At 37.1% G+C, this 65,542-nt stretch overlaps 1 protein-coding gene across 1 annotated transcript; it reads right to left on the reverse strand.

Annotated features, from left to right (window-relative positions):
* Nucleotides 1-5,178: 5,178 nt before the first annotated feature.
* Nucleotides 5,179-50,553, reverse strand: LOC104358578 (sodium channel protein type 5 subunit alpha-like). The gene is made up of 28 exons (XM_033009720.2): nucleotides 50,480-50,553; nucleotides 40,188-40,471; nucleotides 39,081-39,199; nucleotides 37,332-37,439; nucleotides 35,080-35,208; nucleotides 34,216-34,307; nucleotides 33,140-33,361; nucleotides 30,731-30,788; nucleotides 29,927-30,068; nucleotides 29,235-29,432; nucleotides 28,237-28,419; nucleotides 27,295-27,696; nucleotides 26,434-26,563; nucleotides 24,231-24,469; nucleotides 23,685-23,885; nucleotides 22,657-23,010; nucleotides 20,612-21,049; nucleotides 19,525-19,671; nucleotides 18,333-18,453; nucleotides 15,447-15,601; nucleotides 14,619-14,792; nucleotides 14,251-14,358; nucleotides 12,281-12,559; nucleotides 11,590-11,643; nucleotides 9,675-9,816; nucleotides 8,955-9,055; nucleotides 8,264-8,534; nucleotides 5,179-6,840 (listed from the first exon to the last, which is right to left on the reverse strand). Exons 2-28 carry the CDS (start codon nucleotides 40,440-40,442, stop codon nucleotides 5,642-5,644), a joined length of 6,021 nt encoding a protein of 2,006 aa, XP_032865611.1. The 5' UTR covers nucleotides 40,443-40,471; nucleotides 50,480-50,553; the 3' UTR covers nucleotides 5,179-5,641.
* Between the last annotated feature and the right edge of the window lie 14,989 nt (nucleotides 50,554-65,542).

The raw sequence follows: 65,542 nt of genomic DNA on the forward strand, positions 1-65,542 counted from the left end.
GGACTCTCTCCTTAGCTTGGAATGCCTCCTAAGGAAATTCCTCGAGGTTGAGAGCCCTCATCTTTTAGGCCAGTGACTTGCACATTTTGGGTCATTGTTTCTAAAACTTCCTAATTCTTAAGTCGGCTGTGCAGTAATTAACCCCTCTTACATCCTGAACCTGTGGTTTGCTAATGTTGTTGGTGTATTAAATGATTTTTGATTAGAACTAATTTTCTTTGAGCTTATAACCTATCTAAGTTAATTTTGTGAGCCTCCACCACATTAAATGGCATAATAACTCAATGGAAGGTTTTCCTTAACCATTGTACCTCTCCCATTAGACATAAACCATTGTCCAAGTCTGGGACTAAGATTGGATCTATAACCACACCTAAGTTCCGTCAGGAGTTTAGAAAGCAAGGGGGTCCACTCTGAACCTTGGGGCTCAACAGGAGGTTCTCCCTTAACCTTTTGTATTTTCAGTCTCTGTGTAAATCATTCTAAAACAATTCTAACCTGATTTTCCTTTTATGTTTCTTCTGTATAGTAAGTAATATAGAGTGAACCTTGCCATCAAACTTTGTTAAGTTACACTTTCACAAATTCATATTAAAAACACTTTAGCTAATAGCTTTGACAGTGATTTTTAAAGTGATCTAAATCATGCATCTGTCACAAGCATCATAACCATTCTCTTTCAGTAATTTATCCAGGTCTTCACAGTGCTCTGCTGTTTCCATCACCTGCTAGCAAATGTCCCCATTTGGACCCCAGTACATGACTTTATGTTCTGCCCTAATATATGTTATTTATCAGTATAACAGTGGATAAGATCTACTACATTCTTCTTTCTTATTAAATAGATTTCAAACCTATTTTATTAAAATTTCCAGTTTCCTTCAAGTCTTTCATTATTTCTTCTTCAAAATGTGTTCCACAGCCCTGCAACATGCTCAGTTCAGATTAGCAAGTCTCTGATTGCTTGAATTGCTAGTTACCTCCTTTTCAAATACAAGTATTACATTTGGGTTGGATTTCGTGGATTTTTTCTTTTCCTTCCTGCTACCTTTCCTGATTTAACAGATTCTCACAAAATCCTTACTGGCAGATCTGCAGTTTCACATGACAGTTCTCAACAGTATTTTTAAAAAAGGGTTATTTGAGCCCCTGTCTCCATTGATTTAATTACCTTCCATGTTCATCCATGGATGTATTCACATTTCCATTCAAACATTTCTTGTTAACCATGGAAAATATAATCCCATGTTGAATATCATCATCATTGAACATGAAGGAGAATACTTACTTTATTTTTATCATATATACACATAGATTATCATTAACCCTAAAGCTGTCCAAAACCTAATTCCTGTTCCATTCTAAGCCAATCTCACACATTCTTTATTTTTATTTCTTCTTTCTTATAGAGCCACTGAGTTATTTATTTATCTTCCAGGTTCCTGTTCATGGTCTAATTCTCTTTTACAATGGAAATTTTTACTCATTTCATTTTCTGACTAAAGTGTAGCTTTCTTTTAGCACAACTCTTTGTCCCACTTGCTCTAAGATCTCTCCTTGCTGCTAATGCTCTTTTTAAGACAGTTATTTATCTGTTTAGGCTCAATCCCTATATTTGGGGTAGATGTCCCAACATTTTTTGCACTTTGAATCTGTTGTTTTGATCTAAAACCACTAGGAGGAAGTGTTCAACAAGTTTCACTGTCCTGTTGCAGATCTCAGTCTTTATTTTATGAAATTATGAGAGTTTCAAGAAGGAACAGAGTGGTCCACTGGGTCACACATCCACCTGAAAGTGCCATGGCACATAATCCCTTGAAGAAATATATGACTATTCACCTTTTGGTCAGACTGGCTCCTCTGTTCCTGATGCAAAGGGTACCATCCTCTGAAGAACAGAAGCCACTTCTAATTTCCAGAGAATTTTTTTCCCTGACTATTCTATTTGTCTTTTAAATGTTTTTATCCCTAGCTCATATTTTCCCACATGCTTTACTTACCGAGAGTTATGATGCATCCTCTCAGCTGTTATTTCTAGGCTGAAAAAACTAAACTTGAATCTCTTTTCATAACATAGATTTTTATTTATTCTAGTATTGCTTCTCTACACTTGATCTAGTTTTAATTCACAACTGTTGAATTGCAAAGGTAACTGGCAAATGGGAGGGAAAAACTCTTTTCTTTCACATGCAACAAGAGTTTCATACCACACAGCTCCATTGGTTTGATGAAGAGCTGAGAAACACTGAACTAAATTATCTGCATGGTCCCATTAATAATGATAGTCTCAATGGTAAAGTCAGTCAGCTTATGCTACAGGTCCTGATTTTTGTTGAAGAAAATTGCTTTTTATTGGTTAGTTTCACATAGTCTTTTTTTTTTTTTTTTTTTTTCCTTTAATTGTTTTGACTGGGGTGCAAATTTCAAGGCCTTCCCATTACTTTGATTTCCTGTGAAAAATGTGTGTGCTTTAGGTAGTGAAATTAAGCCCACTACAGAGAGGTACAGTTGTTCTGGTATTCTTATGTTCTTTCATCATTGGTATATTTATTGTTTTACATTTTTATCAAATGAACAAACAGAAACAACATGTTATTGAGCTGGTGTTTCTCATGGATTGTTGAAGGGAAAAGCTCTCAGCCCTCAGGCTTTTGTTGTCTCTATTAATAACCTCTTTAAAAATGTAAAATTTGTAAGTGATACACAGATTATAGAGGAGGTGATTGTTGAAGAGACCAAGCTGTTAATGCGATGCTCTCAGAATAGCAGCTAAAAGGGGGCAAGCACAAAAGATGTTGATCAGTATGACTGAAAAGGATGGCAACACATCCGGAAACAAGACTTTGTGCCACACAGACATCACAAGAAGCTGTGATTTTAGTATGGACATCAGTAGGATCCAAAATTAAGAGGGTTCAGGAACATGACAAGAGACTTGCCTTCCCCAGAACAATATCACCTTTACTCAGAAGGGTTTCTGAAGAAGACAAAATTCACCCTAGGTGGTACTTGTCATTTCTTGTACCAATAAACAATTTAATTCAGGTACCAAATGACCTTTTTCAGCTGATTCCCCATACTGGTGGGACTTCTAATTCAATTTCACCATGGCCTTCCCAGGTGGAGGGACTTCAGTGAGGTTTGTATGTAGCTGACTGTCAATTCTTACAAACAGAAATACCCTCTCCTGGTACACAAACTGGCAAAGATGAGTTGCACTACCTTTGGATACAGATGTGTTTAAACATAAGCTCCTGAGATGATGAGATGTCAGGACTATTCTTTGTACACCAAAACGGATGAGAATGGTGCAGGTGGCTCATTGCTGCTTCTTGACGGACCTTGCACATCATGGGAAGGAGACATTGACCAGATAAAGCTGGGAAAAACAATCTTACAAGTGCCATGTAGTCAACTCCTGAACTGTGGTGGGTTAGAGAGTAAGTGTTTTAAAATTCATTTTAGCCAACTAAAACCATTTAATTGTATTAGATACCTTGTAATCCTTAGTTTTATTTTTTATTGTGAAAGAATACAGTCCCTTGGGTTCCAATGGCACAGAGCTGTTGACTTTTCTGGTATAACACAGTCGCTGTGCACCTGTCTTAAAATCGGAGGGAGTATTAGTCAGAACTAATTAAAGATGCTATGATGCCAGGAATGCCTAGGAGAAACTAAGGGAATGCCACAGAGGAAATTAAAAGGCACTATAAATATTATTTATTTACAATCAGTGTTCAGACAGTATTAACTGAAAACAGTCTCATTATTGGGTGTAATTTACCATTAATGGTAAAAGATAATTTCTGTCCCAAAAGCTCACAATCTGAATAGGTGAAAAAGACAGGATAAGAAGAAAGAGACACAAGACAGGACATATAACTGCCACTGTAGAGAAGGGGTGTTGAAGAGAGTAGGCAGCTTGCTATAGATTGCAAGCAAAGTGCACAGCAAAACCTGGTTTCCTTTCTGGCTGAAATCAGTGTGGAGGGAAAAGCTCACCCAAGCCTTGCCAGAACCTGACAAAGCCAACAGTGAGCACACAGCTACAATCTCACAACTAAGAAAAATAAGAAGCATCTTACACTAGCTTGTGTGTAACATGTTTGAAGTTTAAATAAGAAATTAAAATGTCAAGGGTAATTTATGACTGCATATGGTACATGACAAAGGATAACACAACAGTCATTAGATAGCAAAGTGCATCAGAATGAAGTATCGCCAAAGTACACGTACAAAGGATGAAAGACTGACTACTGTTTGAGCATGTGTTTTTCTGAGAAGCCCAAGCTAGTAAGGACACGGAGAAAGATAAAGAACTTTAAGGAAAACACAGTGAGGATTGTAAGACACCATGTGCACACATAGCCTCATGAGAAGTAGAATTTATGGTTACATCCTTAATCTTATGTTAACCCCAAGACCCAAATGTTTCAACCCAGATTTCCTAATTGTCCACATTACTTATACTTTTATTTCTTCTAATCTCTGCAGGAGAGAGAAAACTGGTCCTCCTATCAGAGAAGCACAGGCAGAAGGGGGAAAGGCTCCTACCACCAATGGAACACATCTACCTTGGGTCAAGGCCTCACTCCATGTCCATGAATGATGTTCACCAACACGACCAAGGACAGCTCAGGTGAGGCCCATGTCATGCACCCCAGACTGGGTTTCTGATGTCCAAGAGATCGGCCAAGTGATGCTGTCAATTCCCATCCCCTCTGCCCCCAGTGAAAAAGCTTACTTGTGTCTCTCTAACACATTGGCAGGAATGGACTTGAGCATGAAATTTAACGATTCTGTGAAGTTTGAGGAGAGTAAGTATCAAACATAATTTGTTATGAAGTGACTGATAGACACAGCACTGCTGCCTTCACCCCTCTGACATAGGAAACACGGTTAGAAAAAAAAATAATCCTCACAGACAAAATATAAAGCGAAGTTTTACTTAGGTCAGTACAACTTCTGTAATACTGAGTTGTATTTATTAATTCATCAAGCTGCAATAACACAACTACAATAACATACATGCCATAACTTATTCTGTAAATCAATCATATTGGAAGAAGTTCACTACACTGTGGCATATCTGTGGATCATGCAGTGGCTATGTTTGTGGTACATTTGTTCCCAAACATTTAAAAAAAAAAAAAAAAAAAAAAAAAAAAAGCAGCCATTTCCTTAACAGGTTTATAATGACAGTATCAATTAGGAATGGACTAAGGGTAAATTTTAGTTTCTTTCCCTTCAGCAATTTATCTTAACACTGGCATTCTTTTTCTGTTCTCCAGTAGATCCATTGGTGTTTGAGTTTTTCTCTGTTTCTTGCACCGAAGGCAATGTCAGCAGATGTTACCTATGTTTCTGCTGTGAATACACTGCAGCACTCAGGTACTGTGGGCCCTGCTTTGCAGTAAGGTGCCTTTGATCAAATAGATCCAAAACCTTTCTCTACATATGTAAATATTTAACAAAGCTGAACATAGCAGAGCCAATGGCTACAATTTAGCAGCTACCATAGTTAACTGATCGTGATCAACAGACCTTGTTTAATAGGGAAGCTGCCTCAGCTGATATGTATTTACAATATCAGCTTCCTTGAACATTTTAAAATATTCTTAACAACATTGTCACTGACGAACTATTTAATGTCTGGAGATTGTTGATTACCTGCGATTTCTCCATTCTCAACCATGAGATTGCCACTGCTGGCCCTTGTGACACTGTCATATGATGGAGGAAAGGATGCTGAGGACAAAGTTTCAGACTTGTCAGGACTCCTACCATAGTTTTCACCCATCATAGATGCCATAAGTCCTGCTTTTTCTGGGGCAGCATCTCCAAGAGTGTTAATACTGCAAGTTCTGTGATGGTACAGGTAAGAAGCCTGCTTTATGGAGCGCAGGAGCAAATGACTCCTGTAGGCACGCTGGATGACAGTGGCAGAAGCTTCCTCTTGTCTGTGTCTGAGTGTAGTAGAGATTGGCTCATAGGATTTTTTTGATGGATTAGCAGCCATGAACTTCTCCTCCATTTGTACTTTTAGAGTATCCAGCTCCCCAGAATCTCCTAACACTCGTTTGGTAAAAGCAAACAAGATATCCAAGCAGTGGATCCTGTCTCCACTGACCATAGGCAGGTCCATTGCTATGAGTTCAACTCTGTTTGGTTTTGGTACACGTAAAGGTTCAGCCAGAGCATCTGCAAAGTCTGAAAGCACAGAGAAAGTTATAAACTGAGTTGCCTCAGGATCAAACTTTTCCCAGATTTCATAAAAGATGTCAAAGTCATCTTCCCCTAAAGGGGCTGTACTTTCCTCAGTAGCAGCATTGAAGTTCTCCAGAATAACAGCTATATACATGTTTACAACAATGAGAAATGATACAATGATGTAACTTACAAAATAAATAATACCTATAGCAGGTTTACCACATTCGCCTATAGTACCATTTATGTTTGGATCACAGTATGGTGGCCCAGTGTTTAAAATAGGACTGAGAAGACCATCCCAGCCAGCTGATGTGGTGATTTGGAAGAGACAAAGCATGCTGTTAGCAAAGGTTTGGAAGTTGAACATATCATCAATGCCATCTTCCATCTTCACATAGGCAAAGTTAGCCATGCCAAAAATAGCATAAATGAACATGACCAGAAAAAGCAAGAGGCCAATGTTGAACAGAGCAGGTAGGGACATCATTAAGGCAAACAGGAGAGTTCGAATTCCTTTGGCGGCCCGGATGAGTCTCAGTATTCGTCCAATCCGAGCCAAGCGAATGACCCTGAAGAGTGTAGGTGGTAAGAAATGTTCAAATGCTTTACCGATGCCAGAAAGCAGTAAGGCTAAAATGGAAAAGATAACAACTGATTAGAACATCACATTTCTGCTTAAATAATGAGTAGGATGAAATTATAATATCTGTACAGTTGAAAAATATTTGATGTGTGTGGTAAGACCCTACTAGAGCAACTTCTAATAGAAGTTAGAGTTGAAAAAAATAGCTGTAGAAAACAGCAGTTATGAACTATATTCTTCAGCTACCAGAAAATAGTACCTGTTGCACTAAGGATGACAAGCACCTTTCTGCACACAACTTCAAACACCTGTATCAGTCAACACATGTTGACTGATGTTTTCTTTGACACTGGTTGCACGAATACTTCAGCAGGTGCAGGTTATATATTTACCTTCTAAATTTGACTTCAAATACTGATAAAGCTGAACTAAGAAAACAAGATATAATAAAAATGCCATGGTCATAATTTAGATAATATGCTCAAAATATGTATAAAAAAAAAACAGTGATGAGCACAGAAGTTGTGCGTGTCACTCTACAATGGCTTTTAGTTCATTCAGGGACACAGCTACATATGGATGTTATTTTATCTTCAGTTTGCATGAAAAAATGACAGATCTAGTAGCACCAGAAGAGGTTTGGCTTTTCTAAGTTTAGATGTTTTAGATACATTTTTCTGGATTTCCAGTCCAGAACTTAATTTGTCAAGGAAGAGACATATTCTTACTGGAATATTACTTATCCAGAACATAAGTCATATTAAAGAAACAAAATATTTTTCTTCCCCTGAATGTCTTCTGTTATTTTGGCAGTACTGGCCCTATGAATAGTAAAAGTGTCAGAGGACCTCTTAACCCCATTCTTCCATTGCAATCCCTTCAAATAAAAGCTAATACATTTGAGGCGTTTATTTCTATCCTGGAAATAAGCGTTCACACTGTGTAACGATCAGCTATGCCTGAGTTTCCAGAAACTGAATTCTGTAGTCTATAATCTAATTCCAGTCTTCATATCCGCTATATATTTCAATTCTCTATTACAAACACAGATGACAAAACCCAGCAATTTCTATCTGATCAAAGATTTCTTAGTTGGCACTAAATCTGTAACAATATAAATTATCACATAATGCAGTACTGGTATGATGGGTTATTCATTTTGTCTTTCAGACTGAAAAAAAACAACCTCAAGAACCATTATGAAAGATTTTACATAACACAGCTGCCTTTTTTTTTTTTTTTTTCTCTTTTTTTTTTAAATACTTCTATTAAAAGAAAATAGCAGGGTCACATATATTAAAAATATTATTATTTTAATATAATCATGGTGGGGTTTTTAGTTCTTTTTCCTCAAGCCGTCAGTATTATGATTTCCATTTCAACATCAATTTACAGTTGATATATTTTAACTCATTTTTTTTCTGAAAATAATTGATTTAATAAGGAATTTGCCAAACCAATTTTACTTACCAACAAATGACATGATCACAACAACCAAATCAAATATGTTCCAGGCATTTGAGAAATAGTACTGTCTCAGAGCCACCAATTTCAATACACATTCTGCAGTAAAGATGGCAATGAAGAGTATATTGATTTGGTTAAGTACATTAGTCTTTGTTGCACTTTGCTCATAGGTTTCCACCATCATGGTGATCATGTTAAGGCAGATGAGAATCATGATGACAACATCAAAGGCTTGGCGTGTTACAATGTCAAAAAGGAAACCTTGGTATCTGTTCTAGAGGAAAAAAAATATATCTGGCATCAGTTATGAAAGCAGGGGGTACTCATCCATACACGTTTCCAACAGCTCCAATTTTTATGTTGCAGTCACTCAACTAGAGTGAAGTCACAGAAATTTAAGAGAGGCAGAATATAAAAATGACATTAAAAATCCATTCCCACCCTGAAGTTTAATCAGTTCCAAGGTGAATATAAAACCCAACAATAATTAGGCAGAGAACTTAATAAATATTTAACCTGTAAAATCTTTCACTGCAACTTTTTGGTATAGAATTGACTTTAGTGCACTGTCTGAGTATCAATGTAAAGACAGTATAAATAATTTATATGCAATATATAAACGTATGCACTTTTCAGTGAATTAAATTGCATATTTGCAATGAATTTTCCTTCTGAAAAATTCAGACAGTCTTACCAGTGGCCTTGGAATGGGTTTTTGAGGTTTCTTGGATCCCAACTTTTTCATTGCATTGTAATATTTTTTCTGTTCTTCTGTCATAAATATATCTTCCCCACCTAAGTATAGAAAGAAATGTCACTGTTACTTGGTGAGAAAGCAGCACTATTGTAGTTACAAAGTTTTAAATGTTGGAAACTAACATTCCTTCCTTTTTCACATCTTGCTGGTACTAACCCTTTTCATAATGTGTATGTCCAAAAAAACAGAGTGGCACAAACCACATATTCACAAAGTCCTGGGGTGAAACCCAGATAGCGCAGAAAGCATGAAAACAAAGGACCTACTGAAAACCTGGACAGGAACAAATCTTTCCCTGGTTTCCCACATCATGGTCTTTTTGAATATCCAAAATACTCATCAGAGCATCTGTATCAGACTACTTTCTAAATAATTAGTCTCTTGTTGTGTTCAATTCCAAAATAGGAGCAAAATTCTAAGGGCTGCAAAGAAGATGTCATTGTCATCAAAACGCTGGGAAAGAGCTAGGTGTTCAGGTTATAGGGGAAAAAAAAAAGGAGGAAGAAACTCACCCTGCGTATTACTTCTGCTAACTTTATTACTAATGCTCTTGCAATGCCAATAGAAAGTTTAGATTCTATGTACAGCAAGGACCTCAATCTCTAAAGACAGCATTGCTTGACATACAGTAGGTGCCTGGGAGCACAACCAATATACTTATCTTTTTTTTTTGTTGGTTAAAGTTGTCAATAATAACACCAACAAAAAGATTGAGGGTAAAGAAAGATCCGAAGATGATGAAGTTCACAAAGTAGAGATACATAAATAGACTGTGCTCCATTTGTGGCTGCTCATTTTTCTGTAAGAATGAAAAGCAACATGAAAAATGACCAATAACAACAGGGGCTCAATTCAGAATAACCTTCATATTGCATATCTTCTCATACACTGATTTCAGGAGGAACTAAGTTTTAAAGCCCTATTGCTAATTCTGACAAAACTGGTATAGTTTACCAATAGTGCATAACACAAAATACTGTATGTATATGATACTTTTAGAAGGGGCATGAAATGGTGGAAGAAAGTAACATTCATATGGGTGACTATTGGATGCATCAGAATCCTAAGGCTTCATAGGGAGGTTATGGCTCAGATGCTGACTGCTATCACTTTTGAAATCAAACATGAATGTTACAAAATGATGCACCAAGTACAACACCTGATAGATAACTAACCAGAAAATATGTCTCAAAATAATAGTACTACAAAGTGTTTATACTATCACAGCTCGTTAATTTGATTTCTTTTAAAATGCTTGTTTATGTAGTTTCTGGCTAGTTCACTGCAGAACAGGATAATTCAATTCATACTGATATATTTGCACTGAAAAACTTGTAGAGCAAAGCTTAGTCTTTGACTAATGGTGAATGAGGTTTACTTTTTTTTTTTTTTTTTTTTTTTTTTTTACAGAAGCTGATTGTTGTGGTTTTTTATTTTTTCTTTTCAAACCTGACTTAAAATCCTATCATTTGCAATTAACTGAGGCGCTACTAAAGTCAATAGAAACAGTCACTGAATTGGACATTCTTGACATGATTTTCACAAGCAGTTCAGAAGCACCAGTTCATCTTCTTCTAATAAGAATAGGAGCTATAAATTGCTCAGTACTTGAAAAATCAAGTAAACTATTTATAAGTCTAATTCCAAGGTCCTGCCACTAAAAATCTTGGCCTAGATACGTTTTTTTCTTCTTAGTTGAAAACTTATTTTGTGGACAAAAACATAGATAAAAACAAGACCAGAACAAGACACACAGCTTTTCAAATTGAAACACATACACACATTTTTATATATGGTTACTTTTAAAATTATTTGATTCCTTTGAAGTCATGATCAAATTAAGATAGCCTCTTCATTTGAAATTCTTTGCCTCCAAAGATATACAACTATGTTCCAGATAACAATGGATATTGGATAACTTCTGATAAGATAGTAAACGATACTGTCAATATAAACAGTAGGTAGAATATTATGTGATGTCTGACAATGTATTTTAAGTGACTGCTTACCTACAATAGTTCAATCCTTGATAGGTATGGTTTTATGTTTTGAAATGGACTTTGAACTATATCACTTTAAAACATTCAGGTTTACTCCAAGTTTGAGTTTCAAAAAAGATGTGTGAAGGTAGTTGCCTCCATGTGAGTGGGAACTCTGAACTCCACTGCTAGCTGATGGACATCCAGTTATTAGTAGAGTCAGTGTAGTATAAAGAGGTGCTCAGCTGAACAGTATAGATAACCAGGGTGAGCTGAAATGCTCCCTAGATCCCTCAGAGTGTATTGACTAGATCTCCATTAACCATACAGGGCACTTTGAAGTGAATTCACATGGAGACCTTACAGTATAGGTAACTGTATTTAGGCGAATGGATCTGGAGTTTAATCCCACTCCGCACTACAACAGATTAGGATACTATGAGTCATTCACAGATTAAATGTTTGCATCAGCTGATAAAAATAATACTAGAAAGATCTAGCACAAACAGCAGATACAAAAGCGCAAAAGCCATAATGCATTTGCAGAAAGCAGTAGCATTAACAAAAAATATAGTTTTAATATATTGACTGACCTCTCGTGAATCTACTGCTGCATACATGATGTCCATCCAACCTTTAAATGTTGCCTAGAATGAGAGATTATGGAAAATGTGTTGTTGAACTTTCAGGGTAAAACTCTTCACATCATTTGTAATAACTGAATGACACTGACTGGAGTAAGAACCTTGAGTATGGTCACACACATAGCACCAAGATCTGACTTTAGGGAAACCTGCCCTTGCTGTATGTGTGCCATTCTCAGCCTTACCAGGATGTGAAAGCTTGCTGGGGTGGGACAGAATATGTTGTCCTAGGATGCTCACAGGACAAACCTTCACTAGCATGGCCTACTAAACACCTTAAAACCCCCAGGGCTGGAAAAAAACAAACAAAAAAATGTACTACAGAAGATTAGCTCAGTATTTGCCCCAGCTTTCCTTCTGACATTGACTCCACCTCTCAGTCTCATGAACCTGCTGGAGGCTGAAACAGCACTTGTCTACAAATAGTAAACTTTGACACCTGGAACATCACAGCAGCATCTAATTTTTCTCCCTATTTCCACTTGTGTGCATCAACAGCAGTGCTGTTTGAACAGCCAGCTACAAGGGAAGAGCAGGCTGTATGATTCCACTCTTCCATCACCTGGAGATGAGTTAGGAGTTGACAGGAGGTCAAGCCCATATGACACAGTGCTAGCTAGAGAAGGCAAGCAGCACTTACCACCTGAAGAAGAGCCAGGTAGCCAGAGCCAACATTATCAAAGTTGACTTTAACATTGACCCAGAATATTTTTCCTGTGTTATTATACATGCTACAGTCTGTTTTGTCATTGATCGAACTATTTAATTCCGAATCTTCTTCTGTCAGATTGACACATTTCCCAAACTTCCCAGCAAAGAGGTTCACGCCCATGATGCTAAAGATGAGCCAGAAGATGAGGCAGACAAGCAGAACATTCATGATGGAAGGGATGGCTCCCAGGAGGGCATTGACAACCACCTTGGATGAAATGGAAGAGAAAAAACACACTCAAAGACAGGCTCAAGTATTTGCTCAGTGCAATAAGCAGTCACTTGGTCATCACAGTAAACAGAAACCTAGCATCTTCCATGTAAATATTAGTCACAGCTGTCACAGGTACCTTGAACAAACATTGAGAGGTCCATAGTATCTCTTAGGCTTTCAAAGGAACAGTTGATACTTTTGGAGCTGCTGTGAGCCACTACCACATGAGTATACTACCATATAGGTCCATCCTCTTTTGGTGAGTTTCCCTTGGGTTTGGAGTGGGGGATGTTTTGTTTGTTTGTGTGAAATTTTTATAACATAAAATTTCTGGAGTATTCATCGATAAGCCCTAGTGCAGAGGACTGTGTTATTAAGACTGTAGAAAGTAGTATTTAAGAGGACCAGTAATAACTTTCCACTAGTGTTTTTCTAGATCTACTCTTTTTAGTGGATTGTGTTTGGGGCCTATAATCATGACCTAGATAGTTTTCCTGTGCTAGGTGCTATATGATCAGAGAAAATGTCCCTTTAGGTATTAAGTGCATGCTAAGACAGAGCAGATTGCTTCAGCAAATGGGACAGCGTAAAGAAACAATGAGAAGATATCTCTGAGTTTCAGAGTGAAGGCCATGAACTCAGAACTCAGGTGGCCAAAGAACTTGATGGACCAGAAGAAAACTGAAAAAGCTTTGTGAAGGTTGTTGGAGACCATGTCCCATATGCTCTACATAGCAAGACAAGGTATGATGGTACCGGTTTCAAAACTGACTGCAGACGTGAAAATTTTGATACAGGCTGTTAATTATTTTAATGCAATTTCTCTCTGCCTTCACAGTGACAAGATTGCAATCAGAGAGCTTCCAGTCTCACTTCCAGAATATATCCAAAAGAAATCTATATCTCAGCTGTGTTGAGGCTGCATTCCCAGATAAAGACGTGACATCGATGCTATATGTATTTCTGTAATTTGTTTTCACATGCCAGAGTATATTCCATAGAACAGATTTTTGCCCAAATACCACTGTGGTTATCATACTGTTTCACAATACAGTGTACAGATGTGTTTTGCATATGGCTGAGGTAATCTTTCTCTGCCTTTGCACAATGGTAGATTTGTAATTAAATATAATTAATACCAGCAGCTTCACATTGTTGCAGGTGCTCCTTTGATGGAAAAAGGCAGCAAATATTCTACATACATTCCTGCTTTTTGAAAGAATATCTATTTGGAACAATAATTTGAGCAAAATACCTCTTAATAGCCTAAAGTTTTTGTAAATTAATCCAGTAAAAACTTGAAGAATGCAGGTGATTTTTGACTCTGAATTAGCTTGCCAACAGTCTTCAAAAATTACAACTGGGCTCACAGTTCTTATTCTCTGTTTTATTTCTGTCTATCTCAGTAAGACAGAAACACAAGACTGACTAGGCAGCAATGGAACAAAGTTCTGCCTAATCTAGTTTTAATTTCAACAGCATTTAAGATTAATCACTTGAGAAAAGTCTATAAGGAGCATCCAAGTACAGAGGAACACATCAAAGGTGCCTTTTAAAAATTCATTTTATAGGTCCTAAACTGGACTTGGTGTAGACACATGAACTTGATAAAGACACGATCATAACTTACAAAGCTGTTCCATTCTCGTTAGTACTGACAGGCTTTAATCTGTATTCAGTCTTACCCTCATTCCCTCAAATCGTGACAATGCTCTTAAGGGTCTCAGAGCTCGCAGAGTCCTAAGAGATTTCATGGGTCCCAATGAACTGGCTAAGAGGTTTATTAAAGAGACCTGAATGGGAAGACAAAATAAAGTATTAGCAAGGTCCTGACATCCATTTCCTTATTCCTGTTTAAAACAAACAAACAAACAAACAAACAAAACAAACCCCAAATCTCTCCACCTTTTCAGTGCCCAGAGTGCAATATCCTGAAACCATCATTAAAAGAGGGGATAGTACTGTCTTAACTTTGTGTCTAGAAAATATTCAGTGATTCTGTTACTACATCCTGCATCAGGACCCGTGTAGAAATGCGAAAGGCAGAACTTACATCTACAATGAGGAAGTCCAGCCAGCACCAGGCATTTGTGAAATACTTCTTGAAGCCGTAAGCCACCCATTTCAGGAGCATCTCCAGAACAAAGATGAAAGTGAACATTTTGTCAAGAAATGACAACATAATTTTAATGCTTTTTCTCTCATTTATATGGATGTCTTCAAATGCCTGAAATCATAATATACAGATAAATGGCAAAAGTCAGAGATGAGCTTTATAAAATGGAAGCCTAGCATCATTAAGACCCCTTTGTCATTCAGTATGCATTTACACAGATCTAAACACCAGCTTTTACTCAAATCTATGTCAGCTGATAGACATGTAATTCTCCCTGTCCCTTCTTTCTTTTTCTCTATTTAGTACAGCCCTGTGGAGACACACATCATGCACACTGGAATCCTAGGACCAAAGTATATATTTTTAGAAATTTATTTCAAGAAGTATATATATCGGAGAACTAAATATTCTTTTTTTTTTTTTTTTAATATTCAGTCATTTATTTGTTTTAATTATATAAAAAACTCCTTTATATTACACAGCTGTAAAATAACTTCCTGAGAAAAATCCAACATACATCCAGAATAGAAATAGCTTCTGAGATTTATATATTTTTAGCTTTGTTCACGCTCTCTTACAACTTTTAATATGAATAAATATTTGCAATAATTACAATAGTGAATAAATGACTGCTATGCAAATCCTCTTTTTTCTACTTATGAGTTCAAAGTTATTTGCTTTGTTTTCTGCTAAAAAAACTTCTCTGGGTACAAATTAAAGCTAAAAGTGTTTCTAAATAAATACATGAAACTGTGCTACACTAACCAGGGCTCCGCTGCTCAGGAGAATCATGAATATGATAAAGGATTCAAACCAGGAGTGCTCAACAATCTGGTAGCAGGTTTTTCTCAGATTCCACCACTTTTCTCCTCCAAACTTTATGACACTACCAACGTAACAATGAAAGTATCGAACACAACCTGAAAGCAAAAGAGAGCAATGGAAGGAATTGAAAGAAATATACATGCATGTGAAAGGTTGCTCAAGAAACATCTGGGGACAGGGAGAAGTCAACAGTCACATAAACTGCAAAATTGTTGGTTGTTTTTTATGTTTTGCCGTGAGGAAAAAAAAAAATAAATAAAAAAGGAGAAATCCATTTTTCTTTTTACTTGTCATTCCTATTTATATACATATCAAGTAGTGGAAGCCCCTTTGGACAACTTTCCATTGTTTCATGATATTTCTGAGACACTGGACACACTCTCACTGACTTGTTGTTTGGGCACACAAAACTTCAGGGGCATGGGAAAAGTCTTGGTGCGACAAAAGCCTTTCTCAGTTTCTGCACACTGTTTGGAAAGGAGAAACAAGATACCCCAGAACAAAAAGGCTTGGAGACAGAGAAGGTTAATAGCTGTCTTCAGTATCGTAGCATTATATTGTGCCTTGCAAGGTCTATTCATTTATGTATTTACTTCTGAATGTATGGACTTGCTGATATTATATGATATAACCTACAAAACATGTCATATTCTAGCTGATGCACAGGCTCCATAAAAGGAGACATCTCCTTTCATGCTCACCACACTACATAACAGACACTGACACCAGGGCCATCTGAGGTTTCCTGACCACCCCGTTACAAAATCCTGGCTTTGATTACTCATTAATTTTGCCAAGAATTAACTCACTTTGGCTAACATTTTCCTTGCTCTGTGCTCTGTGTTAATTCGTGCTTTCATTATAATGAAGTATGTCTGTCAGAAGGCTTCTGTCATTTCCAAGCACAGGAAAAATAATGTATATATGTATCATACATATAGGATATCTTATATACATATTATATAGTATTGTGTATATATAATTCATATATATGATAATATATAATATATATTAAAATATTATCATCTTTCTTTCAGTCCCCAGTTTCCCCAGTAATGTGGATCTGGGATGTGAGAGGAGGCAGGGAACGGCACTTGCACAAGAAGAGTTTTTTGCTCAGAAATGCCCATTAAGTCCAGATTTGCTGCACCTTCAGTTGAGTTCACTAATGGTTTGGCTGCAGCAGGCACACTCCAGCCTGGGACTAAAAAGCACAAAACAAGACATTTCACAGTTCATCTCCAGAACAGGGGGAAAACTAACTAACTAACTAAAAACATCTTTGTTTCTTTTGTTCTAACTGCTGTACTAGCAAAAAATGTCATCGATTAAGTAGTTTTGAGAAAAATCTGTAGCTCAGAAATGTGATATTTGTATTATTAATGCAATATGTGTTTGGTTTTTTTTTTTTTTTTTTTCAGGAGAAAGCAAATTGTAAGGTAGGTACAGTGGATCCCTCTCAGGATTTATGTTGTATATATTTTCACTGTTATGTTATATTATTACTACACAGAGAATACTTTGCATTTGGGTACATCATTCTAGTTTCAGATAATTTCTACATGCTTCATCGTTATCGATTCAGTCTTAAAATTGTGCATTAGAAGTTTCATTGACCCAAAAATGGCACAGGAGAAAAAAAAGAAAAGGCTAGCTCTGCAGAACAGGGAAATGAGGGCGTGGGAGTAATTACAGACAGATTTGATTTATCTGTGTTCTCATCAGATAAAATATCCAGGAAGCGGTGCTTGAATGGGAAGGCAATGATGAGAGAAAGGGTCTGCCTTTGGGAGCGGGGAGGAATACAGGCTCAGAGCTGTGGGACCTGCTGCTGGGCTCCACATAAGCAAAGCTGGAGAAGTCCCTCCTGTTCATTTTGTGGTACAGGGAAGCTTGAGTGGACAGAAAATAACAGAATTGACGAAAATTTGGAAATGTGTGGAAATGGTGGTGGTCGGCCAGGCTGACTGGGTGAGCAAATAGCAAGTTGGAGCACCAGGAAGAATTTTGCCACAGTTATAATTTGTTAATGCAACACACTTGTAAGAAACAAGACTATAAAATGACTTTATATAGTTTATTCTCTTGCAACTAATCCTGAGAGTGCAGTGATTACCCCTGGCCTTCTGTAACAACTGTTATTTGGGAAAAATCTCAAAAGCTATTTCGTTGCATCTTATGAAAACCACATGTTGTTACACATGTTACCATAGAAAGGATTCATAAAAGTACTGAACACATCCCATAACAACTTATAAAGCTAGATGTTGCCTGATGATTTGAGTAGGGATTCCTAGATTATCACCTTATAGAAATTCAACTTCATCCCAGCAGCTTCTCTCTGCTTATTTCACTCCTTTGCTATAGAGATCGTTCATGAAATGTTATTCAAAGAATAAACATTTATACTGTTGCAAAGTATGAGCAAATTTGATGTGCCAAGTGCCTTGTTCCAGTGGCCATTGTCAGATGAGTCCTGATCACATAGACTTCTTTTCTGTTAAACCCCCAAAGTGACTTGGATGTTGTCCAATAGAGTGAAATTCATCTTACTGCACTATAATAATCTCATTTTTGGGTCTGGGTCTATGTCATTTTCCAGATCCCAGTTAGAAACAATTGGCTTTAAGGGAAAGGGAGGTTATTTTTCAGGCGTCACAATGTCTTTGTTGACTAGAGAGGGACGATGATTTGGACTATTTATCCAATTTCCAGATAACTAAAATTAACAGAAAATAATCTGACCCTATTGGCTCAGCATCACTAGAGAAACAGGTCAGGTTTTGATTCTTCTCACTCCCAGTAGTGAAATCATGAGAGCCTTACCTTCGGGAAAACATTTTTCTGGAGTCTTGAAGTCTTCAGAAAACTCTGAAATCTGCCTCAGAAGATCTTCAGGATTTGTCAGATCCACTGTGCTGCCTTCAGAAGAGCTGACACTGTCAAACTACCAACCAAAATAAGATCAGGTATGGATTCTTTCTACATTCAGCTCCAAATGAATAAATTAATCCATGAACAAATAAAATTCAAATTAAAACTTGTCTGTGTACTAATATTTCAAGTAGTGTTGGTAATGGAACATACTTTGTGATTTTAAAACTATATGAATTTAGAAGAACCAGTAGATGAATCCGAACAGGGGCCAAAGCTATATAATTACAATATCTATATACACCAGATGTAACTGCCTAATAAGATGGTAAATTGAAGACCTTTTAAATTGCTTATGAGCATCTGTAGTCCTCAAAGTGGGATAAACTACTTGGATTAAAATCATGAAGTCATAGGAAGATGGATTCAAATAGAAGAACTAGATAAATATATCTGGTACTGTATCAAAAACTGAACACTCATGACAGTATTTATGAAGTAGAAATTGGAATCATATATATTCTCCAGTTACAAAGCTTTTCACTGTCTCATTACACCATATATAATGTATGATGAGTCAGTAGTTTGTTACAAATTACTTTATGCTTTTGTTCTTTTATGTTTGAGTTGCTGTTTGTTACTTTTTCAAACATATTCAAAATTCTACTGAAAATATTTCCACTTAATTACTATCATTTAAAGTATTAAGTTTCTTGAAACTGAGATACTTTGGATACAGGCAGACTTGCTGGCATTTCCCACTTGGAAGGATATCTCTCTTTTAATGCCCTTTTTTTTTCCTCCTTTCTGTTTTTTGTGGGCTCAAATTTCACTAAACGGAAAGTAGCAGAGAGAATTTTATAAGTTACTTGTTTTAATCAAATTATTTTGTATTTTTTCCATATATAAACACTATCTTTCCTATACATACTTTTTTTTTTCTTAAAAATAAGTACCTGGAAACCCATCACAGCTTTGATTTCATTCCCAGAATTCAGCTCCATCATTAACCAGCCAGAATGGCTACTGCAAGCTCAGAGGCACTGCTGCCACTAAACTCCACTCCAGCAAGTCCTTGAACAGAAAAGTACCCATGCTTGACCAGTACTGGAAAGTCAGTGCCATAGAAAAAATAAACAGTTACCTCTTTTTGTTCTGGTGATGACGGTTCAATCTTCCTATCCTTTCCTAGGTAAAGCACACTAAATTCTTCAGAGGAAAATCCCGATCCTTTACTCCAGCTGCCTGAATTTTTCCCTCTTTCTCCCCTTTGCCTCAGGTGATTTTCATCCTGAAAATAAACTGCAGATTAGAGGGGGTTTCTCTTCCCTTTTTAGGGGGTGAACAAGTTGGAAGGGAAAGAAAGATAAGATAGGCATTACGTTTAACATGGGACTCTCCAGACAAAAGTCGTAAAATATGATAGTTTTGAGTCTCTGATTTTAACATAGGATAGAGAAAGGGAAATTTTTCCCAACAGACATGCAGCAAATTAAGGAATTTTAGTGAACTAATTAAAAGTTAAGTGAGAATTTTTGCATAGGAATTAAGATGGAAACTTCAGGTAAGAAATTTTGAGACCAGAACATCAATCTTCTATGGCTAAAATAGAACTGAAAATTGAGAGAGCAGAAAGAAATATGATAATATATGCTATCATATAAGAAAAATGACCTTAATAGAGCCACTTCATACTTAATCTTTCTAAGTTTTTCTAATAGTTACTACATACTGCACACAGCAAGGACAAATCAAAGAATGGATCAGAGCTATAAATTCATAATACGAGTACATCATAATGTTCTTTATGCAGAATATAAATTTTTGCTCTGTTATGTAAATAATGCCAAAATATTTGTCATTCTCCACATAAATTTTAAAATAAAAATTCCAAGTTCACCAAGAACTGCCACAAATATCTATGGACAATATATGAGCTATGTAATTACCTGTGTATAAGATGTAAACTAGGCATTCCTGCAGCAAACCTAACAATTTATAGCCTTTCTTTTAAGACCATGAAAGAATCTTGATTTTTAGAAGGCTCCAAGTAGTAATTTACTCTTGCTGTAAACATTCATACTTTTGGTTCTAATTCAAAATTTGGTAACTCTCTGGAAATGGATCAATGAATGCCACCCTGTTCTGCTAGAAACAGTCTTCTACCATACATGCATCCCTCAATATATATATGAGTCTACTGTTCCAAAACAAATAAATAAATTCATTACCGGTTTGCTGTATTCTATGTCTGTAAACGTGCTCAGTTTATCATCATCTTCAAAACCCTCACTTGTGTTCTCTGCCTCAGCAATAGGGACACAAACAAATACATTGGGGTTGGTAATAAAATCTTCAAGACCTGAACATTTGTCCCCATTTTTCTCAGCCCATTCATTATTATGATTCTCTTTACAATTTTTTATTTCTTCACACTTGAACCCAAGTGAGTTCTGTGCAGTCAATTTGATTTTCTTCCGGTGCGCTTTCTTTATATGCCTGAGCTTTCCACAACAGGTATCCCATGTAACGCTCTTCACAAAGTGAAATCCCTTGTGAATCCGAGCAAAAGCAATCCGAAGGTTGTTCATCTCTCCGTCATCCTCTGCTGTCTGGAGACAATCAGTACTGAAGGAATTCAGCAGCAGTGCAATGAAAAGGTTAAGAACCTAAGTGTCATTGAAATAACAATAAAATTAAATGTCAGGAGAGTAGCATTCAGAAATCTAAATTCTAACTTTGAAGAACACTGATACTATCAAAGTTCAGTTCTACTGAGAAAACCAAAACAAGGTAACAATGAAATTATTATGATTGATCACATTGTGGCTGACGAAGTAAACGTCTCTTTCAAAGTTCAATGTTTCCATAAGCATCTTCCCCAAAAATGTTATTTAAAATATTAGCATTACTTGGCCAAACAACTTTTCAGATGTTATAGTAGTAACAAACACCATGGTCATGGCTTGTCAGTTTAGTAATATCTCTTCCTCCTTCAAACTAGAATTAAATCAGGCCTGTGTGGAGCTACTTCCAAAATCCTGTGAGATCAAATTCGGGCCCAGGAATTCCATCAAATCTGCAACACTGTCAGAAAAGTCAAAACCAAGAGAAGCTCAAAGTGAGGTTTCCTCCCTGCTTTTGAGTACATTCAAATAGAAGATTTTTTTTTAAGATTTTTTTTGTAAGGGAATGGGAGAATTTAATTTTATACTTAGTATTTCAGTTTGGGATGGGATTTATGTGTCTTAATTTTTGTTGTGTCAGAACTGACTGGGCTGAGAGCACCCCTGAGTCATCTAAGACCACAGCCACTGGAAAACATTAACCCTCCAGAGACTAAATCAACCCATCTGTCTTAGTTATTGACCTTAGGTTGGAATAGATCTCTCTCTCATATACCTCTCTGTTTCCTTTGATCATAACAAAGCCTAGAGAAGGCGTGTAGGCTAAGCACTTAATTGTTTGACAGTTAACATTATGCAATATGAATATCACTCACAGCATTTCAACACTGAAATCACTCACTGCGGGATAGAACAGGCAGGACTTTCAAACCAGGTATTTGGGATTCAGACACAGAGCTGGTATTTCCCCAAAAAGACTACCGAAACTTAATTATTTTCAATGTTTTTTAAATCAAAATTGGTACATTGATGATTCTGAAAGTTACATAAGAAACAAAGCTACTAAAAAGAAGATTTTTATGATTTGGGTATTAAAGAAAGAAGGCAGCCTGCCCTTTACACCCCAAAACAGGTGTGCGAGGCTGCATAGGGTATGCCATAGCAGCATCCAGCCCTTGGTTATAAATGTCATCAGAGATTATTAAAGAAAAACCTGATTTCAGTGATAGAAACGTAGATTCTGCCATTTGCTCATAATGAATTCAACAATTGTAAAAAAGGGTTTACAGAGGGACTTAAGCACTTAGGTCCATTAAATCAAGCAGGTAAACCGTAAGCCTTACCAATTATTTACATCCAAATCCTAAAACGTGAAGAAACATAGTTGCCTGTATTGTATTTACTGCAAAGATATTCCTCATCACATTGCCACATGAAAAGGTCAAGTGGCACTGTGTGCAAAGCACACAAAATGTGAAAATATGGACAGCAGCTCAGAGGTGAAAGGCAAATGAGGCTTTTGCAGACTATAGCACACACAGGAAACTTTTCCACCTGTGTTTAGGGAAACTACCTCCTGTTGACAAAATGGTAATTAAGTAGATTCTACCACAGATAGGATGAAGAGAAGAAAATATTGGAAAACTCACCACTAAGTTTCCTATCACCATGACCAGCAAAAAGACAAGAAGGCACAGTGGTTGTTCAGCAACCACCATGCAGTCCCACATGGTCTCAATCCATTCTCCACACAGAATTCGGAAAACGACAAGGAATGAGTGGAAGAAGTCCATCATGTGCCAGCGTGGTTTGCCATTTTTGTTTATTTTATGGCTGTTCTCCCCATAGCTTCTCCCAAAAAGTTGGACCCCTACTATAGCAAAAATGAAAACGATGATTGCCAGGACAAAGGTCAGATTACTCAGTGCTCCCAGGGAGTTACCGATGATTTTAATTAGCGTGTTTAAAGTTGGCCAGGATTTTGCCAGTTTGAAGACCCTCAGCTGTGTAGAAACATAAAACATAGTGTTAGACATTGGTAGAGATAAATGATCTTTGCACTGTTTGAATTCTGCAAAAAAAAAAAAAAATTCACACATATTCTGAAATATTCCAGTAATATAATATTTCTGGTAAGTATTTACCCAACATAGGCAGGTATCCACACAATGCACATGATGTAGATTATGGTGCCTAATTTACATGTAACACAAAGGACCAAAGTTGGGAGACCAGCTGCTGTAAAAAGAGTCTATCTTTTGGTAAAGCAACATAAATCAATCCATGGTATATGATAAGTATATCTTAACATCATTTCACATCTACTTTTAAGTATTGAGGTTTTTTGTATTTGTCCTCTGACACTATTTTCATAAGTTTCTTATCCTAGTTTTTAGTTTTTGACACCAGTTTTACAACAGGTCTACTCTGGAATATTTTTTCCTTTGACTGTTTCTTAGTATATTCAAGATATATGTCATTAAACTCTGACTCTAGTATCACAAGGAGTTTATGAGTGTGTTTCTTATTCCTAGTGTCAAGAGGAAGGAAAAATAAAAAACAGAAAAAAAGGAAAAAAAAAAAAGATTTCCTGCATCCTAAGTACGGACAACAGAAGGATTCTCTATTATATTCACAATATAAAGTTTTATACAACTCAGTAAACGTGTAGCATTACCAGTCTGAAGGATCGTAAAACTGACAACGTTCCTCCTTTTCGCCTTTCTTTCTTCCCTTTGTGCTTGGGTAAACTCAGTTCAATTAAACTCAATGTGACAATTATACCATCAAAAATATTCCAGGGCTGCTGAAAATAATAATACGGATCTAGAGCAATGATTTTTAAGATCATTTCTGCAGTGAAGATTCCTGTAAAAACCTGTGACAAAGAAACAGTAGCATCAGCCTAAAAGTAGCTATGAATTTATCTTCTCTTTAGATCATGTTCCAACAAATAACATTCATGGACAGATCAACAGAGCCCATTTTTATGAACTTATAATGCACTTCCAGTTAAAACGGGAGGCTTGTTTTCTACCTTCTCAGGAGTGTGTTGAAGTGTATCAATAAAATCTGGGAATTGTCTATATCAGAAATTTAGAGTTTATAAATGCAGAGTTTGCTAATCTTTCATTTTTGTAGTTACTCTTTATGTCTCAAGTGAAAACACCCATCAATCAATCAATCCTTTGTATAAAATGTCACATAGCTGAGATTTGCTTACCAAGTTGCCTACATTAAGCATTGACTTAAAATTTTCTGACATATTATTGTGCTCCAGTGCCATGAACAAAGTGTTCATCACAATGCAAACTGTGATCGTGAGATCAATAAAAGGATCCTTTATGAAAGCAGCCACTTTTTTCTTGATTCGCAACCAGAGTGGACAACAGTCCCAAATTAGATACTTTAAAGCAAAATCATTCAGGCACGGCGGGCATCTCCGCTGAGATTCTTCAAGTTCTAAATGCAAAAGAGAACCCCACTGTAATTAAATAGTTATCACTGAGCAAGATGATGAAATAACAACTTCAAGCATTCAAAAGACCAGAGAAGAAAATCTCACATCTCGCACAGAGCCCCAAAGCTTCCCTGTACTTTCTACCATTCATGTAGTCCCTACCTCAGCTAGTAAACATGAAGATAAAATTCAGAGAAAACTGGATTCAAAATGCATTCATGTGAACTTACTTCAAAAGCCTTTGAATCAGGTTTTATTTGTCTTAGACTCAGACTTGTACTACGATAATCTGACAAAATACAGATGTTTACAATGCAGAGGCCACACCGCAGCTTCTCACACACTTGCAGGTCAATATAGCAGCTAAGGCACTTTTCACCTTACACTTATGAGGATGTCTAGGACAGTGGCTGTGTCACACCAACATCTTTTTCTCTCCTTTGACTCTCAAGGGAGTCGATGGCAGGCACACGGGAGTTCTGATTGTACCTGAGGCAAATCTAAACCATGGTGCCTGAAATTTAACCTCAGGCCACTTCTACTGGAAAGGTCATGCCTACCTACCACTGGCCAGCTGATGTAAATTGACACACTTTTCCATTTTCTATAAGTAAAACATGGGATAGAAGCTGTTCTTGCTTTGTTATTTACCTCCTTTTGGTTAAATATAAATCTCATTGCCTTTCTTTCTTTACCACAGTATTACTGAGTCCTCCAAAATGCTTTTGACCCTGTTAAAGGCCTGTGAAAATTCACTGACAAACTAGATCTTACTTAAAGCTAAATACAAGCACAAGAGGGATTATTAGTAACCTGATTTTCAGGGATCTGAAATTTTTTCAGAGATCAGATGAGCTAGCCCTGACTCATATCCTTTTCTTAGTTGGACCTGTCCTTATTTCTTCCCAATGTTTAGCTTTCAATTCTCCTCCAGGCTCAAGTCTCAGATTCCATCCCACACTGCTTATTCCAGTGTGATCACCTTGACTTTACTCCACTCCAGGCCTAGCTCTTTTCTTTTGATCTAGATCAAATGGCTTCTTCTTTATGTATACAGTGTGAGTCCAGCAGAACTGGTGCTCAGGTCCCAGCAAAGACCCTTTCTGATGGCTGTTCTCAGGTTAACTCACAGTCACCCAGAGCTACAGACCCTGTTCCTTTCCAGTTCACAGCTGAAAGTATGCAACAAAACCCAGATCTTTAGTGAATTACACTGCAAAGCAAGACTCCACTGAATGTGTTGCAACTGTGATTCTCTCAAGAAAAATTGAAAAAAAAAAAAAAAAAAATTAAGCAAAGGTACCTCCCTACCACAACAGTATCCCTCTGCTAAATCTCATACTTTGTGGTCCAAGAACTGGTGATAGAGCTCCTCAGCAGGGATAAAACAAAACAAAACAAGATTTCTTCACCCTGAACAACTTGGACTGAAATTTTTCAGCAAGACCTGCAACAAAAATATCAGTCATCACAATAACTGCCAGTGATAACACCCCCCTACCCCCCAAAAAAATTCCCATGAAAAGGTAAGTTAAAGGAATAAAATAGCGAGGTTAAGTATTCAAACCCCAGGAATTGTTACATTTGATTTTGCTTGTATAATCTTATTGCTGGATTCTGCATGCCTGTATCTCTGTCAGTGACATATCAGAAGTCACAGGGTCAGGAAAACAGTATCCCAGTCCTGCACCTCAGATGCTAGAGAAACTCCTTCCACCCACTATCACTCCAATCCCCTTCACTGTCTGTCCTACAAAATAAGATCTTACAATATGCAAAGACTGCATTTCAGTACATAAATACTGTGATCATGTTTCGGGTTTTTTAAAAAGAGCCAAATTAATGATAAAATGCCTAACTACATACCTACAAATCTCTGTTAACCTTTAAGAAAAGTATTGACGTTGTGGTCATTCATGCTAACATTACCTTTGGATTGAAATAGGTGTAATGAGAAACCACTTACCCTCCAAGACACTGGTAATTATGCTGACTGCACTTGCTGCCCTTTGTCTCTGAAGTGCCTCGTTAAAGTACTCCACTGACAGATGAGGAGGCAAATGCATCATGCTGCTCTCATCATTTACAGCTGGCTGCTTAAAGAAGTAAACATGATTAGGGAGATGCCACAGGAATAAAATGAAGTAGGATGTGATGATGGGCAACAATGAAAGTTAATAGGAACAATGACACGCAGCCAAATAAATGTACCTTTTTACAAGATGTAATAGATGTTGAGAACAGAAGTCCTGCTCTTCAGTAATAATGCTACAGTAAATGGATCCTGCAAGAATGTAATAGCAATGGGGCAAGCACAAACCTTGGAAATCAGTGTATGAGGGGAAATAGGGCTAGGAAATCTTTCAGAGAGTAATGGAAAAGGAGAGACATGAGGAATAAATAGGTAGCAAAGCATCTCTACCCACTTCGGGAACTTACAAAATTTCTGCGTGATGCTAAAGGTGTTACGGAGAAGAAAGGATTTACAGGCATTGCTCAGAATAACCCCTCTGGACAGGGCATGATATAAAAAGACTCTTTGGTGACTTGTAATTCCAGCACTAGGAACCTTCAGAACTATGTTGGTTAAAATTGTGAATAGCAGAAATAGAGGGTTTATAACAGGAATGCTGAAGTCTAGTTTTCAGGAACTCATCAGATTATTAAAAACCAATTTCTACTGAGAAATTATGAACTTCTCACATCAGTATACTTCATTTCACATCACTGTTTGCCATTACACTGAAACTCTTAGGACAAGAATAACCTGCCACTTATAGAGAAACCATAATATTAAGTATATATTTAAAACAATATATTTCCTTACCGGATCTCCCTTGCCCGGGTCTTCCATTACCGGTGGAAGCATTACTCCTTCAGAAGACACTGGATCTAGACTGTGCACCCTGCTGCTTCCTCCTCCCATCACCGAAATCACACCATTGCAGTCGTCCACATTAGCCCACTTGCCACACTGCACGCAGTTTGGGGTAGCGGGGTGAGAGCTGTGGCTCATTTGACTTTGCACACTGGAGCGTCTTCCCATCTGTGTGACCGACAGTGACCGACGTTGGATTTCATGTTCCCCAGCACTGCAGGTTTCCCCATCACCAAAATCCATTCTGGAATCAACTTCTAAAGCAGGTATTTGGAAATTGAACACGCTCCCATGGCTAAGTCTGCGTTTTGCCTGATTTGCATTGGGACCATACACCAGGCCAAGAAAAGACTAAAAATCCAGGAAAAGGAATAGAGAGAATGGCATAACATCATAGAGAAAATTTTGTGAAAAAATAAATGTTTAGAGTTTCATAATATTTCCTATCAACCATTGCAAGTCCAAACCTCTTATTTGATTTAGATTTTTCAGGAAGGATTATGCTTAGATTTTAAAAGGCAGATGATAAACTCCCATCAGCTGTAGCAGTTACATTTGTGATAATATTTATATTTTAAGTAAGAAATTTTTAATAGAGAATGATGGCACAAAAGTTAAATTCTGGTAGTCATTCACTTTTTCCTATTTCTTAATGTTATAAAAAATGTATTTTAACCATTGTAACTACTGTACTTCCATCTTTCATTTATAATATTTTCTTTTCAAATTAACTTTTACTTATAATTCTTCTTTATCCCAAAAGGTTGCTTATTTTAAAGACTTTAGAGTGATCAGTGTTTGTAATGGGAATTGGTTTTTACTTTCAAGCAATTTATTTTAGTATTAAAATTGCAAAAGCTGTAAGGATCTCAGATTCAGACAATAGATTACCAACTTTCGTTGACTGTCTGTGGACTGTGACATGGGGAATTGTTGTCCTTCTTCATTATCTTCTATCCCCAAGGACTTATTTCTCTTTTTCCTATTGCTTCTTTCTTTGATTTCTTTGGTAGACAAAGAAGAGGCTTCAAAGGAGCTAATTGACAGGATATCAATTCCTTTAATAGCCAATGACTGAAATTGAAACAAAAACATGGATGGTATTTTGCTGGGTACTCTGAATATAAACAGAAAGAAAACACTTCTCCACTCTATTTTATTTCATCTTAACAATCTGTGTTTCATAAAACTCATAAAAAACCCTCCAATATGTGATAATGTTAAAAGAAAGAGGAGAGAATTTCCCCGACATATGGAGCACTGAACAATTTGTGATTTAAGGATGTTACATGGTTGCATGTATTAGGCCTGCCAGGAGCAAAATAATCACATTATATGTCCTATTCCTCCTTATGGTAGATTTGCTTATAATAAAATTACTGTTTGAAAATAATGCTGTGGAATATATCTTTTTCCCCAAATAAATGCTTAAATAGTATTAAAATTCTGTCTTTTTACTGGAGATCCTTGGGACTGTATTCACACTGTGGCTGACTTTCCTTTCCATACCTAATTTAGGACAGTGTGTTTAAAACAGAGAAGTATTTTGTTCCAGAAGCTTCTAAGCTATTTAAGTTACCAAGAGACTTTTCATTCAACTACAATAGGTTTTAGCTCAGGTGTTAATGGAGTTGATCAACAGAATTACTGTATATTTATCTGCTCACCAGTCCACAATGATAAAATAGAAGAAACATTTCAAAACAACTACATTTTCTTTTGGAAGCTGCTCCTGTAGCTCTCGGAATCACTACTTTAATAAATTATCACTTGCTCGTGTTCCTGTGAGTGACTACTGTATACAGCTGTACACAAGGAGTGATGTCTTTTCTTATGTGATCAATAACAGAACACTGAGACTAATGTTTGCAAGGGAACAATTTACGCACCTCTTGCTCCTTCTGTAATAATTCCATGGCTTCACGAAATTTCCTTTCCTTTGCCTCCGTTTCAGCGATGGTGGCCTTATTCTGGTCTTCATATGCCATTGTTACTACAGCCAGAATCAAGTTGACTAGATAAAATGAGCCCAGAAAGATGACCAGCATGAAGAAGAGTATATACACCTTTCCAGAAGCTCTGAGGGTCTGTAAGCAACACACCCCAGAGATAAAAGTTACCATTAAAATTATCAAATAAGCTTTCAGTGTGTCTCTGACATTCTTTAGAATCACTCAGCCTCCTAGATACAATGCTTTAGAAAGCTTAAATAGAAATACACCTTCCTTGGCCTTTCTTCTCTCTCTCCCTCATCCTATACCATCACCTGTGAATCATTGACTGTATAACCCATGAGGACAACTGAGGAGGCATTTGTATACTTTTGAAGGACAAAACAGGACCCTTTTAGGACTTTTTTTAAGGTCCTTAAGCCAGCAGGGTGATAAGTCTGTTACTGGGAAGCATTTCAGCATCCCTTTTCCAGGAGTCACAGCTTGCAGGAAGGGAGAAGCAAGGATGTAGGCTCAGTGACTTGCAACTATTGCTTTTGTTTGAGGTTTCTTGTCCTCTCTACACATTTTTTACTTCAGCTATTGCTCTCACTGGAAGGCCAGTTCTGAATTATGCATAAAGCTGATACCTGCTGGTACAGACGTTCCCAGTAGTCCTGGGTCATCAGGCGGAATAAGGAAAGAAAAGCCCAGCCAAATGTATCAAAACTAGTGAAATCATAATCAGGATTTGGCCCAAGTTGCAAGCATATGTAGTCTGGAGGACAGGTCCTAGAAGTAATAATAAAAAGTGGAGGTCTTAACTGTGAAGATTTCAAGGATAAACTTCAGCTTATGTGAGAGTTCCAATTATTATTCACCTCTGCATTTGATTAGATCGCAAACCAATTTTCTGTGCCAGGTAGCATTGATTAGAAAGTGGTATGGAAGAAGCAGCACCCACAACACATTAACAAAGGAAGAAGGTGAGCTAGAGTAGACCACCAACCCAGGACAACTCCCTCATCACCAATTCTCCTCCCCTGCCTCTCACTGCAAAGCAGCCACATTTCTCTCCTTTCCCAAACCTGCCCTCCAAAATCCATGTTCTTCCAGTTTAACACTCATGAGCCTACACAGAGAGGAGCATGTCTGTCCTGTGCTGTATCTGACATCTTTCATGTTTTCAGTTCTCTCATACATCCATGGAGAAGAGAAAAACAGCAATTCTGGAAATGCTCAAATGAATTTGGACCTGAATAAGCCAGCTGCAGGTTCATGCTTCATTTCCTACAAGTATCAAATTATGTGACCGTTTACTATATTTCATTGTCTCCGTTCCTGTTTCTGCATTTAAGAAAAGCTTGGAATTCCTGTTTTTGTCTCATATGACTGGGCAAATATAGAAGCACCAAGTCAGAGAAAACTTCCAAAGAAATATTAAGCGCACTTACCCAGCACCAGGACCACACAGCAAAATATCTGAGGTGCCCTCTTTCTTAGCAAAGTATGCTATAAAAAAAGGAGGGAAAAAAATTAAAAACAAAGCACTTTCTAGCCTGAATCCTCTATCCTTTAGGATGAATAGTAACGAGTAATCAGTGACCTGTAAGTGTATGTGTACACGCATAGACAGGTTTACCCGTTCACAAAGCAACTGCACCAGATTACAAAATGTCCTGTCCTCATTTATAAACGTGTATATACATATATGAATTTCAGAGTGAAGGCAGTCCTTAAAATAGATTTTTTAAAAATATTATCACTTTGGCTATATCTGCATAAAAGAAATGAAGCACAGGGGGGCACAGGCTCAAGCACAGTCCCTGGCTTGGTAATTGTTAGCACAAACTTTGGCACAGCTTTGACCTGTAGTAATCAGCCATCTCCAGGGCAACGTACAGCCGTCATTTGGGATAGCACAGGCCAGTGTTTACAGTGACCAATAGAAACCAAAACCCTGTTTGGAGTAGGAAGAAAGAGTATTTTACTGTGTGTGTATACACCATGCCACATCAGTGCTCTGCTGAGCCAAACAGCAGGTCCTAACCCTGCTTAGTTGAGAAATACAGATTTCTCCATTAGGATGGTAGAGATGTGCCCTCTTTGACCTCTTCCCATATTCCTCCTAGCACAAGTTACTCTGATGCCTGAGCTAGCAGCAGACTGAAGGTAATAGCTTTAGTGCCAAGAGCTAATTAGCCCCATTAAGATGTGGGTTTATTATCCCAGATGCAAGGGAGGTCTCATGTCCTCCTGGTGCTTCTCAAACCTCAGCTGTACTTATCAGGTAAGTCAGCACCCTTCAGGAATCATTACTATCAGCTGTACCATACCATGTAAATACACCATAAAGGAATGAGTTGCTATCTGGGCTACTTTCCACTCAAATTTGATTCAGCTCTGCTCCTGCCAACAAGTTTTTTTTAAGAAAATTCAGTGATTGAGCTTCAGGGAATCATAACATGTAGTTTTCCATGTTGGAAATAGGAACTTCACACAAAAACAGCCCATAAAAATAATTTACTAGCAAACAGGTCTTAGCTATGAACCCTAAACCCTGTAGGAAAGTCATCTAACTTGCTTTAGACCCTCCTAGTACTTTTGCTGACATTATAAATCACCCTGCACACAAGGTATACAGCATAGGATGGGAACAAGATAAAGCTTGTGAAGCAACACAGATTTTTAATCTCTTCAGCCCTACTTTCTCCAGGACATTGCTTTTATACATCTGCAAAGCTCTGCATTAAAAAAAAAAAAAAAAATCAGATGTTTTTATTTTCTGTTTCTTCAGCACAGGAAATCAGTATTTTTAGATAAATTTTGTCACATCTATGGTCTCGTGTGGTGTTCTAGTCACTGCCTGGTTTCTTCTGAAATTTGTTTTCAGTTATGATTTTTACAACATTCTGTATATGTAAATGACTTAATTCTTATGTGTGGTTGTTTTGGTAGGTACAAGAGTTTCTTGCAAAAAAGTTTTTTCCACAAAAATCTTCTATACAAAGACTTTCTCTCCCTGATCTATGAAGTTAATAAGGAAATTCTGTCTGAACAAATCTTACACACACACAGTGTACAAACAGCAATACTGTGTGGCTTTGTTTTTATGTATTTCAACATTTCCCCTGGGAGAATGCTCTTCTCCCTGCATAACTGCTACTATGTCTGAACTCGCTGGTAAGGATTTTCTTCAGTGATGAAGCTTTCTTCATATTTCTGGCATAGATATTGTTTACTTTGAGTGTATTTTTTCATGTATATTGAGCCTTTAGCACAAGGCTTCTTTCTGAATTGCATCTTACAGCTGCTGTTCCTCTGAGAATGCTTTGGTACATTTTCAGATCTCTTCTCTATGCTTCCATCACCAGACTCAGTCAAGATGTATACATGAAAGATATATCTTGTAAATATCTTATATAAGACATAAAATAAGACACATATGATGTGAAGAAGAAAGTAACTTCAACTCTTACACAAATTCCTCTGTTTCAAACTGAACAGTAATTCATTGGGCAGCAAAATGGAGATGTACGGACACTTCAGCACATAGTAAAAGGTGAACTTTGGGGAATTACAGCAGAGAGTGAGCTAATGCTTATTTCAGTTTTTGTCATATCATTCTGGGAAACAGAGCTGGACATTACTGGAAAATTTAGGAGTGCTGTTTCTTATAATGAAGGGAAGGGGTGCATTCCTGGATGCCTGCAAGCTACTCTTGCAATCTGAAGGCCATTATTAGGTAGTTACTCATCAAAGTATCAATCACCAAAACAGCAATATAGTTTACAGCAGTGGTTATACATGCATGCATAGATGTCTATGCTATCATCTAAAAAAGAATTAAGGAGAAAAATTACCTGTATAATTAGCAAACATCTCATAAGATACCTGTGTATTGTTAAAGAAATAAAGTATTTTACTGATCTCTGTAGTGTTCCTTATACATTTATATCTTAGATTCCCCTTAAAAAGCTGGAGGCCTATGAGGGCAAAGACACTCAGGCAGAAAACAGTCAGGATCATCACATTGGCAAGTTTCTTAACAGACTGGATAAGTGCCCCTACAATGATCTTGAGTCCTAGGAATACAAAGGAAAATGGGATGAAAAACTGAGATTCATATGTCATACTTGATTAGAGTTAAAACAATGTATAACAACCAAAGTTACTGGATAACGTGGCAAATATATTTGCAATGCAAATATAGTTTGGATGAGAGTAATTAATATAAGAACAATATTTTTTTCTTCATTTGATTGACCCTACAATTTTCAGATGTTCCTTTAATCCCTGTAAAATATTTAGAGAAGGATGAGGAACTAGAGATAGTCTAGTTTTTCTTATGCAGAAAGAGTAATATGCATAATTAAAATGAAATTTCCAACACTAGTAATCTGTGAAGAAACTGGAAACTATAATGAATATGATCAAAAAGACCAAAAAAAGAAGACAGAGGCAACCCACTGGTTCTTAATTTGTATTTCTTTATGAGAAAGAATCCATTGTCTTTATAACTAAGAGAAAAATGAAAAGGAAACTGTTTTCCCAGTGATGATGTAAGATGATTAATAGTAAAGTCTGTTCAGTCACCAGAGGTGTTTCCATTGAACTGTAACACATACACCAGCTAGAAGAACATTCTGTAAAACTGACATTATAAAGTGTTACCAAAATCTTTAAAAGTATAATGAAAATAAATTAGTTACAAGATTGTTTCTAACTTGATTTATTCTGTCTGGGCCAGGTGAACTGAGACACTATTTGTGTCCACAAAGTCATCTGTGTCTGCAATCAATGAAAGATACAGAAAAAGCAAACGAAAAGAAACAAAACAAAAAAAAAAAAAAAAAGCAAAAGCCAACATTTTGATTATAGTAAAGGATCAGGATCGGTTGTACGTAGCAAAAAATATTCAGCAAATAGGGTTTCTTACCTGGGACTACTGAAATGGTTTTTAAAGCCCTCAGAACTCTGAAAGTCCGAAGGACAGACACACTGCCCAAGTTACTAAATGCTCCCACATACCTGTAAAGTCAGGACGTGATATGTCAAATGGTTGAACAGAGTAAACAGGACAATTATTTTACAGTGATCATTCTTAACTATCAATCCTTCTGAGCATATTTTAAATATTAATAATTTATACATCAAGGATTTGTCTGAAGACTTATAAAATAGAAACCCATTTCTTGATTATTAGAGTTTCCTAATGAGGTAGCTCTTGGCTTGTGCACAGCTGCTTTTGTGTCAGCATCTTCAAATATTATGCATGTAAAATAAAAACAAAGATAACTCTCAAAATTATTCATTTCAGCCCAAAACACTGGCTGAACTGGTTTGATCTCCCTTCTGTAGCTGCACCTAGTGACTCAAAAAGCTTTCTAATTACTGCAAACTGAAGCTCAAACAATGATTTTTGGAGATAAATAGCCCACATTTAATCCACTGTCCTAGTGTCTATACATATCAATCTATTTTCTAACTTACACTTTCATTCACAGGATCAGTACAGCTGTATTTGACAGCCCAGCTATTGCATATATCACTGATCAAAATGCATTCATTCACATACACTCAGCACAGACTATATCTTGCTCTGCACAGCTCTCTCCCCTTCTGGAAAAACTAATACATTGTTGTCATATAGTGAGTGATAAAACAAGGGGTAGACTCAAAGTCCTAGACAGTTTCAGATGCAATTAGGACCCACAGGGTTTTTTGTACTGCAGTCAGAAACAAGAACTTCAAATACAGAGCATGAGTGCAGGTGATCCATATTTTATATGTTCTCACTTACGCCATTACAATAACACTGAAATCCAACCAGTTCCAGGGATCTCGAAGGAAAGTGAATTCATTTAGACAGAATCCTCTTGCCAGTATTTTTATCAATGATTCAAAAGTGTAAATGCCAGTGAAAGTAAATCTAAGGAAGGGAGAAAAGTGCCAGAGGAAAACAGCAATATTAACAATTAACAGAAGAGACACAGTCAGGCTATTTACTCTCTAGGCCAACAAACTGAGCCAATATTGCAGAAAAGTAATGGAAAAACTGTTGATTTCAGTGTATTCTACCAGTATCTGCCTCCTATGGAGTTTGAGATAGTAGCTGACTGCTATCTGGACATCGCTATTAACGTGCACACCTCTGACATGTTTTTTTGGCATTCAACGATTTTTTTCAAACTCTTTCATGTGAGCCCCCATAATTTAAGAAACAGATCTGCTAGCCACCTGTTAAACTAAAGAACAAAATTTGTATCTTTGTTTTCAAGTGGCCAACTGAACATGCGTTACGCTGTGTATTATTTACTTTGGGCACGCAATATCCATTTCTGGGCAGAATGTTTAAAACACTTAGAGAAATAAAAGAGTACAGGATTTTCAATTAAGGTGGCAATTATTCTTATTAATGGATAATTATCAGTAAAAGCTCTTCTGGACTTACTGAGTGCACTTATCATTTCAACAAGGCAGTGATCTCCCTACAGAATTCAAAAGACATTCATTTGGTAGTCAGCAAATGCACTAAGAAATTATGTGAATGTATTGCTTCCCTTTTCATTTGGAAAGAAATATTCTGAAATGGTTATTGAAATGCATTTGAACAGTAGTCTTGATGCCAACAGCAGATACAACTTTTATCTAACCTTTAATACTTTTATAGGTAAAGAAGCATCTCAGCATCTTCTGGAAAAATGTATCTTGATACCATGCAGAGTCTTGTTTCTGCTTACATGAGGATTTGCCATTCCCAACTGTTTCAGTGTCATGTAACGTGATGCCCTGGTTTCATCTGAGATAGAGTTAATTTTCTTCCTAGTAGCTGATACAGTGCTGTGTTTTGAATTTAATGTTGAAATGTTGATAAGACACTGACGTTTTAGTTGTTGCTAACTAGCACTTATCCTAAGTCAAGGACTTTTCAGCTCCCTGTGCTCTGCCAGGGAGGAGGCGCACAAGAAGCTGGGAGGCAGCGTGACCAGGCCAGCCAAAGGGATATTCCATACTGTAGGATGTCATGCCCAGTATAGAAACTGGGGAGAGTTGTCTGGGGTGGGCATCTGTCAGCGGGTGGTGAGCAATTGCACTGTTCATCACTTGTCTTTTCTTGGGTTTTATTTTTCTTTCTTTTTGTTATATTCCTTTTCATTACAATTATAATTATTGTTGTTGTTATTATTAATATTATACTTCTTAAAATTTCAATTATTAAACTGGTTTTATTTCAACCCACAAGTCCCAATTTTTTTCTGATTCTCTTCCCCATCCCACTGGGAGGGTGGAGAAGTGAGCGAGCAGCTGCGTGGTGCTTGGTTGCCAGCTGGGTTCAAACCACGACACATGAGTTAGAAACAATTTTAGAGCTGTTTTTAAAACTAAGTATTTTGGAATTGTTTCCTTTGCGTTAGGTGTTAGAATTATCAGTGTTAGTATTCTAACATTTTTATGCCAAACTGAAAAACTGAGAGATGAAATATTCTTCAAGAAAAAAAAAAAAAAAAAGCATGGGATTATCCATCTTAAGTGTGATTACAAAGGCATGGATTTATTGTGATTTAACTCCGCAAGTGTTGGCAGTGCTGAAGATAAGAGCTTTACTTTCTAACAGCATCCTGCGGGCCAGGAGCTTCTGAGAGAACATTTTATTTGAGCAAAACTCAGCATTTCAATAATGTTTAAAAAGAATTTTAAAAGACAGCAGCTCTTGATGTGCTTCTTCAGCATCAGCAACAATGTCTGAATAAAGAGCAAATTACTGAGTGACTTCAAGAAGTGGGATAACAAACTGGAGCTGTAGGACACACATGAAACTAGTTCAACAGCAGAACTTAATCTACATTTACTCTTTCCTATAACACAACAATTATTGTAGATATTGAGTTTAAAGATGAACATGCTCCTTCAAAGCAAAATGACAAAGTCCTAACACAAGCAACTTTCTTTCTAAATCTCCTATAAATTATCTTGAGAGGAGGCAGCAAGATAAATTTTAATAATTCAACATAACTACATAATTAAAACCCATACATACCCACAGATACTTACTCAACATACTTGTTCCATGAAGGAGATGGAGAAGTCCTAGAGGACTCAGTCAGAGCCATGAATACACAATTAGTTATAATAGTGCAAATGATAAACAAAGTGAATAATGTAAGTCACAGGAGTGAAGGCAAAGAATATGACAATGATTCAGAAACATAGCTAGATATGTTATCAGTCATAGACATAGCATCTGGGTTTGAGTTTAAAGCACATGTAAGAATAGCATGCACATGTTTTTGCCGATTTTCAGTCGTATTAGGCGACAACACATTATAGCTGTTATTCATGCCATCTGGACTTTTGTATGGTCTAGAGACCTCCAGCTCCAAGTACTGCAAACTTGGTAAAAGGATCCTCAACCGCTCAAAAAGTGGGAGGAAGGATGCACTTTTAGTTTCATTTTATAGCATAAAAGTTAAAAACTTGCCCAGGGTCACAGAGGTGAAGCCCAAACAAGACTCTAAATTGCTGAGGCTGCACTCATCTGAAGGGACAGCATGAAGTCTGCCATGATATTGCATGTGTCTCAGAGGACTCTAGATGCCCATATTCAGCCACCACTTGGGCTGCCCAGCTGCTCTCTGGGATTACTGACTACAGGGTGTGTATGGGACTGTGGGCATCTGGCTCACGTGTAGACACCTAAGCTTAAGTGCCTGGCTCTGGAGCTGAATCTCATGCCTTGTGCCATACCACACATTTTGGCAATACAGGAGGTAGTTGTACGTGGGAAAGACATCTAGCCTTTCCATCATCCAACCTCTCCATCCCCACAGAAAGTCTCCTGGATTTAGCTCTATGCATGGTCAAACTGTCACAAACCCAGGAGCTGGACCACCAGTGTTGAAATGCCAATATCAGCCAAATTGCTGCCCAGAAACATCCTCAGATGAGAGGCTTCACTCCTCCAGGGATGTCTGTACCCTGCTACAAGGACAACTTCAGACCCATTGCAGCTAACTCAGCACCATACAACCAGGAAATGGCTAGAAACCTAAAATCCATGCAGAGTTACCACAGACTGTGCACTGGGCCTGATTCAGCCCTGAGAAACAACATTAGTGCTCCGGTCTCATTCCCCAGTGCCAAACTGGAGCACTATACTAGTGATTCCCATCCCCCCCATTTGATGTATGAGGTGGGATCTATATTACCTTTATATTCCAAAGGCATTCCCTGCAATAGCATCCCTGGAAATTTTCACTTTTCTATACCAAAGGTATATTCTGTTAATCTGATCTCCTAAAGAATCTAAGTTTGCATAATTTTTCTTTCTATGTGTTTTCATATGAATGCCTGTCTATCTCAGCCTTTTTTTTTCTTAAAATTGGCCAATGGTTGATCAGCTTTGGCATGAGTTGAATTTAATTTCTGCAGTTTGGGTAAACAGAAGATGAGAAAGATGAGAAAGACGAGAAAGATGATAGAGATCTTATTAGTCTTCTCACTGAGAAAGGCTTCATCATGAGATACTTATTTATGAGACACCAGGAAATCAACATCAGAGATCATTCTCAAAACACAAATCTGTAGAAAATCAAGCTTCGACACCCCCAATACTCACAGAACTATTTATTTCTAAGTAGCACAAAAGCACCAAGACAATAATAATTTCTCAGGTAAGTAGTAATTATAAGTAGTCTAGAGTGAGAAAAGGACTAGATTCATTCAATGCTCTAAAACACAAAAATACAGGACTGTGTAGGGTTTTGTAATGAAAAAAAATGAATGAAGCCAACAAAAGGATATGAATGTACTAAAATTTTAATTGCTGTTCTTCGGATTGGATGGAAAGGACTGAGGACCCATAAGGCACGTGTAGCAGTAAATCTGAAGATTGTTTTCTGTTTATTAAGCACTATGAAGATCTTTAAAAAAAAAATAAAGAAAAATTAAGTAAAGTTTTCAGGAAGTTGAACAGAGAACAATATTTTGTACTATAACTTGTTGGATCAGTGATGAACAAGGGCTTGATTTTAAGTTTAGTCTGCTGGTTTAAATGGGAATACTCTTTGTAATACTTCGCTATAGTTTCATCATAAACTGGTGAAAGAGTTAATACCCATTAAACTGTAAAAACATCCTCATGAACTACTTTTTAAACCTCAGAACTTGAAAAGAGTTGTGCATGAACTAATCGTGCTTGTGACTGTTCTCTTAAAATAAATTGAACCTCTCATGATATACAGAGGTGAAAGGAAGAATTGTGGCCTTTGTCATTATTTGCTATTGTTGATTGGGATCCTCTAGCTCTAGGACTGTAGAAATTAGTTGAAAATATTAAACTTTTCTCAAGCAATAAGTATAATTTCCAGTGGATTAATTCCCATTTATCTGTTTTTTATTAAAAATCATATTCTTCAATACTTTATGACTAGATTATGGAGCTTGAATAAGTACATTTTAAGAATTCATCAGCAAATGTTTTAAAATAACTTTCATACATGGATGTTCATTTATTGTACTTGTAAGTGGAGTATAAGCATTCCAAAAGGAACAGATTGTTTCAAAACATGGAATTTAAGAAAATTTTTTAAATTATTATAATTTCCTGTAGATCTGACTCAAAAATCCCTTTTCTTCCTTTATCTGTTTTATTTTTTCTGTTTCCATTCTGATGCAAATGTTAATCAAGTTCATACTATCTAATTCCTATAATTCAAAATTAAGCTTTTTTTAAGAAGATTAGAGCATGTCATTCAGCTGTGCCAACTGCCTGCATTATTATAACCTAGAAAGGGTTGATAGTTTTTCTAAAGAGATGTAAGCAAAACTGTTTAATACATGATTCATATAAACTCTTCTTAGCAACACAATAAACCAAATTAAAATCCAAGCATCTTGGTTGGCTCTAACCTTACGATCTTTGTAGTACGGGTCAAGATCCTCCAGTGGTTCCCCAATGAGCTCTGGAGGAGGATTTCCATAGAGAGCTGGTAACTTCTGGAAAGCTTTTAGGTCAAGTTGAGGACGTGATTTCTCCTCAGGTTTCTGGTCTATAGTATTTCTTCTACAATTCCTCTTGGCAGCAATTCTTTTTTCAATAGCAGCCAAGGATTCGTAAGTGAATTTACGGAAGTTGTTGGTACCAGGTAGTAAGAAATCAGCCATTTTTTATTCTGCTCTTCCTGTCATTAATTCTGTCCAAATGGAAACAAGTAGAAAGGAAGTCAAGTGAAAACAAGTTACCAAAACAGGTAAGTTATGAAAATGAAATGACTGGTTACTCATGCATGGCTAATAACATAAACTTTCTGAGCCATCAACATATAAAAAAGAAAAAATATGGCCAGTACCTTTTTCAGTGAGATGTTTGTGCAGTATTTTTTTTAAATTATGTGTATTTGGTAGGATGTGTGCAGATGTCCTGGTTTTGGCGGGGATAGAGTTAACTTTTTTCCTAGTAGCTGGTATAGTGCCGTGTTTTGGATTTAGTGTGAGAATAATGTTGCTAACACACTGATGTTTCAGTTGTTGCTAAGTAGTGCTTATCCTAAGTTAAGGATTTTTCAGTTTCCTGTGCTCTGCCAGCAAGGAGGTGAACAAGAAGCTGGGAGGGATCATGGCCAGGACACCTGGCCCGAACTAACCAAAGGGACATGCCATACCATAGAATGTCAGGTCCAGTATAGAAACTGGGGGGAGTTGGCTGGAAGGCGGATCGCTGCTCAGGCATCAGTCAGAGGATGGTGAGCAATTGCATTGTGCACCACTTGTCTTTTCTTGGGTTTTATTCCTCTCTTTTTATTTTATTATTTTTCATTACACTATTTATTATTATTATTGTTGTTATTGTTATTATTATTATCATTATTGTTGTTATTGTTATTAATAATAATAATAATAATTTAATTTTAGCTATTAAACTATTCTTAACCCAACCTAAGAGTTTTACTTGTTTTTCCAAGTCTTCTCCCCATCCCCCTGGGAGTGAGGAGGAATGAGCCAGTGGCTGCGTGGTGCTGAGCTGCTCCTGGGGTTAAACCACAACAGCAGACCCCTATAAACTTAAGAGTGTATTTAGAGCACCTCATTTAAGATACCTGTTATTCTAAATGCTCTTGAGCTGCTGTTCAGAAAAAAAACCTAAGGTACTGCTTTAGTGTGATATTTGGAAATGGGACAGTAAAACCCAACAAACTGCAACATCAAATATGTGGAGGCTGTATCTGCAACAGAAGAACCAAGTATTAAGTTAACTAGTGCAGATGTAAATACTGAGGTGGATAATCCATCCTGATGGTGTCAGCACAGGAACGAGCAGTGTTTGAGTGTCAGAAGATTTAACTTGTGACCCAGAGCCAGTACTGACTGACATGGTGGATAGAAATGCTTGATCTGACAAGTATCAAGCACAAAGTTTATATTTTATGTCTTCTTGTCAGAACAACAAAAATGAGATTATACTAGAAAAATACTTTGCATTATTTAATGGAGAATTTTCGTTAGGTATTGGAGAGGATCCATTCAACTAAATACTACCTGAGCCCATACTTTGGCAGTACAGTGAATCCAACCTTCTACCTTAACACTGTGAAAAGGTTCAAAGCAAGCCCATGAAATGCACATATATTGACAGTGAAAAAACTGAAAGTGGTACACAGAGAGTAGGATGATCCAGACCTGCATACTTGTGCTAAACTCATTCAAAAGCTCTATAAGGAGATTTCTCTACAATATCTTCTCTGATTATGACTATAGGAAGACACTGTTGATTCAGTATAGAGTCATGGAGCTACTGAGCCAGTGCAGTCCCACCTGCAGAGTGTGAAATGAGGAGGACTTCACCCAGGATGGATCACTGATGAGTTTGCATGGAAGAAGATCACATTAGAGGCACACAGCCACCTCTTTCCATCCAGAAGCTGCCACCACCACTTCGATGTGTCCTTCAAAGCTGACTCCATATCTAGCACTCAGAGCTTAATCTTGGAAAGTTTAAGGTGTCCTCACCAGACAACTTCCGGATGACCTGGTCTTGAACCTTTCCTTTCCAGGCACTATATGCAACATCCCAGGAAAACACAAAGTCTGAATTAAGAGGCTTTGTTTTATTGAAAATAATTTTACTGCCTGTGTGCTGACTCCCTGTACCTGCCCTTGATATGCTACCTCATTTTGTTTCTCTCTATACACAACATGATTTCTGTTGTCCTCATATTGCTGAACTGAAGGAAATCAGTGCTATGAGAACAATAGCTGGAGGCCAGTGACTAGCTGACTGCAGTGAAATTGTTTCATTTTTGCCTGCCTCTTCCATTAAATAAGCACACAAAGTTATAAATATGGAAAGTAACCCTTGTTTCCAGCACAAAACAGCAACATTTCTGGAAGATAAATAGGACATTCAGGAAAGAATACTCATTATTTTATGCTTTTCAAGATCAAGCTAACCGTCTGGAAGCTGTGCATAGTATTATAGCAAAAAATTAAAACCATAACATCCACTCCAAAGTTTTCAGGTCTTCAGCTAGCCAAAGTGATATTTGCTTTGTTGATGATCAAAGTAATTTAAATATTGTGGTATCAGTAATGAAAGCTGTGAATGATGCATGAAATGACAGAATTTCTGTGCAATGCACGGAGGGAATACAAGAATTATTTTAATCTGCTTTGTGCCAAATCATCCAGACATACCCATCCTTCCACACAGCCCTTCTGTGAAAGTCTACCTGATCTCAAATGTTCACTATTAAAATTATGAGTTTGTTGCAGATTTCTTTGCTGTTTTATCTCCTCTCTTCCAAGAAACCATCTTTCAGATTTCCAGAAAAGAAACTTTGATTGTCACACTCTTCTCCCTCAGGAAAAACAGTTTTAGAAGGCAGGGAAAAATCTAGGAAGAAAAAATATTGCTGGCTAAGCCAGGGATGGGGAAATAGAAGGAAGCATGAGAGCACATAGAGTCTGCAGGTCCTTGGTTGGAGCTGGAGACCAGGCAGGGGAGTCTTTCCTGGTGGTTTTATAAATTGCTCCACAGGTAAACAAACATTAAGGAAAGGAAATAAAGTGTTGTGCTTGCTGTCTCACACATCAGAAGCAAAATTTACATTAATAGCTGCTGCAAGGCAAAATTACACTTTTTATTCATGGGCAATTCTGAGATATTCAGCCTAGTCCTGAATAAAATCTAATGATTATTAAAAATGGAGTAATCCAGAAAAAAATGTTCCTGATTCATTCAAGCATATTTAAAAATATCCCCAAAATAATTTCTATTACTCATAGTTTCAGGAAGGATAGCATAAAAAATACAGCTGAGATGTATTTATTTTTTTATATGACCACAGCTAGATTTAGTCATTTGACCAAGAGAAGTAAAAAGTGTTAATGCAAAACCATTTCTGCCCTTGATGTCACAGAAGCAACAAAGTACTATTTTGGCCTTTTCTCAAGACTTGAAATACTTATAAAATAGTGTGACATTTAATATCTCTTTAAAATTAAAAGTTTCTTTTTCCTTTGACTAACTGAAGACCAGAGAATGCTGAATAAAATCAACATGATTGAAGAATAATAATAAGAAAACAACAACAAAAAAAAAAACATTTCTGGTTTGTTCTTTTATCTGTCAGATATATTTTCTATGAATTATTTCTCAAATACCAAAATATGTAGCTAGATAGCTTTCTGAAGGCTGCTTTCTTCCAAATGTGTTTTCCTCTTTAGGAATATCCATTGTGACAGACTAGGAAACAAGGTTATTGTCAAAGATGTTTTCTCTCCTTTTCTTGCTATTAAAATCACTCCAATTAAATCCTCAGTTAATGAGTAAAAGGTGTTCTCAGTTGTTTGGTTTTCTGGCTTCATGATCTACTATGGAAAAAAGAAATGAAAACACGTTGACAATTATATGATCAGCACAACCAAGGTAATTAGTATGATCAGAGTGACCAGGATTACCTTACTACATTTTTTTCCTTTAGCTTGGATGATTGCAATTCTTGTCTGTTAAAACTGACCCTTTGGTTTAAAAAAGCTTTCATGATATGCACAGAAATTTTCACTTAAACAACAAGAATAATAGTTGTTTGTGAAAATCCTTGTCCTACTGGAACAACTGAAATGTTATTATTGTCTTCAGTGTAGTTGACTTTTGTACACTTTTGCATCTTATTCAGTGATAACCCAACTCCTGGAGGACCAAAGTTAAGGCCTCTAGACTGATCCACCTGTTTGTATCTCCAGTAATTATTTCAGGAATCAAGAACATCAATATGGACCTTGGAAAGACACGCCAACTGTACCTCCCAAAGTTGCTATGGTAGACTTGAGTGCATTACATCTTTCTACATCTGAATTTCCAGCAGATATCTTTCTCAAACTGAATGAAAGATTTAGTTAATAGCAGTCCAAAGATTCTGTAGAACTGTTCTATTCTTTCCTCAGAAACATTCCTATATCTTGAGACAGATGATTTAACCAAACCAAACTGACATTCTCTTAATGATCTTTAAAACCTGTATGAAAATAACTTTTGTATATCGTGCTGAGTTTCTGGTTGTGGGGGAGTGGGGATACAGTGGTGGCCCCTATGAGAAGATTCTTGAAGTTCCCTTGGCTCCAAGTTGGACTCATCTCTGGCCAGGGATGAGCCAAATATCAATGGTGGCTGCAACTCTGTGATAACATATTTATGAAGGGACCTGAGAGGGGGTTGGTTCTTGTGAGGAGGAGTTACGAGAAGGACACCTGTGTGAGCACTGAGGTCAGTAGAAGGAAAGAAGGGAGGTGTTCCAGAGCAGAGACCCCTGTATCCTGCGGTGAGATGACAGGGCCACCCCCCCCGCTACCCATGGAGGTCACCAGTGGAGTAGAGGTCTACATGAAGCCTGTGGAGGAGCCCACACCAGAGCAGGTGTCTGTGCTTAAAGGAAGCCGGGACTCTGAGGGGAGAAGTGGTCCCCACTGTTGTGGTTTGGCACTGGGAGGACTGCAACACTCGGGGGTGACCCACGCCGGAGCAGCACGGGGATGGCTGCGGCCCGTGGGGAAGACTCATCTCAGAGAAAGTTCATGGAGGACTGTTTCCAGTGGGAGGGGAGCCATGTGGAGCAGGGGAGGAATGTGCAGTTTTCCCCCCACCTCCCGAGAAGGCAGGAACGGCGAGCTGACTAACCCCCATCCCCTGCCCCCTGCGCTGCTGAGGGGGGATGGAGAGAGATTGAGAGCAGAGCTGAGCCTGGAAAGAATGGAGGGGTGGGAGGAGGTGTTTGGGGATGTGGTGGCACTTCTCACTGTCCCACCTTGTATACAAAGTGTTGTTTTTGTTAGTGTTTGAATTTAAAGTGATGTTTTCTTTTCTTCCCCTGAGAAGTCTGTCTTTTACCTGTGACATGGTGTAATGGGTAAGCCATCCCTCCCTGTCTTTAACTCAATTCCTGAGATTTTTACTTAATTTTCTTCTTCCCAATGCTGGGAGGTAGGGGGTGAGTGAACAGCTGTGTGGTGCTCTGTTGTCCTTTGGGCTCAAACCACAGCATATATTAACACATGTAATTTTTTCATCATAGAATAATTCAGGTTGGAAGAGAACTCAGGAGGTGTCTAATTTAACCTAGACCTCAAAATGGGTCAGTCATGAGGTCAGGGCTTTACCCAGACAAAACTCCAAGAACAGAGACTGCACAACCTCTTTGAGCAACCTGTTCCAATACTTGACGGTCTCAATCCATTTGGACCCCTTGTTGTTTCAATTTATGCCCCTTGCCTCTTGTCTTCCCATGATACACTATTGTAATAATAAAACCAAAATAAATATTGCATTAATTTGAAAGGTAAAGGCACCCCCTCCTACCCCCCCCAAATGCCTCTATATAAGGAAACAAGTATTACACCTATTTCAGCCCCTTTAGTCCACCTGTTTATAACAGCCTACAAGAAACATCTCACAGGTCTGAAAAACACCATCCAGTGTAGCTCCATTGAAATTGCCAAGGGAGACAACAATCAGCATATTTGCTCATTAGTTTCCCACCTTTAGAACATCACACCTTACCTCAACTGGGATGTGGCACCATCATTTGAACATTCCAGGTTCAATTCCAAATTTTGTCTACCTTCCCTAGATAACCTGGCCAAGAGCTCCAGTCCTCTGAGTCTCCCAGCACATCATCTGAATAAAAGGAGATGACAACAGCTGATCTAGCTACCCTCTACCCTCCTTGCAATCAACAAAACTGAGGACACAGACCAGATAATGATACATAAACATATAGATTAAGACATGAAGAGTGACAAAAATGCAACTGATTTTTTTTCATTGCCTATAAAAGAAAACGTCATGAGATAAATCCCACGTTTTCAATCTGGGATTTACAGTTTACAGTTGTCAGAACTGGGGAATGAAGGTAGAAAACAGTGTGGAGAGTCACAAAATGACTTAGACACAATAAAGACTGTTAGCATTCATCCAGAAAGCCCCTTTGGGTGGGATTCATCTCACCCCACTGCAGACTTCTGAGAGCTACATCTCCACTAGCTCTCCAACTGCCTGCTGAGACACCTTTTCACATTTCTTTCAGGGTGAAATGATTCACATTTCAGAGTGACAGCTGACTACAGTTGGTGATCTGAGATGTCTCAAGTGAACTGAGATAAATTCAACTCTTTGCATCCATTAGGCTTACTCTTCTTGCTGCCTCAACTAATGAACAACTGCGAAACTTTCAAAGATAAGTAATTTTACAGTCAGTGGTGGGACTGGGCAAACATAATTAGTCATCAGCAGACTGTGAACACACAAAAATTCTAGGATTGACTTGTATTACATTGCTTCCTTAATGACTACTTACAGGACAAGCCTTCTTAGCAATTAGTGAAGTGTTAAGTCACATTTTCTTTTGCATGATAAGGGTAGACTAATTCTCAGCTACTTTGCTGTCATAAATAATTTAAATCGGTGCAGTGATGACTTTCTGTAAGTGCTTGAGCAGTCAATTGACAAGTTGTCAAATGGCCAGCTGCAAGCACTGAGGAAGTTAAGAAACTCTGTAGCAGCACAGGAATCTAAGAGTAAAGAGCTAAAAGGCTTTTAATGACCAGAAACTAGTCCATTGCTGTAGGAGTTAGGATGAGTTTGATATAATCAGAATCATCATTAGCATAAGCCCATGAACTTTAACTGGTAGCATTGGAGTGCCCAAGGAAATAGCCAAACCATGGAAACAAAATGTTAGTCATCAAGTGCAAAAGTGTTGAGAAGTTACCAGAATAAGTGTGAATGCCAACAGTAAATACAACCATGGCAGTGCAGTCTGCATTGAATAATCATCAACAAGGCATTCCCTACCCATCCTGGTAACTAAGGATAGCAGCAGTAACCATATGAAAAAGTGGGAAACTCCATGACCCAACACCAGGATTCAGGACTATTTCTCCAGGCTCTGAGGAACTCACGGAGTGAAGAAGACTCCACAGAACCCCACGGCCCAGGACAATGCACAGCATGACTGGAGCTGCGCTACAGGGAAGTCATGTAACCCATAAATTGAATATATCTGTGATTAAAGTGTGTTGATATCTGAGTCCATTGATCCTCCACGTTATGGTCTTATATAGTGACAACTTGATAGAGACCTGAGGTAATAATCCCCTTCCTGTGCTGTTACCTAGAAGACTGACCAGTTGCTGGACACAGATGACAGGGCAGTAAAGCTCAGGTGTGGAGTTTTAAAAAACAAAGAGAAGAGACAAATTAGGACTCAGCCCTCTCCTAACTTGAATACTATGTGTGCTTAGAAACCCTGAGTGAAATGGAATATATCTTGATTTAGAAATGCTGTACCAAGAAATATCAGCTGATCTGGGGGCACATTGAAGAAGCATGGCCAGATAGTGTGGGTTTCTCATTTTCAAGTCCCGTGAAGTGGGGAAAAGGAGGAAGAAAAGGAGGAAAAGGAGGAAGGGTAATGAATTAATTTCACCAAGCTTGCCAGGGTGGGTCCTGCCAAAAGGACAACTGCAGAAGGAAGGAGTACATGCTGCAGCTAAGTACACTTAGCAGCTAGGAGAGGGACAAGTTATGATTTTTAACCACATATTTTCTATAGTACTGTACTGAACCATCTGCAGATTTTATGGATATTCAAGCTTTGCATCAGAGGGAATTCAAATTCTCTTCACCCTTAAGGAATGAGGACTAAGCTCTCACTACCTCAACTTTGCAAGAGGCTAAGGACACCTATGTAAGAGTTGCTGCAATTGTATTCAGATGACATTACTAAATGATAACTTGGTTTTTTGCATTTTAGATTTAGAGCTCTAAAGGTCAGACTGCCAATCAGACTGATATTTTTTCTTGCCACATGTAAGCAGTGTTTCAAATGTGGTTAATGTGACTAATGTTTATATAAAATTTTAACTCATATTAGTATGACTTGATTACAACCAACAAAAGCTACAGGAAAACAGTGAAATATATGGATTGGATTTTGGACTGCTGCCATTAACAGAAAACACTAAATGCACTAAGAGTATCACAGATTTGACATTTGATAGTTCTGGAGATTGGTTTCATCATGTACATTTTGATACAGAAAGGTCTCTTAGCAGCTGAATATGTGCTTTGGAGGACAAAATTTTAGATACAACACAAGAGAAACATTTTTCCCGAAGATCATAACAAAAGTCAAATGGTCCATGAAATAAAGCCTAAAAGAAAAACCCCAAACCCTTTCTGTTAATAAAACATAGTGAGAAAACTTTTAACATGTAAGTTTTCAAATAAAAGCTTATTTTCAGTATACAATCTAAATTTTAACTTTGATTGACAGGCACTTAGTGATTCGACAAGTTGTATGAAGTTTTCAAATTACATGGTCTTTTGTCTGCCACAGTTTTTTACACAGAAACTTTTTCCTAAATAAATTAAAATGTATCTAATCAGAAGTTAGTTCTGAACAATCCATTTGCATTGAGTATGTCATTTAATAATGACATACCCAATGTGATTATTGGGTTCCTCAAACTTTTTTAACAACTTCACCATTTATCCTTTTCATCCTAAAGAAAGAAATCCAAATTTCAAAGAACTTTTCTTCATTGATATGGAAAACAGTATCAGGTCAAGTCAAATAATTACAAAGAAGATCAAAATGTAGTACAACAAAAAAACATAGCCTATGAAACACGGTAAAACAGTACTAGTACGATGGGAAGAACCTCCAGAGCCTCTGGTTCTGTTAAGTCTCTGTATTGGTTACCTCCACAGTTTATCATCTTAACAAACACCTTTGTATAATGTACAGCTCTATTCCACTCAAAATAATTTTTCTAGAGGTTTACCTGTTGTGTCTGTGGTGAACTGAACACACACAAGCCACTCTTAGCAGATAAAAGCTATTTCAGCTGTTTCAAGTGCAAACCTAAAAGATTTAATCTTTTCTGTTTCATCAGAGACCTGTTTCTGTGCGTTTTAAAAGACTGTCTTCTTTTCTATTTCAAATTCACTAACAGCCGAATTTGTATTCTTTTCATTGCATCATTCATTAAATTACTTCCTCATCAATATTCATTTATTAGTCTATCTGCCTCACAGTTTATCTTGATAAAAGCATTCACCAAACACAGCCCAACATATTCTGTAAATAAAACAGATTTAATTAAGTATTTTTCACCCCCCCCCCCAAAAAAATCCATTCAAAGTGAGCTACTCTTCCTAAGTCTGAAAAAATAGCAGTCTGTATCAGAACAATGTTACTAAGCATAAACTTATGTAAGAGAGAGTAATGTTATAAAACTTAAGGTTATTGAAATTTTTCTGTCTTTACTTTGAAAAAAAAATTATAACTAATGAATCTGAACTTTGTATACAACATATATATCTCTGCTATTTTTTTACACAGAAGAATAACTTCCTTACACACCTATTCACTCTTCTATGTGTTATTTTTGACCCTAGTTAAATATTTTTGGCAAAATAACAAGTCAAAACCAGGGGAAACTGCTGTGCAAACATACTGCACTGGAGAGAATAAATATTCTCTCCTCTCCATTTTATTTTACATGCCATTCACCTAGAAAAAAAGTTTCTGCTCAGGTACTTTACATTTTTTTGGCGAATAAAAGGTCACTGAATCCTATAGAAGACCCTACCACAAACCAGCTTTTTTCTAAGAAGAGAAAGTGCAGTAAACCACAGGACTTACATTATTTTCCATCCTCTCTAAGTGAAGGTTCGAGGAGTCACTTCTTTCTATGCAAGAGAAATATCTCTCAACCCAGTTATCTCCCAAGAAATGGTTGGAAAACCCTCCTCACTGCCTTTATCATCTCTATTTCCCCTTTCAGCAATCCCTCACCACTCTGGCAACACTCTTCCTTTGGGAACTGTGTTATTTGTACATGGGGGGTGTTGAGGGAGGCGTCTACTTAGCCATCAAAGTAACTGAAGTGATTATACAAGGTCTCATGGGAAAGGCTGTAACCTCAGTAAGAAAAGCTGGGGAGGCTCCAAGTTGAGCATTTATTTAAGATATTGTTCCATCCCTGGATTTCTGAGTATCTGTCACAGAAAATCAGGAGTGAAGTAGAACAAAGTGGATAGGAACCGTAGGGGCAAATGTGTTTGTCAGCCTCACAGTGAGAGCTGTCGGTACTATAACAGGTTTTTTATAAAAGGCATTGGCCTTTATATTTTATTTGAATATTTCAGTTTCAGTTCTGTGCTTTACTAAATTCAGAAAATGCATGACACTGAATCTATAAGTTATACTTGAAGGCTATGGCTGAAGGTGGATAGAAGGCAGGAAAACTGATGACTGTTACCTCTCTGTGTTTTTGTGTGTATACATGTACCCATGTGTGTATATATGCTCATATATATAAATAAAATGGTGGTGTATATATATGAATCAGATTAATTATATATAGATGATGATATATACAACAAGTAGGTGAGGAGCCTGGAAGAGTTCACTCATTCCTGAAACCCACATCTCCTCCATGGCTGAAGCCACTGTTGGATAGGATGAGAGAGAGACTTTATCTTTGCAGCTATATCTGCACTGTTAGAAAAATGGGACAGGGCTCATTCTCTGGCCCTGAAGCTAAAAGACACAGTAAACGTCTGTCCATAAAACTAAATTTTCTTATGCTTCAAAAACAGGGAGGGAAAACAGAAGTCCTCCTCTCCAAGGAGGGACCCGTGCAATTTTAGAGGATCCTGCCTCTATTGCAGGAGAACCAGGATTTCTCTTACTGAGTGTACTCATTTCTCCATGTAGTTTTGCTTAGGGACAGACAGTGTGGTCTTGCTTATAATTAGTCTCATCCAAAGGATCCTGAGTGTAGTATTTCTGAATTACCCAGGCTGCTGAACTTTTTAAGGCAGAAGGAAGACATCTTTGCATCAAGCATTAGCTGCACAAGAAAAAAATTTAATCATCAGACACTAAAGAGAGAAGTTAAGGCTAATACATTCATTTCAGAATATACTTCATCTTTAGGATGTCTAATATTTCACTTAGTTAAAATGGGATGAATCAAAAGAGGGAAAGCCAACTGACCCCTGGATGGAATATGAGATGGTACTTCTGCAGAGTGAGAGTGCATCAAAAACGTGACCACTGTTTTGATGCCAAAGATCTGGGTTCCTAAACCTTCCCTATATTAAATACAGTCAGGATCAATAACACCATTTTTTGCCCCATCTATATTTTGTCTTTGGCAGCTTTGGTTGAGGTAGAAGTGAAACTTTCAAGGAAAGTAGTCTTGTAATATACTGAGACAAACAATATTTTATTTTCTGTTCAATTTGGTTTGGTTGCTGATCTCCTTCTATCTTTAAAGTTACCCTTTTTCAAAGTATGTAGAACTGTGAAAAATGGGAGTAAGAAGTCTTGATGATACACGACGTCTCTAACTTTTATGTGTTGGTTGGTGGAACATTGCCATCTTTTGGGAAGGCTCTAAACTTAATGAGAGTGTTACTTTAGGAAGTTAAACTATGTCTTGGGTGCTATGGTCTGGGCACTGCACAGAAGATTTAATTTTATATGAAGAAGCACATCTGTAATGATCAGGAAGAGTATCCACATATGAAATTAGGAAATCTCGTGGCAGGTTAAAACAGATGAAAGATTTATTAATCCATCTGACTTCACAATTGTCACCATTATCACACTTTAAAGTAACATCACTTACAGAAAGTATCATGTTCACATCAGTCACCTGAATCTCAGACTTCATGACACCAATTCATATTATCTCTTGTTCCCTGCAAGCTATTTGTCTGTCATAGGTCTAATATAGCTTTAAAGCCATCTGACATTAATTTTATGAAGTTTGAACTGTTTGAAGCTTCTCTTAGGTATCTGCGAAGATGGGTAAAGTTCAATTCCTTTGTATAAATATCTGCACTTTGTATAAATATCTCCACATATTCATATAGAAGGAATAAACAAGTAATAAGGGTAGATTTAAAAATATATTTATGTTTCCCAAAGAAATATATGGATGCCCAATAGGATGTTCAGTGTCTGAATGACATTGCAATCAGTGTGACTTAAGCTTCTAAACACTTTTAAGATGCCACCATAAAGTGTCTCTAACATCAGTTACATAGATAGCTTTCATACCCATCTCTAGCGCTGATTTACTTGTATTTCACCCAAAGTTATAGTTGAAAAGCAGACTTGAAACCACAGCTATTCTTTGTTGCCTCCCTAATAGCTATTCTATTCTCCTCTGTTTTGGGGGAAAGATAACCTGCAGTTTCTAAAGGCAAGAAGGAATTATTGTCATCTATGGGTGAAGAAAGCAAGAATGGCATCTCATGTTTATCTCAGAATTCCCCAGATCCCTGTGCTAACCTTGAGATGGGCAAGTTACTTGTCAGCTCTGGCTCACACTGATCAGAGATAAGCTTAGCTCTCAATAGTTAAAAATATCCCAGGGTGTTTTCAAAGGTTTTTACAGGTCATGTTCATGATATATTCCTTGTGTGTACTTAGTTACTCAAGCCCCCTGACTACTCATTGTAAAAAGATAACTAAATCAGTTCTAGCAGTTTTACCCCAATGATTGCTTGAGAAAGCAGGTGACTCTTACCATCTGTGCTGTGACCTGGCTTTGGTCACAACTCCCTGTGTAACCTTCAAAGGGCACCAAATACATGAAAAATGTAGAGATGTTGAACTGCAGTATCCGAACAAAATGCATGTTTAATTGAAGGTGAGAGAAGCAGCTGTCTAGGCTCCATTGACTATGCTGATGAAATGTCCTCTGGATATAAACAGGAATTTACTAGAAATGTCCCTTTTAAATGCATTCCTTGTTGGACAGGAAAGAGTGAGGCACCTTTGCCATTGTCTTTGCCTTCCCTGTCCAAAAGTAAATCTTCATTTTGCTCATTATACTCACAACAAGGTTATCTGAGTCCCCTCTCCTCCATCAGTAGGAAAAGTGGAGAACCTCCAACCTCAGCAAATTCAAGTCAATGAGATCAGCTGGAGGGAAATAAACCTCAAGCTAAAAGAAATTTGAAAAATTAGAAATGTAAATGCTGCCATGATAAAATCTCAACCTTGTTAAATGAAGAAAAATAGACAAAAACCATTCCCCATTTGTAAAGAAAACATATAGATATAGTCTATAAAACATCAAGGTGTTTAGCGGGAAAATGTATAGAGGTATGTAAAAAGCTGAGCAATATATCTGCATTTGCAAATGATACAGAAATGGCTTAATGGAAGTGGGAAAATATTTGATGTTAATGGATATTTTAACTTAAGAAAAATTAATACTTAAAGACAAGTGAAACATATTCATGTGATGTATGCTTGCTATTAGAAAAGAAGAATATTCATTAAATGTAAAGTAGTTTAATCTACAATAAAGCTGAAAAGTCAGATTAAAGTGAGATTCAAATTGCCCTTCAGTTTTACCCTCCACGGCATAGCAATAACATTGGGTAGGGAATAGTTACTTAAAAATAGCACAAAATAATTTCATTTCTTAGTTCTTTTAAAAATAATCACCAACTTATTTCTGTATGTTTCATGATGATGCTGTAATTGGTATGTGTGTACATATCTATCTGTTATGATAAATTATGCTATTTTATAGCAATCTAAGAAAAAAATGAATGGAACGTAGATTGTGAAAAATTATATATCAGGTGCAGCAATCAGTCAGTACCTATCCAGGTTTTTACATAAATTTCATTGCTATAGTAACAGGGACACAATAGCGAATACAATGGTAGCTTTAATTGGGAGAAAGCAGATGAGTTGCACAAGTGCAATCACTTTTGAATATATTTCTGGAATTTCACAACATCACCAGATTTAGTAAAGATTAATTTCTGGTCCTTTCTGAGAGGTTCGATATGATTTGGGTATCTTAGCTGTAAATTCCTTCTCCATTTCACTACCATATCCTTTTAAGTATACAGCGTGGGTTTTCATTTTTTAGCTGATCCTAGTTTTTAATTTCATAAAGGTGCATCAATCAGAACTATTTCAACTGCACAATATGGGAGAAAGGAGATTAAAACCAAATAGAAAGTGTTAATATCTAATGTGTAAAACAGACCTGAATTCTTCATCTGGGAAAGGAGAAATGTCAGTGATACCCTTTCTTTACTGTTGCTAACAATATCTCATATTAAAATTCTCTGACAGATTTCAGATATGGAGTGAAGAATTATATAGTCATTAATCAAAAGAAACCTTACATACTCTGAGCAGCGTACATATAACTAAAATAATAAATGATAGCCTTTCGATTGCAAGTATTGTGATTTCTGACGCCAACCAAAACAGACTGGAAAAAATTAATTTTGCAACCTCTGTGTATATACTATTTCAGCATAACAATTCAGTGTAACCATTGCTTAACTGATACAGTTTTAAATAGATAAATTAAGGACCATATCACTCATCTTATGCTTTCTCTCTTCCATAAAGAAATCACCATGATGAGTTCTAGATCATAAAATTTCCATTTTTGGGGGTTTGTGATGTTTCTTTTATTCTGTCAATGAAATTACTGTATGGAAACTAACCTCCAAAATGCATAATTGTCAGATCAGGAGCTATGTCCATCTGTACAATGTTCCTGTGACTTTACAAAACTAGAACCTTTTCAGTATCGCTTTGTTTTGTTTTTTGTTTTGTTTTGTTTTGTTTTTTTTAATAACACTTTTATAATACAGTGGACACTGAAAGCTTCTGGTCAAGGGGGGAAACCCTCATAAATTGCTGTTTATGGGATGAATATCAACATATGTGGGATTCGTAGCCCAGTCTGAAACCAAGGAAATGATGCTGCAGAGAGCGTTTAGTGATTTATGAAAGCTTTTTACTGCACAGAGATTAGAATAGCTTTTATAATATATTACATTGCTGCTTTATTTTAAAAGAATAGCTGAAGCCATTTTCTGATTCACGTAATAGTGAAGTCTAAGTGGTATAAAGTAGTTAATTGGCATTTTTGTCAAAATAAAGACCTAGTATAAAGGAATCTCATTTCCTTTTATCAGAGAATGAAATTATATTAAAAAAAAATCATGGTGATGTAAAATTCAGACTCTTTTGAATGGATAATTGGTATTACAGAGTAACAGGAAATTGCTTTCTTTGTAAGTATGTATTAAAATCATTCTGTTACATACAGTAATCTCCAGCTTTCTAAATGGTCTGATGCACATTTCAATCAGGAAAATTTGCTTATCATCTACTCAAATGGAAAAATATGGATTGCTCTTTTCTCTCTCCTCAGTGGTCTATCAAACTAATACTAAGAGAATTAGGGTAGTGAAGTAAATCAAGTTAAAAAATTAATATTGCTAATACTATTTGCAGCATTAAATATATCTAGAGATTTCTCCATCTGTGTCAGACACTGTATATTTACTCTATGAGAAACTTCTTTTATCTATTATATTTCTATTTTTTATGAAGATGCAAAACACCAAATCCTGATTACCTGATGTAAAACAAAGGCAACTTTAGTCAGTTGAATATATTACACCCTGGAATGAAGGTCCAGGCTAGTAAGAATAAACCATAGTCTTTGGGAGCAGTCAATTTTAAGGAACTTACACAGGGAACAAGTGGATAAGCTATTTAATACATAATAAGATGATTGACTAAAGCACCTGTTTGTCAGAAGATGGTGATTTAGAGACTGTATTATTTGTCAGATTGGAATAGCTGAAAAAAATGAATGACAAATACTGTTCAGAAAAAGAGGTCCTCTTTTGTGTGCAAAATAGTTGTACAAGAAGATCTAAACTGAACATCCCCCAGCTGCTCACTATGCCAGCTCTGCACTTTGAACTACATCCTTTATTCTTCCCACCTTATCTGGAACAGAGGAGCTTGTCACTGCCTGCCATCTTCAACAGTTTTCTGCTGGAATTTTCACTCTTTACATTGTAATCTTGATAACATAATTCTGCATCTATTACCTGTTTCTGTGAGGTTTTTCTTCAGCATCTCCACCTCTTACTTTGCAGTTTCCTGTCTGACCATGGTCTTGCTGGATCTTGTAATCTGTGGTAGAAGAGAACTGAGTATATAGTCTCTTTTTTTTTTTTTTTTCCCAATTTTTGTGCATTTTCAGTTGATCTTTACACTTCTTATGTAACAGAATGAGTGTGAGAAGGGGTGAACTTCATAGACGAGGCACTAGTTCACTACTACAAGGTTTCTCAACCTGGTATCTCAAGACAGTTGAAGAGCCCTAATCCTGCTGATTTGAATTGGCCATGTTCATTCTAGGTGAGATGTCCAAGCCCTCTGATTGAGGGCACAAATAGCTGCTCTTTTGCATGGTCTACCATTAAATCTGGGAACAGCAGCAGAAATGATTTGGGGAGGAAGAGAAGTTATGTCTACAAGGAGCCACATTAATATAGGATAAATATATAGCTGTTTTCAAACTGAGAAATTGTTGGGTTCTTTGAGCCAAAAAGTAATTTAGTTTCATGATATTAAAAAATAATTAATAACCTTTTAAAATATATGGAAATGCTTTATTTCATTAAATTATTTTTTTAAAGTTATGCTCATGTGGAAATTAAGATCTTTTAAATATCAGATATCAAGTACTTTCTTTAAAGAACAACAGGAAATGACTAATACAAATATATAGTAAGACCATTTGTTCATCTACACAAAGGAATCTTCCTCAAGCTCTTTAATGGCTAATGCATGCTGAATTGTAATGGGGCTAATTTGCTCAACACCTACTTAAGGAGAAGACGCTGGGGTGCCTGATTTTTCCCCTCTCTTGGGTCTGAAAAAGTAATATATTGCTTACATGAAAGCATCTGTGACACTTTGATAGATACAGTGAGCTGCAGCCAATGCATAATTGGACGATGCTAAGAGAAGTGTCTAAATTGCATCTCGGAAGACATGCTTTAAAAGTCTACCAGATTCAACAAACAGAATGGAAAAAATCTAGGATTTTTTTCATCACTCATCTCACACTCATCTTTTAAAGCTAAAACTAGAGCTTTGTATTTGTGGAAAAAGGAACACACAATTGAAAGGTCAAAGGGATCTTCTCCTGCTGTTGAAATGTGTTATGTTCTGAGCAACTGCACTTTGTCAGCCACAAGTATTTTTGTGTCAAAATAATATAAAGGCCAGAGTAAGTAATAATCTGAAATAACATCAGTGTCTCACCTGTGTTAGTCATTCAAATATTTCTTCCAGTGTGTGAGCTTCATTATCCTACAAAAGAGAAAATCCAAGCAATCTGTCTACTGCAGTTAGCATTTGTTGTAATATATCATAAACACAGAAGCATATTTGCACATATAAATGCATAAATTTGGGGTTTTTTTCCACATAAATTAAATGTCCTGTAACCGGGGACACACTTCTATGTTATTTTATAAGTACTTTCATTCTTATTTACTTACAAGAATACAAACATTTTCTAGGTACCAGACATAAAACACATACAGCACAAGATACTTAGGAGCCGGTTTAATAATCATATCTTAACCGTAATATTTTTATAATGCAGTTTCTTGCAACACATAAAATATAAAGAAATTAAAGATGAAAAGGAAAAAAGTTGGGAAAAGGCAAGAGGAAAAAAGGAAAGAAGTGTTTGTATTTATATACAAGTTTCACACAGCATCTTATTCAGTTACTGAAACTGGAATCAATTTTTATTTTTCAGTGAGGGAGGTTGACTTTTGACATAAAGGATCATTTTCTTTGAAAACAGAGACATCAGTTGATAATACCAGAACTGGTGCATTGGGTAAAGATTACTTTTTAAGTTAGGAAAACCCAATGTTTTTCACAAAAAAAAAAAAAAAAAAAAAAAAAAAAAAAAAGAAAAAACAAGAAAAAAAAGGCTTTATAGCAATCATTACTTTGGTACATTAAAAGCTTTTATTCATGTTTTGTTTGGCCCATAAACACTCTTTGGCTTAAAATTCAAGAAAAATCTAAAAGGATAGTGTTAATAGCTGGGCTTCATTACATCCAAAAATCTTAAAAGTATTGGGATTTATGGGAACATGCAAGCATGTTTCCACTCTTCACTTACAACACTGGGCAACTGTAGGATTGTCTTTGTTTATTAATTGGGGTACATATGTCACATATCATCCAATTGCTAAGTGTTTGGAAAGGGCAGACCTTCTGATAAAATTTCTGGGGATTTACTTCTCTTCCTGGAGCCTGAGGCCAGACAGAGACTTTTCTGTTTACTGTGATAAAGGACTTGGGAATTAAACTTTGCATTTAGTAGGACTGGCACCAGTGAAAGTCCAGAAGCTTTATAAACGTTTATTTTCTTCAACAGCATAGAAGGATGGAATAAGATGAAAGCCTTACCAGAAGGATGGAATGGTATTTGGTTATGTAGAGAAGCAGGTTTACTAAATCACCTTCAGAAAACCAGAAAGTGTCTTGTGAGGAAATTGCTTATTACTCCACAGACACTTACAGTGATCCTCTGCTTAAATCTATGAAATATGGGCACTGTTTAAGCAGTGTCCAAAAAAACAGATCTGAGCCATTGCATTTTCCAGTAAGAAATGGCTCATTGGACGGTGTGCACTGTTATAACATGAGTGGGGCAATGATGTGGCACTTGGAGATGAAAGCCTCTGCCAATCAAGCCCATTGTTTTCTCCTTTACTACAGCTGGATGTAGTATTCAAATCCACTAATCAGCATCATCAAATGAGGAAATATGGAGATAGATTTCACTTTACTTCATATATATTATTCATGGCATGCTATGAAACATTATGAAGTTAATTTAATTGCACTGCAATTAAAATACCTGTTTCTGTATACATAGATAAACATACAAAATTTATAATCTTAAATGAAGATGGCTGTTGTCACTGTCTCTACAATCATTAAGATAAGCAAATAGGTTCTAAAATCATAATTTTTTCTTTTACCGTTGTCCCATCTTTAACAAATAGAAAAGCCATTATCTAAATGTTTGCTCATTTATATTCTTGTCTCTGGATAACTGCAGGAAGAAGAGCATCCATGCCTGGTTGGCAGAGACCAATACTCTCTGGCCAGATTCTTTTACATATTCCACACATGCAGGGTGTGAGGTTTAATATGTAATTTACTTATTTGATGATATGTGATATTACATGGGATTTGTAATTTAGAAGAGTGATACATAATATGCTGAAATCACAATACAAATGTAAGGTTACACCAGGCAAAGTACAGTGATTGCAATATACAGTTCAATCACAGTACCAATGTGATCTCTGTTACTGTCTCTATGTGTTCACTGTCATGAATCTGGGCATCTCCAGTCACCTAGAAGAAGTACATGGGTTGAAGGTTGTTCTCTTTGAAATTCTTTCATTAGTTGTTCAGATTTTATCCTCTCTGTTGGGCTGAACCATGTATACACTCCCCCCATACTGTTCTTACTAAGTAGACTCTCCCTTTTAATGAACCCAGAGAGAAACATTTACATCACCAGCTGCTCCACTCAACTGTTGATATAGTCCCTTGATCCACTCAAATGTTGATAACCATTTATCTAAAGCAAAGGCCACCCTCCAGTCCCTTTTGTGTTGAGATAAAATGGCTTTCTTTGCAACATCTTGTGGTCAGTCACACTCTACATTATTCCCTGAGCTCCTTGGGCACATCACCCTTGCCCATCTCCTCTGAGCCTTTCTCCATTGTAGGGTTTTATTGGGAAGTCATACAGGAAGAAAATACCTTTGCCCTGGACTGAAAATGGGGTAAATGTTGAGTTGGGCAATATCAGTTTAACAAACAAGATTCTCTTTTGGCAGCCAGGTATATCCATAGATGTCACCATGCACATAATGATACAATATGATATAATGAAAGAAAATAACACTGAGATTTGATTTTTAAAAAAACAACTTCTGTTTTATTTGATATGGTATTCAGACAAAGTAGGAGATCAGTTTAAGCATTTTAAGCATTTATCTGTTTAAGCATGTTTCAGGCTGAAACTGCAGGCTGTAAGTTGATCAGAACATATAGTGCAAATGTATTTTTAGATTTAGTATTCTCAAAAAAATGCCAACTGGTCACATGAACAGCAGAATTAAGAAAACCCTAGTTTTTCTTATGACTTTGTATTTTGTTGGTGGATTCCCAGGTGTATAAGAAAGTACGGCTTGCAATGACTTTATCCATGCTTGTACATTAATATTCTCTTTTTCTTTTTTGGATTTTTTCAGTGTTTGCCATCTGGAATATTGGATGTTTGTTAAGGGATGGGCCCCCTACTCAAGGGAAAGTAGGAGACCTTAACTGTTGCCCATTATATTTTATGTTCTCGCAGCCATTGGGTATTCTGCCTTTTGCACAGCTGTCAAACAAAACAATTTATAGGAGGAAGCTGAAGATAAGTAGCGTGGACATAATGGACATAAGCACAAGTTTTACATTGAATGGGATGTCAGAGAGCCTGAGAAATGAGTGATGGGCTCTACATATGTGTAGGGAGGAACTGAGTGCTGTTCTCCGAAGGTGCTGTGGTGGGGTCTTGTTACTGCAGTTTGGATTAAAATTTACTGTTATTTCATTGAAAAGGGGGAGAATTTTTCTACAGATATTGTTCAGAAGTGTGGGAGAAGCAGCAGCTGGAAGTGTTTTGGTGAATTTCTGTGTTCAGATATTGAAGAATCTGTCTTCTTACACAAACATGGATTTCTGGCTGCAGTAGTTACAAGCTTCACTCGTAGAAGCAGCAAACAACGTATCAAGTGAAGAACATAAGGATGACTGTCTATTTGCCTTATTATGTCTGTGTTATTACTCCAGCCATAGCCACACAAGAAAAAAAACAGATAATTGAAGCAGTTGTATTAAATCTTTGCTGATAAATTCTGCAGAGAATACTAAGACTTGTAGCATAGTAAGACCACTATTAAAATACTATCGCCAGTTCTACTTTCATTTCAAGAAGGTTATGAATATATAAAATTTGCATAAGGGCTGATCTTTCCAGTGACTATTTTAATTTATCTTTGGGGACAAATTCTAACCAATGGTCGGGCAGCTGTAGGGTGTAGGATGACTGTTGTCTTAAATATAACCCATGATTCTCTAACCTTGGAATGCTCCTGCATAAGCCCATCTTCCCTGGAACCTGGAGAATAGAAAAAACTGCATTGCCCTCAATCTGCCCAGAACTCTAGCAGCTCTGCATTAAGGTAATGACTATTATCAAAATCTGCTTGGCCTGTCTTGCCTTAGCTCCATGGAACCATGAGGCAGATAACTGCAACAGATTTGCCCAAACAGCTATATTTTCCTGAGGGGTTGCCAAAACATCTCTATTGCTCTTTCAAAAGTCTCTATAGATCAATAAAACCACTTACTAAGTTGATGCCTTCACATATTTTCTCTGGAATTGGCAAAGCAAAGAGCCTAAACTTGTGCCACCACATTCAGCTCTGCAACCACTCAATATCTTTATCCAAATATTCATAATGGATGGGGGTACTGAAGAAACTCTCAGGAAGAAATCTGACATGATGTTGTAGAAGTTACAGAGGACTCATCATTTGGTTCCCAGGGGATCCACAAGAGATAAGAAATCTCTTGTAATTTGCACTAATTTGTCACCTTATCCTACTGAGAGACTAGAACTGCATACCCAAAACAATACTGACTGGTATAATCTCAGACTCCCAAATAACGCAAATGGCTGTTGATTAATGTGGGTAAGTCCTATTTAGCCATAATGTTTAAGTTTGAAAAGTGTGTGGCTACTGTAATGGAATCATAGAGTAAGTTCAATTAACCCAACTCAAGGCAGATAGACCTTCGAAGGTTGATTCAAGTTTGGAGCTAGATCGGGCTGGTCAGTGTCTTTTCCAGTCAAGTTCTGAATTTCTCCAAGGACACAGATGTCACAAACATCTCTTAACAATTTTTTCTAAAGTTTATCCACCCTCACTGCAGAATTTTTTCCAATATCTATTCAGAATTTCCCTTGTTGGAACTTGTGCCTGTTGACTGCTATCTGTATCACTGTGTACGTCTGAGCTTGGCTCTCACTTCTCTACAACCACACATCGGTTAGTTGAAGTCAAAAGTAAGATCCATATCTTCATCTTTTCTTCTTAAGACTGAACAAACCAATCTTTCATCTTTTCCTTGTATATCACGTCCTCCAACATCTTGATGGCCCTCCACTGGACTTGCTCCAACATGTCTCTTGTTTTGAGGAACCCCAAACTGGACAATACTCTAGTTGCATTAATTTGCCACAGATGAGGAATTTGATTCTTAATCATTTGTGACTACCACTTGGTAGTAGAGCACTAGAAAGCTGTGGCTGAATTAGCAATACCTGAGATAAACTGGGACAGTATGTGCCCATTTAAAGCAAAACTTAGACTATTTTTTTTGCCAGATTAAGGAGGAAGTCCAAATACTCCTTCTGTTCAAAGTGACAGAAATATTGGACATTTTGCCTTCTGGTGTAGATTGATCAAATTGCTGGGAACTGCTTATGTATTTCTTAGGAATAGAGATCTCTGAGATACTGGTGGAGTCTTTTTTATGATATAGTTTTCATTTCTGAAACTAGAATCTTCTGTTATATGGGCAGGGAAAGAATAATGGGTGCTCTTTTCAACCTTCCTAGATTTAGCAGGCAGTATGTGATTACCGGTGATTCCTGAAGTGTGCATTCAACATACCAGGTAGTCCTTTCTCATCCAGAGTTCATCTCATCTCCCCATTCATTTTCACTCTCTTTTCCTGAACTATTATTTCCTGTTCGAGGTTTCTTTGGTATCAGCTGCTTCCAAACAATCAATCTGACCTTTTATTGTATCATTTCTTGTTCTTCTAATCTTTCGTTTCAGGCTATCTTCCTCTTGCTAGATATTGACGACACTTAGGAATACCAAAGGGGAAGGATCGTTATGCTGATATTTGGTTAGTCATCACAACCTGTAGTTGCTTTTTTACCTTTATCTTGGATCTGTGATGAGATACTGTGATAAGTGAATTGTCTAATGGGATTACTGATACTCCATTCTTAATTTCCTGTTATGTTTCCGTATCATTCTTGGTGTTGATGAAATGTAAACTGGCCAATTACTTTTTTATAATGATACAAAAAAATATTAATAACTATGCATTTGTGAATTTGGCGGCTGTTGAGCTACTAAAACTGAAAAGAGTTATCCAAGCCTAGGAATAACTGAAGAAACCAACCAATTTTTTCAGATATGAGAAGGAGAAGGGAGAGATGGCAGAAATTGAAATAGTTCTTCCTCCCATACCATTATCTACATGTAAGAGTCAACATGCACATAAGTTTTGGCTTGCACAGGCAGTCGTTGCATGGGCTTCCGCCACACAGACTTAGCAGACAGTACATTAAGCTAATGTTAACCAGTAAAAAGAAGGTTAGGAAACCACAGAGAAGGCTCACTGGAGTGAGACCTGCTCAAAACATGGTGATCCTGCCTGCCAGAACTGCAATATGGTTGCTGAATTAGGTCTCAGTAACTACAATATATCTGTTCAGTTCTCCAAGGTATCTCCAAGGCAACTCCAAAGCAGAAGGGGACCGATAGCCAGAATGGATGTTACTGATCAGCAGGTACTCTGGCATAGGGTCTAGGGTGTTCATTCTGAAGGCAGTCCATGTTCTGAGGAGCAGAAAAGATGGGCAGCTCCATGTGCCAGGTCCTTGTTATTGTTCATCTCTGTAAAGCAACTGGCAGAACCTTTCCTTGGCAGGTGACACAGAGACACTTCAGAAAGTAAGCCTGTAAAGTCTGCTGAAGCAAGTCTAAGTCAGACTTGCTATTAGCTGGCAGCTGTTAACAGTATTATTTAAACACAATTCCTCCATCTTTGTAACTTTTTCATAAATAATGAAAAAATTGTTCTATTCAGTTTCAGCATAATATCATAGACCACTCCTTCGTCACTTTTAGTAATAATCCTGACCTCTGCCTAAGGCTGCTACAGTTGTTGAGTGTGCTATTCTTATGGGAACATTTACTCTAAATATGAGTTAGAAGAACGTATTTTGGCACATCTCCTTGCATAATGCAAGTTGTGGGCATTTTTCAAGTTGAGTGTTTACCTCACTGGTGACTTTGGATAGTGACGTCACAGATGACACACTTATCAAGCACAATAAGCTTTGGTAGGGTCAGGGGAAAGTTGCCATGATGAGATTCTCTTCCTGGTACATTTATTTTTGAATAACTTAACTACATGCAGGGCCTCTTTGAGTCCTGAAAAAACACTGGGTAGTGCAAACATTGCAAGATTAGCAATAACTGAAGAGCTCCAGAAAGTAAAAGGGAAGCTTCCACAAAACCTTTATGGGGCCTGTTCTTATGGATACAAGGCTATCACAAAAGTAGGAGAAAACTCTTAATTACCAGTGGTCAGTTGCTAACTATTTCTACACAGGAAAGTGAAGAATGAAAATGCAATAATGGATTTCTGCACTACCACTAAGTAGGCAATGTTTCTATGCATTATATTGCTGGTCCTCAGGAATTCACTAGTTGTTCTACATGCAGTGTTTCCTGACTGGAGGGATCCAATATTCCTTTGGTTTTGCTGTTCTCTGATTTAAGTATCAAACTTCATAAACAGAAAGGAACATTCTCACACTGTGTTCTGAGTATTCCTGACGACTTCTCATGAAGTTCAGATATGTCCAGGCAGTTTCACCTGGAGGAATTCACAGTTCCAGATACTAGAACTGTCAAAAACTCTAAAACG

This window comes from Tyto alba, unplaced genomic scaffold (assembly GCF_018691265.1).
Source record: "Tyto alba isolate M040663 unplaced genomic scaffold, T.alba_DEE_v4.0 Super-Scaffold_38, whole genome shotgun sequence".
In the NCBI taxonomy this organism is placed as follows: domain Eukaryota; kingdom Metazoa; phylum Chordata; class Aves; order Strigiformes; family Tytonidae; genus Tyto; species Tyto alba.

What these genes read in the sequence shown, in the direction of transcription:
- LOC104358578 (XM_033009720.2), bottom strand. Translation starts at nt 40,442, where the DNA reads ATGGCTGATTTCTTACTACCTGGTACCAACAACTTCCGTAAATTCACT. An exon ending in AACCATTTCAGTAGTCCCAG is followed by an intron (nt 33,362 to 34,215) that starts GTAAGAAACCCT and finishes TTGTATTCCTAG; the next exon opens with GACTCAAGATCATTGTAGGG. An exon ending in AGAAAAATGTTTTCCCGAAG is followed by an intron (nt 15,602 to 18,332) that starts GTAAGGCTCTCA and finishes TTTTGCTTTCAG; the next exon opens with GTTGTGTTCGATACTTTCAT.